Consider the following 58,801-nt stretch of genomic DNA (forward strand, 5'->3'; position numbering starts at 1 on the left):
TTCCTCCCACCCTCCATCCCTCCTTACTCCTTTCCTTCCTTCCTTCCTTCCTTCCTTCCTTTCCTTCCTTCCTTGCTTCCTTTCCTTCCTCTTTTCCTCCCTCCCTCCCTTCTTCCTTCTTTCCTTTCTTCCTTTCCTTCTCTCCTTACTTCCTCCCTCCTGTCCTTCCTTCCTTCCCTCCTTACTCCTTTCCTTTCCTTCCTTCCTTGACCTGAGGATAACAGGAGCGTTAACTAATAAAAGTTGTTTTGTTTTTTCTACCCCAGTGAACAGTAAAGCCTCACTTTCCATAAACCACAATACTCTACTGTGCAGCCTGACCTTCGCTTTACAACTGCTATTTGAATTTGGATGTGACGGCTGAAAGGAAGAAAGGAGGGATGGATGGAGGGAGGGAAGGATGGATGGGATTTTTTTGGCACATGCAATAGGTACGCATAGAGGTACGCATCTCTTCATCTGCAGCTCATTTGCAAAAACCTTTGCCTACATTTGAATTTTGAAGCTTAATGTCATGCAGCTATTTGTATTTCGCCGATGTTAAAACTCACACCAGCCGACGTAGCAGTGATTATAAATTAACGTCAGGAAATGATTCAAATCTGCACCTGCACAGCCAGGTTTGGTGTCTTCGGGGTCGTTACGGAAACGTAGACGCTGATGATGACGATGTGCGATACGCTGGTGCCTATCCCGACCATGAAGGCCCAGGCCAGAGACAGAGGCAGCACCGTGTACACGCTCACAGAGAGGAAGAGGAAGAACGCTACCTGGATAAGAAGAAGAAGAAGAAGAAGAAGGGAGGTTACAAAAAGTTTGGAGAATGGTTTCTTTAACCCTCCTGTTGTCCTCAGGTGAAGGAAGAAAGGAAGGAAGGAAGGAAGGAGGGGAGTAAGGAGGGAGGGAGGGTGGGAGGAATGAAGGAAAAGAGGAACGAGGGAGGGAAGGAAGGAAGGAAAGAAGGAAGGACAGGAGGGAGGAAGTAAGGAGAGAAGGAAAGAAAGGAAGGAAGGAAGGAGGGGAGTAAGGAGGGAGGGAGGGAGGAAAAGAGGAAGGAAGTAAGGAAAGACGGAAGGAAGGAAGGAAGGAAGGAAGGAAGGAAGGAAGGAAGGAAGGAAGGGAAGGAGTAAGAAGGGAGGGAGGAAGGAAAAGAGGAGGGGAAGGAAGGAAGGAAGCAAGGAAGGATGGATGGAATGAAGTGAGGAAAGAAGTATGGAAGGAGGAGGGAGCAAAGAAAGAGAGAAGGAGGGGAAGAATGAAGGAAAAATTAAAGAGAGAGGAAGGAAGGAAGGAAGGAAGGAAGGAAGGAAGGAAGGAAGGAAGGAAGGAACAGTCAAAAGAGAGATGGGGTCAATCTGACCCGGGAGGACGACAGGACAGGAGGATTAAAAAAGTGAATCCCATCGTTTCTTTCTCACCTGCTCCCACGTTGAGACGGGACCTTCTGAGAAGATGAAGACTATGGCGGTGATGTAGAGCGTCCCCCAGACGAAGAGGGCCAGGGCTCCTCCGCAGCGCCTCATGGTGGGCAGCCAGGGCAGGCTGACCAGCAGGGCGGCGCTCAGACACAGAACCACACACAACACCGACAGAGCGTCTACGTGGAGTTTCTGTCGGTGAAGACATGAAAGAAAAAAAGGACTTAAAAATGTGTCTGTATTAATACAATGAGGTTGTAGCCTAGGAGTCTTTCTCTCTCTCTTTCTCTTTCTCTTGCTTCCTCTCTCTCTCTTTCTATCTCTCTCTCTCCCTTTTTCTCTCTCACTCTTTCTCCCCCTTTTTCTCTCTCTTTCTATCTCTCTCGCTCCCTTTTTCTCTCTCTCTCACTCATTCTTTCTCTCTCTCTCCCTTTTTCTCTCTCTCACTCTTTCTCCCTCTTTTTCTCTCTCTTTCTATCTCTATCTCTCTCTTTCTCTTTTTCTCTCTCTTTCTTTCTTTCTCACTCTCTTTCTCACTCTCTCTCTTTCTTTCTTTCTCTCTCTCTCCCTTTTTCTCCCTCATTTTTCGAGTGTACTTTATTATAAGTTGACATGCTTTACAGTTATCTTACATGTGTGTAAAGACTATGTGCAGCTGTTAAAAGGGGAAAATGTACACGTACCTGTCATGTTGAGAAAAACTCAATAAAAATTAAGTTATAAAAAAAAAGTGTCTGTATTGATTAAATGTTGAATAGTGAAGGCTGTAAAATGAGTCCACGTGTTAAATATTCTGACTGAAGCTTATAGAAAGCTCATTAAGAGGCAGAACCAGAGGAGAGGAAGCTCTTTACATTGATATACATTCACACATCCTCACTCTGCTTCATCCTAGCTCACCTCAGCTGTTCACTAGATCCAAAAAGCACCTGTTAACACCAGAGTAAAGGCTGAAATCCAAATGACTTTATTCATCAGAGATCAGAGCCAGGCAGGTGCAAGTAGTCGTTTTCTCTTAACCCTCCTGTTGTCCTCAAGTCAAGGAGGGAAGTTAGGAAGGGAGGAAGAAGGAAGGAAAGGAGAAAGAAAGGGAGAAAGAAGGAAGGAGAAGAGGAAAGGAGGGAGGGAGGAAGGAGGGAAGGAAGGAAGGAAAGGAAGGAAAGGAAGGAGGGCAGGAAGGAAGGAAGGAAGGGAGGAAGGAAGGAAGGGAGGGAGGAAGGAGGGAGGAAAGGATGGAAGGGAGGGAGGAAGGGAGGAATGAAGGAAGGGAGGAAGGAAGGCAGGAAGGGAGGAAAGAAAGGACAGTCAAAACAGATGGGGCCAATTTGACCCGGGAGGACGACAGGAGGGTTAAAGGATTATTGATTTTGAATGAATGTTGGTATAAATGTTCAATGCACTAACGAAAGCACACAACAGCTACATAAATCATCTTTAAATGAATATACTACCTAAGATACTAGAATATTTAAAACAATCAGTAATGGACTTGAATATATCTATAAATAAATAATATGACCCTGTTGTACTTAATCTGGTAATTATTGTCTTGATTAATCATTTTAAGTCATTTTGAGTATAAGTATAAAACTGAAGTGAAATATGCCCGTTGCAACTTCACAGAGTCAAAGACGATGTTTTTAGACGTTTATCTGACAGCCCAAAAGATAATAAATATATATTATATATTATATTAAATATAATAAAGCTGTGATTAACGAAAGCTGAAAACAACATGTCATGTTTGCTGTGGCTCAGGAGGTAGAGCGGTCGTCCTCCAATTGGAAGGTTCGATTCCCGGCTCCTCCAGTCTACATGTCGATGTGTCCTTGGGCAAGACACTTAACCCCAAATTGCTCCCGTACGCCAACAGTGTATGTGAATGAATGATTAATGTATGAATGTGAATGAATGGTTCCTCCTGATGTGCAGGTTGGTACCCTGCATGGTAGCTGCTGCCATCAGTGTATGAATGTGTGTGAATGAGTGAATGACATGTAAAGCGCTTTGAGGGGTCGTAAAGACTAGAAAGGTGCTACATAAGTACAGTCCATTTACCAAAACATATAATAGATTAATTGAGAAACAGAAACAAATGAAGAATGAATAGATGATCCACATCTGCATGTATTCATCAGACTAAAAAAAGATGATTCTCTCTCTCTCTCCCTCTTCCTCTCTCTCTCTCTCACCTCTCCCATGGTGCAGAGCAGGACGATGATGGCCACACAGAAGGCCAGAGACAGCACCAGCCCAGACAGCATGGCCGGCGTCTCCTCCACGCACTGCAGGAACGCCCTGTGGACCGCCTGAAAGCAGCAGCACACGTCCTCCATCACGCTACGCTGGGACCGGTTGCTCCGCTTGTCCTCGTCCTCCTCTTCCTCCTCTTCCTCCTCCCCTTCCTCGTCCCATTCCTCATTTATGCTGTCGCCCGTTTGGGAGACGTACGAAACATCCGTGAGCGAGTGCGACCTGCCTCCAGGCGACTCCTCTGAGTTCAGTTTAACATTTGAGTCTCGTCTCACGTCGTCTGGACAACTTTTAATGGTTTTGTTAGACTGGGAGGTTTCTAAACTGGGCTCCGAGAGGTTGACGGGACGGATACGGTGCGTCTTTTCCAAGGAGCTTTCATCGATATCGTTCAAATCTCCGTCACAGACGTCGTCGCTGAAACTAGTGCAGACATAATCAGGTCTGGATTTGGAGCCGCTGTTGTCCGAGTGGCTGCAGCCGTTAATATGACACGAGGTATGACTGTCAGTTTGTAGCCTGTTAGAGGATGATTTTACCTGGGCAGCTTCATCATCATCATCATCATCATCATCATCGTCATCTTCAGACTGCTGGGGCACACCTGTTCCCTTCAGCAAAGAATTGACCTTAAGAGGTTTTGGGGTCTGAGCTGTTTTCGCCACACCTACCTCCACAGCGACCTGAGATTCACCCGGTCCCGATTGCGAAATGTTGACGTCACCCTTTCCTGTTGTTTGCCGCGAATCTGCCGAGGTGTGACTGAAGACGTCGAGTTCAATGATACCACCGCCTCCTCCTGTGATTTTACCCTCGCCGTCTTTGCCGGAGAGGATCACGATGTCAGGCACCACCTGGGACGCCTCTCCTCTTCCTCCTCCTCCTCCTCTTCCCCCTCCTGCTCCAGGCCCTCGCTCCTTTTCCTGTAAACCCAGAGACTCGTCTGGCATCGTGACCTCGCCGTCTATCCACTTGTCACTTTAGCTTTCCTCTGGCTGCCCGCGTCTCTCTCTGTCAGCTCGTCTACATGATAAATACAAAACCAGACGAGTGTTTGCTTCTTCTTCGTCTTCGTCTTCCCTATCAGATGTTATTCATGTGTATGTGCAGAAAAGGATAGCTTCAGTGTCCGTGGTCAAGACAAAATAAATCTAATAAATATATTTATATTATATTTAAGTTGAGATAGTTCCAAAAAGAGTCCAGCTCTTTAAAAAAAAAAAAAAAGTTTCCCCTCAAAACTAAAAATAAAAAATGATGACGTTTTCTCTGAGGTCATGTAGATCCCTTAAGGTCCCAAAAATCACAGTGTATTCTCTTCAGACGAATGCTGATCCATCCAGCCGGGTTGCCGAGGAAACGCCCTGCCAAAAACAGAAAAAAAAGGATAAACAATTACAATAGTAACCACAGGGAGTGATATCCACTATGGAAAAAAGGCACCTGAACCACAGTTTACCATTGATCAGAACTATATAATGGATATTTTGTACATATGACTGCCCTCCTACAGCTAATAATACCTATATTTAAGAGGAGATGGACACCTGTTACTCTCTACATTGGTTAAGACTTCTATCTTTATGTGATGTATGGACCTATATGATGTCTATTTTGACCCTATGCAGCATTATTTTATCTGTATGAAGCCCAATCTCAAGGTGGTTTTGTTCTGTACAGTTAAAATGACCCATTAATGTGTATGAATGGCAATAAAGTTAAAAAGAAAAGTATTAAACAAAGCTGAAATATAAATATCTCCTACTTAACTTTTATTTTTGTCAGCTGACAGACAGAGACAGCTGCTTGCCTCTGTAGTCAGTGTGTTGCTTTAATGCCATTTTAATGACAAAGTCGGAGTCATTTCCCCATTATGCAACAAAAAAACTTGTTAGTCTAGCTGCAGGCTCTTCCACAGCTACACACACACACACACACACACAGAGTCATGGACAACACATGTACACATTGTTCAGGTGTGTACAGGAATGACATGCCAGCGACGCACCCAGACGCGCGTTAAAAACAAATTTCCCAGTCACCACCTACACCTATACTGGTTTATGCTGCTCTTCCTCTCTCTGTGGTGATCCTCTTTTTTGCTTCTTCTTCTTCTTCTTCCCTGTCATCTGACTGACGAAAAAAAACAACTGTTTCCTATAATCTCACGCTCCACTGTCACTATAATCTCCATAATAATCTGCCTCTTGTGCTACAGGTAGAAATCTGATTCAACAGCTAATTCATGCAGAGATTAATCAGTAATTGATCTGATTCATTCGTGTGGTAACTATCTGGTTTTGTTTCGACACTTTTCATGACACTATACGTAGCAATGATAGTACATTTATTGTTCTCATGTCTGTGTGAACTGCTGTTTCAATCAGCCGGTGTCTTTTTGTTTCTCATGTCGGCTGGTTTCACTACTCTGTTCTGCATTTTGGAAAATGAAGACGGGGGTTTTCCAAATAAACCAAGACAATACTGAGTTAACTGTCAAGTTTCTGCAGTGATTAAAGTATTAGAGATGCACTTATCATGAAAGGCTTCCACCAATTTAAAGATTGAAGTGGATTCAGTGAATTATGAAGGATTAGATTTGAATAAAAATGACCAAAAATTTACAGTTGATGTTATAGAGCTGCAACTTTGATCAATTTGCTCTATTTTCTTCAACAATCTTTTAGCATAATTGGAGTTAACATGCCTAAGAGCCCTAAAATTGCTTATTTTGTTTGTCAAGCTACTTTAAAAGTCAAGTTATAATGTAAGACAAGCAAACGTAGTAAATTCTCATATTCAAGAGGTGCAACTAGCAAGTACTTGACCTTTTTTTTAAACTTGAAAATGACCATTTCACTGGAAAAAAGACAATTAGCACCTAATTGATTGAACTCTATTTGTTTTTGTTGTAAATACTACATCTACATACATTTCAATTATTCAAGTGTATTCTTCATGCCAAGTCCACTCAAATTTAACATAAACAAAAATATCCCTCGCCCTCATCACAGTAATGAATTACACAACTTTAATAAGGAAACCCTGGTGAAAGATGTTATCACCAATAGAGAGAAGAAGAAAAAAGGAATAACTGTGCTGATAAAGTTATATCTATACAATATATCTATAAGGTTATCTGGATGATAGCAGCAGATGTGTGATGTGTTAACCATAACAAGGGGTTGAATAGTGAACTAAGTTAGGTTATAAACATCTGCAGTCATCCACCACAATGAAGATACTAAAGGTTTATACACGTTTTTGTACATATAAAGTGCCTAATTTGACATGTTTAGTCCTGTAATGTCCTATCATATTCCTCCAAGTTATTTAAAAGATGTTTGAGGAGCTGAAAAGGCTAAATTAACTGGGAAAGAACACTTAATATAAATATTAACGTAGTGGTTTAAAGCCCGAAGAGCAATTTCACTCACCTCATTACTGATTAACCTTTTCTCCCTTCAAGAGAATTTCCCTGTGCGTAACTTCCATCCGTCATCCTTTTATCCCTGTTTCAAAAGAAGTCGCACAGAAACACTTTGAAGCCTTTCAAAAGCTGTAAAAACCACACAAAAATATAAACTTAGAAAAATGTTCATGGAGTGGAGCGCTCGAGGGAGTCTGTGAGGTTCCAAAGCGCGAGACACGCCAGGTGAATGCGAGGGCGTGCGCGAGTGGCTGCGCGCGCACACGAGAGCGTTCTGGTACCAGCTATGCAAATACGGTGACGTAATCAGACAGAGAGAGGAGCAAGCGAGGAGGGATGGAGGGAGGACAGGTCAAAGGTGTGTTTTCTCTTTACCAGAGTTGGATGGATTTGATGCTGTAAGTCTGTCCTCTCTTTAATTAAGCTTTATGTTAAACTCATGTATTAAATAAGTGAGTTACCAGTTTATTAAAGCTTAAAAAGTCAGTGGTGAAGTATTTAAATCATTTACTTAAGTAGAAGTACCAGTATAGTAATGTAAAATACATTACATGTAAAAGTCCTGCATGAAAATCCTACTGAAGTAAAAGTACTGCAGTATTATGAGTGATGTAGTATGCAGTATTGCAGTAAAGTACTGCAGTATTATGAGTGATGTAGTATGCAGTATTACAGTAAAAGTAGTGATATATTATTATATAAGACATCATTAGATTATTAATAGTGAAGCATCAGTGTTAGAGCAGCATGTTACTGTTGTAGCTGCTGGAGGTGGAGCTAGTTTATACTACTTTATATACAGTTAGCTAGTTTATACTACTTTATATACAGTTAGCTAGTTTACACTACTTTATATACAGTTAGCTAGTTTACACTACTTTATATACAGTTAGCTAGTTTATACTACTTTATATACAGTTAGCTAGTTTATACTACTTTATATACAGTTAGCTAGTTTATACTAATTTATATACAGTTAGCTAGTTTACACTACTTTATATACAGTTAGCTAGTTTATACTACTTTATATACAGTTAGCTAGTTTATACTACTTTATATACAGTTAGCTAGTTTATACTACTTTATATACAGTTAGCTAGTTTAGTCCAGTGGTTCCCAACCTAGGGGTTGGGCCTCTCCAAAGGGTCAGCAGATAAATGTGAGGGGTCATGAGATGATTATTTGCAAGAAAAAGGACATTGCATTGCTGCAAAGGAGCACATGTATGCACATCCTACCTTTTATGAGTAGTTAAATTAATCTCTCCTTCCTCCTCACTTCTTCTGTTTATGAAGTCTGTCTGTGTTTGTTTCTCCACCTCTTGTGAGGTCACCTGTTTTATTTATTTTTTTCCAAATCAAACAACTTTATTGGTGAGGTAATATTTCCCTATACTGCCAAGCAGACAATTTTACAACATTGACAAACACACACACTCATCCTGCGGTGCACTGCAGTAGATGGAGGTGCTGCTGCAGGTTTTAGTGCCAGATGAAACCACAAAGACAATTATACAACTTGTATTCACAAATTTTACTGATGAGTCAAAGTCATTGATGTATTTAAGCTGGATTTATTCCAGGATAGCTGTTATTTATCTAATATTTATCACTCTTCTGAATGACTTTGCTGTATTATGTCCAGAGATCGGAAGCTAGAGCACTTCCTCAACAGTTTATACTTTATATTTCTATTATTGGAAGGTTTTAATATATTTTTGAACTTGCAATGGGCTCATAATATACTTTATGGTACTTGCTACTTGGACAACCTGCTTTAGAATACAATTAACATGAGATACATGTCATTTAAAAGCCTGAAATTGACCATTTTTATATATTGACTGGTTTTTAGAAGTTATATTCAACTCCTAATTAAAAATCTGAATACAGGACTTTTAGCACTTTAATGTAGTTTACTGTTAATTCAACATTGTGCATGTTCACTATCTGACAGTGTATTGACACCTGAATGATGGTTTAGTAGTTAAATTAACCTTTTTTAAATTAAAATGTAATAATAAATAGAAGCTGACATTACATAAAGAAGAAAACTAAACTAAACAGACAACAGTTAAACATGTTTATCAGGTTTTTACTTTCACTTCCACACACATGATTTACGTCTAAAACATCTCCTTTAAAGCAGATATCAGAGCAACAATCAGTGTTTATCTTAATGCGTATGTCAACAAAATCCAAAAAAGAAAGTAGAAGGAAGACATGACTGAACTGACTCGTTTGGTGATAAGCAGCTTGGACACATTTATTTATTTATTTATTCATTACTTCATAGCACATCTCTTTTTACTCATTTTGGGTCATTTACATCATACTGTACACATTAACCTTTGTATCGTCCTACCGGGTCAAATTGACCCTGTCTGTTTTGACTGTTCCTTCCTTCCTTCCTTCTTCCTTCCTTCCTTCCTTCCTCCTTCCTTCCTTCTTCCTTACTCCCTTCCTTCCTTCTTTCCTCCCTCCCTCCTTACTCCTTTCCTTCCTTCCTTCCTTCCTTCCTTCCTTCCTTCCTTCCACCCTTCCTTCTCTCCTAAATTCCTTCCTCTTTTCGTCCTTACTCCTTTCCTTCCTTCCTTCCTTCTTTCCTCCCTCCTTCCCTCATTACTCCTTTCCTTCCTTCCTTCCTTCCTCCCTTGCTTCTCTCCTTACTTCCTTCCTCTTTTCCTCCTTACTCCTTTCCTTCCTTCATTCCTTCTCTCCTTACTTCCTTCCTCTTTTCCTCCTTACTCCTTTCCTTCCTTCCTTTCTTCCTCCTTTCCTCCCTCCCTCCTTACTCCTTTCCTTCCTTCCTTCCTTCCTTCCACCCTTTCTTCTCTCCTAAATTCCTTCCTCTTTTCGTCCTTACTCCCTTCCTCCCTTCCTTCCTCCTTTCCTCCCTCCCTCCTTACTCCTTTCCTTCCTTCCTTCCTTCCTCCCATCCTTCTCTCCTTCCTTCCTTCCTCTTTTCCTCCTTACTCCTTTCCTTCCTTCCTTCTCACCTTCCTTCCTTCCTTCTCTCCTTCCTTCCTTCCTCTTTTCCTCCTACCTTCCAACCTTCCTTCCTTCCTTGACCTGAGGACAACAGGAGGGTTATGTAAATTATTTCTACTCATAATGTGTAACTGTGGATTTTGCCTCCCATCATTTACATTGTAAGTGCACTTCGACACTATCTTCTTCTAACAGTCAGTATGAACAGGAGGAATAATTACAGAGAGGAAAACCTGTTTCAATGTTCATTTTATTACACACTTTAAACCCTGTGAACCTACTGCACCCTTTAATTTAAACAGGTAAATCATACATCACTATATATTACATACTATATAATGTCGCCATTTGCATTTGAACAACCTTTGTTTCCTCTCATATGCGTCACGTCTGTGTGAAAATTGCTTCTGTCTTGCTTCGGAGGTTCCCAAAATAAATGTGCTGTCTATTTCCACCAGTGTTAAAAAACTCACCCAACCGGTTCAAATCTATTCTTAGCAGCTTAAACCTTCTCTGTGAAGTCCATAAAAATGCAACAAGTCAGCCTACATAAAGGCAAGTGTCTGTTTCTATGTCCGTATTTCTATATAAACACAAGTATTACTGTAACAGCATGTCTTTCTTTATAGTTTTCATTACACAAAAGCACGAGGAAGTGAAAGAAGAATGAAAAGCATGCAGGAAAAAAAGAGATGATATAGGTAAGGTAAGGTCAGGTAAGGTAAGGTCAGGTAAGTTTTATTTTTCCGATCATTTACAAAAGAAATTCACAATAAACAAAACAAAGATAAGAGAAATTGATAAGAATAAAACCATTAATATATCATCATTCTTTCCTCATCTCTATCTGTCTCTCTTACAAAACATTTATTCTTTCTCTTTTATTCTCTTTTATATTCTTTGATCAAAAAAGAGGTAAGATAAGATAAGATTAGGCTTCACCTCTTTTTCGGCCAAAGAATATATTAGTCTAATCTTATCTTGTCTATAGCAGAGCAACATCAAGCAGCTGCCTCTTCTGCTTTTATCTTTCAAAGATCAGCCATGTAGGAGAAAACCTCACCTAAGAGGAATCCTGGCCTTGTAATGTCCATGTTGACGAGTTTTGACCTAGTTCCTCAGAATAAGGAGGATACAATTATAAGTATGCCAACAGATTCATTAACCCTTTCATACTATACAGCATACTATAAGGCATTTTTACAGTATTAACTCATAATTAGTCTCTATACATGATTTCCGAACCTCAAATCATTCATTAATGACCTCATCAGTTGTTAATAAATTGGTGATTAATCCTTGATGAAGCTTTTAGAGAACAGAGAGAGTATATTCTTTAGTTTTTTAAATAAATATGAGTCAAACACTCAGCAAAAATGTGGATCTGCTGCACTGAAACATTTTTTTTGACAGGTGAAATATTTCTAATTTGATATAATCTGGGTCACATTAGGATAAACAATCTAATGTCAGACTAAAGGAAAAGGTTTTAAGGCGTTTTCTTCTCTAAAATGTAAAAAATAGGTCAAATTAAACCCTGAACAGCATATAAGGGTTACAATAAAAGGCTCAAGGTTGCTGATTTCACTTTTGGATACTTGTGAATACTGCCGAAGTCAGCACACTGAAACCAGTTTGACTTTATATCAGCTTCGTGCAGAGAAGTTCCTCCTTTTGGGATTTGAACATTGCATCTGTTAAGAAAGGGGGGGCAGCGACAGGAAGCTATTCCTGTTGATTCTAAGAAACTTGTTTTGGTTTATGGTTTTCTTTGGAAAAACAACTGAGAATTAAGCACAAACAGATGTTATCACTGAGAGAAAACAGGAATAGTTCCCTTACTGATGTCATATACTGTAAACTGGTCACATGAGAGTAACTATTGATAGACTTCCTTATAATTAGTGGTGAAGTGCGACCCCCTGGTGGTGAAGGTGGTGAACAGCGCCATGTGTCACCTGCTGCCTGTGGCCACTTTAATAGAAACACCTGTTCAATCTAATGCGATCCAATACAACACCTCTGCCTTAAATTCTACATTTACTTTCTCTTAATCCTAAAACATCAAATAACTGCCAGGAAATGACTGTTTATTGGACTTTCTGACATGTATTCAATTTCTATTAAATTAATTAATTATGATAATTTTCATAGCACGTTTTCTTTAACCCTCCTGTTGTCCTCGAGTCAAGGATGGAAGGGAGGAAGAAGGAAGGAAAGGAGGGAGGGATGAAGGGAGGAAGAAGGAAGGAAAAGAAAGGAGGGAAGGGAGGAAGGAAAAGAGGGAGAAAGGAAGGGAGGAAGAAGGGAAGGAGGAAGGAAGGAAAGGAGGGAAGGAAGGAAGGAAAAGAGGAAGAAAGGAAGGAAGTTTCCTTCCAATTGAGCTCTTTTAAAGCACTTTACATTTTAATCTTTCATTTGCACTCTTTGTCCTTTTAATGATTTTAAAGCTAATTTATTATTTTATGCTGCAATCATTTTATTTATGTCTTTCTATTTTTCTGTACTTTGTTTTTATTATGGGGGGGGGGGGGGGTGGGGGGTTAATTGTATGTTTTAAGTTTCTCAAATTACATGTTTTATGTTTTATGTAAAGCACATTGAATTGCCATTGTGTATGAAATGCGCTATATAAATAAAACTGCCTTGCCTTGCCTTGCCTTTCTTGTTATCAACTTCATTTCACCGAATATTTCCATAGGCTAGAACAGCAGTCAATCAAAGCCATGTCGTCATTGTTGTCGGTCACATGTCCTCATTGGCTTTGGAGACATGTACTGCCTAATCCTAAACACCGATTGGCTTGTGTGTGGTGTCGTCAGAAGCAGGAGAGGCTCACGGTCGTAAACATCTAGTCACTTTGCTTTTCTTTGCTTTTCTGCTTTTGCCAAAAGGCTCAAACTAGTTTTGGATACTGTCATAGATGAATCGCAGTCTGGATTCATGAACAACAGACACATATCTAATAATATAAGACTGGTTTTAGATATGTTAGATTATTCTGATTTAATCTCTGACAGTAGTTATATCCTTTTTTTAGACTTCTATAAAGCCTTTGATTCTGTTGAACACCAATTTATTTTTAGTGCTTTAGAAAAATTTGGTTTTGGACATTTTTTTAGCCAAACAATTCGAACTTTATACGCAAATAGTAACTGCTCTATTAAATTGAGTTCTGGCACAACCCCACGTTTTGATGTCAAACGAGGAATTCGACAAGGCTGTCCTATCTCCCCTTATCTTTTCCTCCTTGTCACCCAACTTTTAGCCGTCCATATTAAATCAAGCACTCTGAAAGGCATTACAGTAGCAGAAAGAGAAATCGTTCTTAGTCAGCTAGCAGACGATACAACCATTCTTTTAAAAGACTCTTCTCAAATACCTCTTGCTCTAAATATAATTAACGTGTTCTCTAAAGCATCTGGCCTATACTTGAACATAAACAAATGTGAGTTATTGGCAGTGAAAGACTCAGCTACTCACTCAATAGCGAACATCCCTGTCAAAGATACTGTAACATATTTAGGAATTTCAATCACCAAAGATCAGAAAGCCAGGAATGGTTTAAATTTTATCCCGATCATAGAAAAAGCTCAAAAAAGATTTAATCTCTGGCTGCTAAGAGATCTATCTTTAAGAGGCAGAACTCTAATAACAAAAGCAGAAGGAATATCTAGACTTACTTATGCTGCTCTCTCATTACATATCGAAAGTAAAACCATTCAATGCATAGATCAGATGTTGTTCAACTTTTTATGGAAAAATAAAACGCATTACATAAAAAAATCAGTTGTCATTAACACATATGAGAATGGGGGACTTAATTTTTTGGACTTTGTTTCTTTGAACAACACCTTTAAGATCAATTGGATCAAACAATTTCTGAAAAGACCAAATTCAATATGGAACTGTATCTCCAATCATATTTTTTCAAAAATTGGCGGTCTAAAATTCCTCTTAGTATGTAACTATAACATAGAAAAAATCCCTATTCGTCTCTCCAACTTTCATAAACAAGTATTGCTTGCATGGTCAATGATATACAAGCACAATTTTTCACCACACCGTTACTCTATATGGAATAACAAAGATATACTGTATAAGAAAAGATCTATATATTTTGGGGAATGGTTTAACAATAATATTATTTGGGTAAGACAGCTATTCAACAGCAATGATGTTTTATTTTCTTATGAGGAGTTTCTTCAATATTATGGAATACCTGTAACTCCTAAACAATATGCCATAGTTTTTGATGCTATTCCATCTGGTGTACTCAGGTTATTCAAAAGTAATATGTCTGTTTCTGTACTTGATGCTCCCTTTACTGATGTAACTGACTCACCAGCTGGTAAAGTATGTTTTAACCCATCTGCTAGTAAGAACAATCGTAAAATTCGTGCTCTTTTCCAATGTGATATCACTTCTGTTTCTCCTGTAACATTTCACTGGAATAGTCGTGTAAATAACTTATGTTGGGAAAAAATCTGGTCTCTTCCTCAAAATTTTTTTGTGGTTAATAAGGTGAAAGAAGTGTCATTTAAAATTATTCATAGATGTTACCCAGTTAAATCCTTCTTTATCAAATTCAAAATTGTTGACCTAGATCTGAAGTGTGCCTTTTGTGACTCCCATACTGAGACTGTTATTCATCTGTTTTGGAAATGTCAATATACCCGTAAACTGTGGCAAGATATTTGTAGATTCATTTTAGATAATATCTGCTATGATTTTGAGCTCCTCTGGCAAAATGTCCTTTTTGGATTTATAAAGAGTGACGCTCCAGCTGAAAAAGAATATTTTTTAATTAATCTCATTTTAATTCTTGCAAAGTTTTATATCCACAAGTGTAAATTTGCCAAGGTAAAACCCATTTTTTGTGTTTTCATGAAAGAACTGGAGGTGTATTTCAAGTCAGTTTCCTCTGCTAATAACAAGAAAGCTATCAAAACTATAAATCTGTGCTCCCAATTCAATATCTTTAATTCAAGTTAATTTCCATTGCTCATATCCCCTGGTGTATTTTACTTTTTTTCTTCTCTTTTTTTTAATTTAATTTTATTTATTTATTTTACTATTATTTATTTCTATTTATGTATGTTTTTATTTTATTGTCACGTCTATTTGTTATCCAATTGTTACTAATATGATGCTCATATGGTTGTATGCACTGTTATTTTGTAAAGCAAAAATAAAGTTGTTAAAAAAAAAAAAAAAAAAAAAACTACCTGAAAAAAAAAAAAAAAAGTAAACATCTAGTCACGTGTACTCTGAGATGGACGCGCAGGTCAGGAAATGACGTAAACGGACCGTATATGGTTTGTTATTTGTGTTATTACGTTACGTGTTGGATTAAATACATGGACATATTGAGGACAGTATTCCGGTTTTCTGGAAACGGATTTCATATTTCACAAGAATGGATACTTGGCGAGCTGTACAGAAAGTCCTGAGTCATAAGATGATCGTTGTGGATAAAGGGAAGACTTTGAAGGTATGTAGGCATTATAGCTTTTCTTACTTAGCTCAGGGGCTAGCCGAGCTAATCGCTAATACTATTACGGCTGTGAGCAACCATATAAGTCGTGAGTGGTCTTGAATGAATCAGGACAATCTAAGCTTTCCAACGATGTACGGCATGAATATATATGTTTAAGGGTTGGTGTTTAAAACATCCAGAAGAACTTGTGGCTACCTCCTAACATCCGTCCCGTCCCGTAGACGGAACAGCGTGCGTTAAGTGGTTAAACAAATTACAAAATATATAGAATACAATATTTTTAAACCCTTCCTGTGTAAAGCTCATATCATCACCTAGTCATTTTTTATGCATGATGATGACACGTAATGTATGAAACGTAATAAAATGCCAGATTTACAGATAAATGACCTTCTATACCTGCTGTATCTAACTATTTTCAACATGAATTTACCATAAAATGAACTACAAAATGTTCAGTAATTAAACATTAGATCAATCCAGTAAATATCCGTATTAAAGTATCAGTAACTATTTGAATGATTATCTTAATTTAAAGCGATGGTTCGACGTCATACATGTCGGACCCCGAGCATAGCTGCCCGCTCGGTTTGCCGGAACCGGTAACTCAGACAAAGTTACCGATAAACAAAAAATGTGCAAGAGGTAAGAGTACCAACAATTTTTGTCTAATTTGTTGAAAAATTAAGATGTTGTACACAGAAAATTAGGTCCTCCCTCGGTGGGGATCGTCTAAATACACGTAATGTCCCCTTGGCCCACATTAATTTCGACCTAGCGTCTCATAAATCGATGCATTGAAAAGTTTGTAAACTGTACACAAGGAAACTTTTCAATGCATCGATTTATGAGTAAAGACCCTCTTTGTACTATTGTAGAAGTCTGATAACAATTTGTAAAAAAGAAAAAAAGAAAAAAGTGGCTCACCGGTTGTTGACAACGTCCATCTTGGATCCCTCAAATAAAAAGCCCCCTGGTGGTTAATCTGTGCATTACATGTATTTGATCGTATATAAAGAAAGATCACACTGATGATGTAGAGGTCTGTCTCATTAAAACAACATTACACCGTATGTTAAACTTTCATGTCATTAAAACAAGAAAAAGATCCACTCTGTGGCTAAAGAGAGGATATTGTGGTATTGAAGAAACAGTTAGAAAAAGTGGTAGAGTTATTATGATTTTATTTCAAGTCTAGAGCTTATATGATAATGAATTATATCATGATTGATCTACAGTATGTGGCAGCATGAGGGACAAATAAATTAATAATGTTATAGAAATTGGCATTAATTCAGGATTTATATTAACCTGTAAATCAAAAAACTTCTAGGAGCGCAACTTCCATTAGATCCTCAAACCTGTTCATTAGGAGATACTACAAATATTGATGCACGATTAAGAAAAGCTCAAATGAAGTTTCTCTCATTGGCCTTGTGTGTTGCCAGGAAGTGCATCGCCATCACATGGAAGTCTGTCCCCCAACTTTCTATAGGAAGGTTTCAGAAATACTCTACAATACTTTTACAGAGATGTGGCAACCCTATTTGGTATATTTTGACACATTGTCAGCCTCTATGATGGATGGGTTGTAGAGGGGATGGAGGGGTTTGGAGCTGTGTTTGTGTTTACATGTATATCCTGAAAAGTACATAAAATAAAAAACCTCTAAATCAAGAAATACTTCCGACACAGAAAAAAATGGGTTTAATAAAATGATTTAATGAAACTAAACCCGGCAGAAGCCAACATTGAGGTACTTAAAATACAATGTAAATACAAATATAAACAACATTACCATAAAAATCTAAATTCAATATCACAATTGGTGTTCAAAAGAGTCTGATTAAGGATCTGAGCTCCAGTCATAGAGATGTGTGAACAGAAAACATTCACCTACCATCATCTTTTTTTGGTTTGGTCTCATTCATGAAGATCAGATTCCTCATCCATGCACACAAGATCATAAGGCCAGAAGCCCAAACATCATGAAACCTGCTTAAAACATTTTATAAAAACCGATGTATAATTTTAAAAAAGGCATTAACTTCAACTTCCACAGCTGGTGATGCCAATATATACATTTTTATCATGTTATACACCAATTAGCCTTTATTCAGTGTCTCTCGCACCTCAATTACACAGAAAGCTATATAATATGAGGATTTTGCAGGTTATAATAATAATGTGTATAAAAGGCAGGAAAAAAATGCTTTTTGTTTCTTAAAAACAAGTTTAATTTATACTTTACTCATATCAAATCGCTCGTAGGGTGACAAACAAATAAAGAGATGCTGGATCTGATAAGAATAATGAAAACACAACCAATGAGTATCAGCTAGTTTTCATGGAGAGATCTGAGGGATTAATGGGGGAAAACTATCTGCTGTAAGTGTCACTGATGGTGGAAATAATGACGTGATTTTTCATTAAAAACATCGCTGCATCTCTTCAAAAATCAACTATCAAACAGTTCTTTAGTGAAAAAGTGAAAGGTGATCAATGCTTCACCTGCAATAGGTTATTATTAACATTTATGTGGTGTTTTACATTTGTTTTCCTGTTTCACCCTCTCATCTCGATTGCATCAACCTAGGATGGCGAGGGAGCAGAGTGTGGCCACTGAAGGAGAAGTCAATGCTGTTTTAGACCCGGCAGGCAAACAGTTAAAAAAAGGCAGACAAAGCCTTTAGCTCTATCTCCAAAATAAGAAATGAGCAGAACTCACTGGACTGCTTCACATTGGTTAAGGAAGAACTAGTCCAATCCTGCTTGATAAGTTTAAATAACAAATTAACTTCTATTATGTTTTTTTTACAGTGATTGGACAATTGACAGTGGATACATACCACTAATATGGGCACAATTGCAAGAAACAAATAAGGTCTAATACAGTATATTATAGTTAAGCCTTTAATCGGGCAAATAACTATATTTGGTGACTTCCTTAAACATCCAAAATAGCCTCCCCATGCCTCTCTGTGGATGTTTTATATATATAGACTTCTTGGAAAATTTTTGTAATATCCCCCAATGACTTTCCAAGTATTTCAATGAGTGCCTGATAAAAGGTTAAGTGATTGTCAACCCTTCATTAGATGATTTGGCCTTTTTGCTCTTTGCACAAGAGATTAGACAATGCAGTTTGTTGTAGTTGCTGTGCTTGGAGTTGGAGTTTTAGTATGTCAAAGAAAAGTCTGAATTAACCCAGGAGGGGTAAAACTAAAAAGTAAGGTAAATTTCTAGTCCTTCTGCTGCTCCAAGATAAGGTCAGACAGCATGTTTATGTCCGTCTCCGCTGGGTGGCACTGCAGCACCAGCGTCACCATGTTGTCCTGACCCTCAAACACCTGGCAGAGCTGCTCTCTTAAGCTGGCTGTTTCCTGTAGAGTCCTATTGGCACCAGATCCCAAACCTTCAGCTCCATGCCTCCTGTGCTGGTTTCCCATGTCCCATCCCTTCCCATGCCCTCTCCCTTTGCCCCGGCCTCTTCCTCCTCCTCCTCCTCCTCCTCCTCCTCCGCCTGATGCATCCAGAGCGCCACCCAGCGTTCGATCGCGGAAGTTCAGGACCTCCGTTTGGGAGCGTGGAGGTTTGAAGGAGGGGAAAGCGGTGGCCACGCCAGCAAAAGAGTGGTTTCCTGCATCGGGAGTTCTGAGAGGAAACAAAAGTCATAAGCATGAGTCAGTGGGGGTTTTTTCAGATTTGGAGACAAAAGAAAGTGTGTGTATGTGTGTGACTAGGCATGGGATGATAACCGTGTTCAAGGTATACTGCGATTTGAAAAAGGGGACTACGGATGCAAATTAGCAACTTTGCTATAATCCGGCATATTTACAGAGATGTCTAATATCGATGTTCATCAATACGCACTGTCCCTATCCAAAAATAAACTATTACTATTACTATTAAAAGCCACGATAACCGAAACTGCCAAATTTTCTGTCATACCGTTCCTAAGGTATGAGATGTTTTTTGTCTGGTCAAAGACAGAAAGTGCTGGTCAGAAATCCCTCAGGTGGTGCAGCTGCAGCGTAGAGTATCACGACCCCTCACACTGTCATTACAGTGTATATTCAGGTTAAATTATCATGTCTGTCTTTATTCTTCTTTATTTTAGGAACATTTTAGAGCTGTAATCACAATACCGCCATACCGTGAAACCGTGATATTTTTGCTTATGGTTATCATACCACCACAATCTCATACCGGCCCATGCCTACGTGTGACTGTAATACCTGTGATCCGAGCGGAGGAAGTCGTCCAGGTGAGGCCCTCCTCTGCCCAGAGGGTCGTCCGGCACCATGAAATGATCACCGACAAACGTGTACTGAAGAAGTCTGTGAAGGCAACACAAAATTATACTTATTTAATGAGTCGAATATCATTTTGAACCATTTTCATACAAGAACAATTGAATATAGCCTATTTCATTATTCTCTCTCATCTATTTTATTTATTATCTTCTCATCTTTATTTTATTTTATGTCAAACCTATTTTACTGGTTTTAATTTTCTCAATTGCATTGGTCTAAAAATTGTTCATACTGTTTACGTTCATTCTGCAGCATGAAACATGCTTTACAAATAAAGTTTGATTGATTGATTCTTTGTATATTCATTCAGGGAAAGACAGCAGAAGATGTTGATACTTTTCCCTTTCATCCAGCAATACCAAAACTTCACATTTAATTAGGTACACACAGAGATGAAAAAGGTAGAGGGTAGAAAAGTAGGTCCTTTGATGACTACTCGCGTCTCGTTTCAGTGATGCTTGTCAAAACAGCTTTCTCACATATTGTGGTATGAAGAAAAACAGTTTCAAAGTAAACAGAAAAATGGGAAATCCCCATGATTGGACTGTGAAAGCAGGAATGTCTACCACTCTGTAATTCTTGCATTTCAAACAGTATCGGAGCCCAATACTCGATCTAAAATATTCTCAAGTCAAGGTGAAATGACTGATTTTAAAGCTAAACTAAATATCTTGTGCCTCTGTCTTCCTGGTTGCTATGAGACAATTTATAGGCAGGCATAAGAAGCTTTTCTCTACCTCTTTTTGATGATGTCCCTCCATACAGCGGACTCGTCAGAGAGGTCTCTCAGATTGTCGTTAGTCACTATCACTCCATCTGTCTTCTGTGCATGCTGCAGCATAAATCTGTGGAAACAAGGGAGAAGAGCAATGAGATACTTTCAAAAAGAAAAAGAAAAGAGGCTATGATTAAAAGGCTTTAGCGCCCCAAAGTGGTAGTCTAAAACATGAATGAAAGGACTAAAAGCGAGTAGGATTTTTACCACTGTTTACAATTATGAAACTGGAATATTTTGCAAGATCATTGTGTAAATATTCTGCAAAGTCATTTTACAGGAGAGGCGAGTGACTCATTTTCATTTTCCCAGCATGTGATTTTTCAAGTGGGTGAAACCTGTTACTCTCTGTTTGTACATACAGATGTGGTGTAATCATGACAGTCAGATTAGCATGGCTTGAATGATATGCATGTACTAATGGTCGTAATGGTTCAAGAACAGCTCTGAATTTCATTTAACCCTCCTGTCGTCCTCCCGGGTCAAATTGACCCTGTCTCTTTTGACTGTTCCTTCTTTCCTTCCTTCCTTCCTTCCTTTCTCCCTCCTTCCTTACTCCTTTTCTTCCTCCCTCCCTCCGTCCCTCCCTCCTTACTCCTTTCCTTCCTTCCTTTCTCCCTTCCTCCTTCCTCCTTTCCTTCCTTCCTTCCTTCCTTCCTTCCTCCCTCCCTCCCTCCTTACTTCTTTCCTTCCTCCCTCCCTCCTTACTTCTTTCCTTCCTCCCTCCTTCCTCCCTCCTTCCTTCCTTCCTCCCTTCCTTCTGTCCTTCCTTCCTTCCTTCCTCCCTCCCTCCTTACTCCTTTCTTTCCTTCCTTCTTTCCTCCCTCCCTCCTTAATCCTTTCCTTCCTTCCTTCTGTCCTTCTGTCCTTCTGTCCTTCTGTCCTTACTTCCTTGACCTGAGGACAACAGGAGGGTTAAGTATGCCTTGGTTGGTGTTTTAGGCTAATTTTACAGGAATTTAGGGGATTGCTAAAGGGTTAAGCTGAAGTATGATGAGAGTGTCCAACTACCTGTCATCATACGAGCTGATCCTCTTGCCCTGGACTTCCCTGGAGGGGGTGTAGGAGAGCAGGCCTAGCTTCTGCAGCTCAGCCAGATAGTGCTGCTCTGTAAGACAGGAACAAACAACAGCGTGTTTAGTCTGCACAAAGGAAAGTGCACGCCCACACATTCACATGCACGTAGACCAAAAGCACACCACAAGGCTTCAATTCCCAAGATCTCATTTGTTTTCCTCCCTACATGTGACTCAGTTTTGAATTGAATCTTTCCCTGTAACCCACATGCACAGGCGAGTGAACACACACAAACATGCACCGCAGCACAGAGGCCTTTGTAATTTTAAAACCACACCATGCTTTTCCACAAAATAATAAAAGCTAACTGTGGCAACAGGAGCTATACTGGAGACTTGCTTCTGACTGTTTCTTCTCTGCATTCAAAATGTTTAACAAAAAAAGGAGAAGATAGCTAATTCACTAAATAATCTTATCTTTGTTTTACTTGCTAAAACAAAGAATTTACAGTATTATATGTACATTTAAGTATTAAAACTATGACTCAAAGTATGGTCTGGAAAATAGTCAGGGATAGTGCTATGAAGCATATGACTCTTTGTAGTAAATTGATTTAAGTATGAAAAAAATAAAATAAATGTGTATTTCTTCAAGTGTATGAAGGCAGATATGATTTATCTATTTAGATAATCAATTCATAGTTTAAATGTCAGTGATTTTATAAGCAAAAATGTCAAACATTCCCTAGTTTCAGTTTTTGTTGTTTTTTAAAAGTAAATTGATATTTTTTTGTGTTAAAGAAGCTAATTGGAAACTTAAAGAAATCTAAACATGCATTCTTCATTATTTTCTGGTATTCTCTAGACATAAGAATCAATTAATTTGTGTAATTTGGAAAACAATTAGCAGATTACTTAATCAATATTTAGTTGCTGCCTGAAAATTTACATACATAATAATACTTTAGATTATATATCTTAAAATGCAACATGACAAAAAGCAAGCGTTACCTTTGTTCTTGAAGTCGCTCTTCTGTCTCCACTGCGGCAGGAGGACGCTGATGTGACGATGACCTCGGTCCCAGAAATGCTGAACAGCCAGAGCGATGCCTCGACATGAGAAGAAATGGCCTAGACCATGACTGTGGAAAACATGAACCAGTAAATGTTTTATAAATGTTTTATAACAAAATCAGATGTCTATGAAATTGCTCTAGACCTGTGTTGTCTCTTTCCAAGTTATTAAAGGTACCTTGCAGAGTTTTTGACCACTAGTTGCACTATAGAGCATTTTTTTAATACATTAACACATCAAAAAGACAATGTAGCTTCTAGCCACCGATGCTAAAAACACATACAAACATGGGTTCTGTCAAGTTGGATAAACCCAAATTGGATAAAAGCCTTTCCAAACCCAAATCTGTTATCTTAGAAAACATACAGCCTACTAAACAAATTTCATGACACTTTTTTTTGCCGTTCCTACCTCATTGCCACGTTGCTCCCATCGATGATGATAGTCCTCAGCTTCGGGTTTCCAGGTTTGTCTGTTAGTTTGAGGTCAAAGGGCGTCTGCAGGCCCTCCAGGAAACGCTGCTCCCCTGTCACCACCACCGAAGAGGCCGACATGAAACCCTGTCGATCCCTCGCTCTGGCGGGAAACGAATCGCTCCCGGTGAAGATGGGAAGTTGAGAGGCTTGGAGTGCTTGTCTCAAGGAGCTGGAAGACTGAGGCTTTGGGTCTTGATTTGGACGATGTTGTTTAGAGGAGGGTGGATTGAAGTTGTGGCTGTATGGTTTGTTGGATTGCAAATTGGTAAAAGGATGATCTAGAGACGAGGCATACATAGGCATGGGTGGCCCTTTAACTTCAGAGTGGATTGTTTGGTGTGGGTTTTGTGACTTCGAAGGCTGGTGTTGCTTTGGCTGTTGGAGCTTTTCAATCAACTGAAACAAATCCGGTTCTGCAGCCGGTGCAGCTCGAGCTTCTATATCACCCATGTCCCTCTTTTCTGCAGGCATTAAAAACCTAGCTGGGACTTCTCTTCTTGCTTCGTCCTCCACTGGTCCAGCTTTCGGACCCTCTTTCTCCAGCACCACATCGTCCATCTCTCTCGGTCCCTCTCTGGAGGCGTCGGTCTCTCTGCTCCCCTCTCTCTGCAGCTCCAGGAGCAGCTGGTGGGTGGACCGATCGGGCAAAGCGCTGTACACTTTAGCTACATTCTGCTCGGTGTAGCCGCAGCTTGCCGCAGCTTTCTTCAACACTCCTAGGACAAAGTCTTCCTCGTTTCCTTCCTCTTTTTCTTCTGCGCTAACTTCTCTGTCAAAATGTCTTATGGTTCCTGTCGCTCCATCACAATTCTTCTCATGAACCTCGAGCATTTCTACATCACTACTCAACGGTTTATCTCCTCCTCCTCCTGTTGAGTCTTCATCCTCTCTGTGCTCTGTCTCGCAGGGTCGGTTCCTCTCGCTATGATGCAGAGTGACTTGATTTTTCTCCCTCTGCTCCTTGTCGCTGCGATCCTGCTCCTGTTGAACCAAATCCAGTATCTGCGAGGCCTCCTGAAGTCCTGTTCGAGCAAGGACTCGTTTGACGACATCCTCGGTGTACCCCATCGCGGTGAAGAACCTCAACAAAAGTAAGAACTCCTTGTTTCCCACTGACAGCTGCCGTTCCTCCTCCTCCTCCTGCCTCTCTTTCTCCTTCGTACCTGATGCTCCTGCTGGCTCCGGCTGCTCCTCTTCTCCCACCTCCTGTGGATAATGCATTTGTCTTTCCTCCGCTCCCTCTGCCCTCCCTCTGGCACTTGCAGAGGTGGAGAAAGAGTGGGACAAAGGGTCCTTGGCTGCAGCGTTCCCTGAACCTGCAGTCATCCCTTCAACCAACCGATCAGCAGCGCTGGAATCTTCAGGAAGTGTGCACCTAATGGCGGAGGGTTTGTCCCATCTAAACTCCAAATCCTCATATCTCTCCCCTGCAATCCCATCTCTCAGCGCCAGGCTCGAGCTTGATCCAAGACCCGATTCTTTCACCAAATCCAGCAGGATTTCCTTCACCGACCCTGGCAGCACCAGAAGATCCAAGATGTGCCTGTCATCCCATTTCTCTACCAGATTTTTGAAGGCCCGGCGTGACTCCAGGGACTCACCTCTGTCCCCAGTCTCAGGGCGTCTGGACTGCGTGTCCTCGTATCTGTCCACCAGTTCTGTAATGAGGGAGTAGGCTCGGACCACTGGCTCTGCAATACCTGATATCAGCAGATAGCCTGGAGAGCTAACCTGGTTTGATGAATAAACAAAACACAACATTAAATCAAAAATAAAAACATAAGAGGCAAAGTTAGTGGGTGCACCTCTCTAAACATGACTACTGACCACCTTGATCTTTAAATTAGGATATATAATACAATGATATATATACATGTCTTCTTCTGAATAAACTCTTCTGTTAACTTGCTATTACTTCCAACTGAACCAAATCAATCTTACAATCTTTACAATCTTCTGTTAAACCAAATTAATGATTTCAAATACTCTGTAATTTAAAAAAAGCTAAATTTGGGTATTTAAGTTTGGGCTGCAAAGAATTTGGTCTCATGTAATAATACTAATAGATCACAACAATAAAAAAAACAACACTTTTTACATGTGATATTGTATAAATGTGCTATATATCCCTCAAGATACAGCATGGCATTTTGGGAAATATGCTTTATTTGCTTCCTTTGACAAGAATTGGATGAGAAGGTTGACACCATTCTCGTGTCTGTGCCGTAAATGTGAAGCTACACCCAGCAGCCGGTTCGATTAGCTTAGCTTAGCTTAGTTTAGCACAAAGACTGGAAACAAGGGGAAACAGTTAGCCTGGAGTCCTGTTGTCACTATGAAGTTGCCAGTGAGCTTCAGAGGTGCCGGTAGGTGGGTTTATTATCTTCCGACAGAGTCAAGTAGGTGTTTTCCATCAGTTTCCAGTCTTTTAGCTAAACTAAGCTAACCAACTAGCTCCAGTTTTATAGTAGAGATTTGCGAGTGGACGGAGAGGTTGACTGTCTGCGGTTTTGGTTTGCGTTGAGTTTTCTTTGTATGTGCGTCATGTGCCCTTTACCCTTTCCAATCTACACTGGAAAATAATCTACAAAAACTGGGTTATTTCCAAATATGTCAAACTATTCCTCTAATATTAATTTATTCCACTACGTCAAGCTAATAAATGTGCTAACTTTGGTAAAAAAGAAAGTAATAAAAATCCCCTTCTTGAGTTGCATATTTGTATTCTAACAAAAAGATGTTAATAATAGGTTAAAAAAATTCCCAATGACAGACATCACAGCATTTCATTAACAGTTGTTACTTCATAAGGGGTGTGACACAATTTTTATCTTGCCATGTAATACTGCCATTGACCAATAATGTAATTTCTTGTAGGAATAAAAAAAAGTGACCACAAGATATCACATTATTAGTCAGTTTCATGATTACGTCATTCGCTCAATGACGGACATGAGTGATAATTCAAAAGACTACCACGTGTAAGTAAGGAGGAATGCAATAAAGGTTAATTATTATACATGTAATAGTCAGGATGTGAGGGGTCATAAATTATTATCTTGGCTTTATGCCTTTTTTAGTTTCAATGTAAAATGGCTGCAATTGATTTTTTTTTTTTTTACTTTTTCAACATATTTAGAGAATTTATTATTACATTTTTTACATTCTGACTGCCAAATGATACATTTATAAAAAATAAAGACGGCCTCCACCACTCACCACTATATGCGCTGAGGTGCTTTTTATCAGGCAGTCAGTAAACAGCCCTTTGGCACCACAGAAGACACAGTGAAGGACCCCGGGATAGGACACCTCCTGTTGCTCCTCTTGGTTCACGACTCCTCTTACGAATAACTGAAACACAGAAATATCGTTTTTTAAATAACTGCTTTGTTGTATTATCACTTCAGCAGTGGTGTAAATACTGTAGAGGTGCATATTATGTGTTCATTTTTGGGGTTTTTCAGTTTCATTTTCAATTTCACTTGTTCACATTCATGATTTTATTTCCCTTTGTGGTATTTTTGTGAATTATCTCAACTTGGTATCTCTAGGATGTACTGCACAGAAATTATTAAAGATCACAGATGTTTTTCATCTTTCTTTCCTCTGTTATTTGGGTCCTTGACATTTAGATCAGGACAGAGATACTAAACTTTCAGGCTTTTATGTTTTGACTGAAAGTGTTCTGGTTTGACAGGAAATTATTTAAGAGAACAAATGACAAAAAAACCCCATGGAAAACAGAATATATTAAAATGTTGCTCTGCCAGACTGAGTTGTGTCTCCACCAAAGAGCAAAGAGGAAATACACCTGCTCGTGCTATTTATATATATCCCCAAGAATATACTTGACAATCATGTGATTACTTGGTTTTTTTGGTTTCCTTGTTCAACAATGACAAACTTTGCTCAGTAGAGCTGAACTGTGTCAGTGTCACGGCTAAAACCACTTCTGCAGTTCAGCTTTAAGTCATCCTCTTGTCATTATGAGTTCACCGAATGTATTTTCATGTTGTGTTTTCAATCAAGTCTGTCTGCATGTGTGAGAATGTGTGTCAGCAGTCTCGCCACATAATGGGGGCTGACAGTCGAGACTTGATTAATCAATGTTTAAAAATACGTATGAGTCACTCCGCCGGTGTGTCTGTAAGACTACCTACTAACCGTAATAACAACCCTACCGAAGTGACACTTTCCACAACAAAATTTACAGAGCGGTCCACGATCAGGAGACTATACAAACCAAAAATTAAAAAAGGTTCAGATAAGTGTTTATTTATTAAAGAGGCCAATTAATGCACATTTCTAGGTCTATATTTATATTTTGGGGCTCTACTGAAGTATCATCGTGTGATTTATACTTCAAAAACTCCTTATTTATCTTATACTTGTCCTTCATGGAGCCCCTCAGTTCAGCCTCTCTCTGAAACAGGCCATTTTAGCTCCTGTCTCTTTAAAGCCCCCCGCCCCCTCCTAATGAACCCACTCTGCTCTGACCGTAATCAGCAGACTTCCCGGATCTCCCTGAGGCCATGTAAACAAACCATGAAAGAAACGATATTAGTCGGATTTTCACTTATTTTTCTCGCTCTTTACTCAAAATGGAAACTGTACTCGGTGAAGCCTGAATCCAAGCTGAAATGTGAGAGTGAACAATCTGATGTCACCATCACGTAACATTGCAGATTGAGCTTTCAATACTGCATTTTACATACGTTCACCTCAAATTTTGTAAGTTTGACCATGTTTAACTTACACATCTGATTATAACAGTTTAAAAGTAATATAAAAATCACAAAAAGCATGATACGGCCCCTTTAAGATGTATGAATGTAAATTTTAACGCTAGCCTCAGCTGGAAAAACTTGTTGGACAGTATTGCTCAATTGCTTACATAACATTAACCATTATGAAACCGGGGCGTGAGTACTTACTTTGGCAGCTTTCACATTGCTGTTAGGCCCGCGTAGTTTCAGCCATATCTGCCCGTTGTTGCCATGAGGCAAATCGTCAGCCCCAATCCGAAACTGCACCCTAAATATCCGCTCCACAGTGTCGTGTAGGGAGGTCAGAGATCCACGCAGCATGCCAGCACACGCAAACTCATCCTCCACCTCAGGTTGTCCTCCTCCTGCGCCTCCATCGCTCCTCTCATCATCCATCCCGTGTTACTGAATCGGTGGCAGCGAGTCGAACATACTACGGGAAAAAACATAATCCCATTATGAGTTAGAAAATGTTTAGAGATTAATTATGTGGAAATGAGAAGTTGTTGACTTCCTTTTAAAAAACACACTGACTACATTTTGCCTTCTATATAAAGGTTCTGGTTTATATTTCAATCAATCTATTTTAGGGAACGGCCAATTAATCTTTATATATGTTTATACATGACCTGGTTTTAATTTTAATATGCTCAGTACACAACAGTAACTATAAGGATGATTAAAAAAGGTATGAAATGCTGAAATAATAAGGTTGAGATTTTTTAATTGCAGCAAAATAATCCCAAAAAACAAACCTAAAAAGTAAAGCAACTGTATGGAGAGAAATTAAACGTACAACAATGGGTACAAACTGCAACTAAGTCACCATTATTGAATGTAATGTGGTTCACTTCTGCAGCTATGTTTTATTCTTGACTACAACACGATAAACCATTTACAATGTACATCTATCTCATCTCAACTCAACTCATTCGGCTTCTTGTAGAAATACCTGTAAAAGTGTAACACTGAAAGTTATTCCATCCATGCTAATTAAAAGATAAGTTAAGTTAAATTTTTTATTCAAATACAGATTTACAATGGGTGAAAAGTACCTCTCGCCCTTTCTCCTACTTCTTGTCTTGCGTTTCTTTATGTGTCATCGTGATGAGTTTCTCTCACAGTGCGAGTGTGAACTGTGATTATGGCCTTTTCCTGTCAACAGTATGAGTAGAGGTGTAGTCACGATTCCGATAATTTGCAGCTTATTTAGGTTCATATCTATATTTTAAAATGTGTAGTATATATATATATTTTTTTTTTCCCCTGTATATATTTTTTTCTCTGCCTGGTAATGATGCCTCTGCTGTTATGTCTGGATTACACAACAGGCACCTGTATCAAAAATTAATGAGACCCCCAAAATACACACACCTCCCAACCAGTTTGCCTATTCCTGGATACCAACAACTGTTTCTATACTAGCCAGGTTTCCCCATATATAGCCTATATAATTACTTTAAAGAGAGACACACTTTTTAAATGACGTGAAACATGTAGGCATAATATCAAGCGAAATATAGAAGGTTTTAAAACAATATTTTGACTATAAGACAGGGTCTGGAGATTGAAGCAGTCGATTAGTTGTTTTGAGTCATTTTTATAATAAAGACCAGCCCAAATTCTCTTATTTCACCTTCTTAAGTCCTTCTTTTAGTATTTTACGCTACTAAACTGAATATATTTGGATTGTAGGCTGCTGGTCCGAACAAAACAAAACACTTAAGGTTGCATTTTAGGATTCGGTAAACACATTTAAAAACTATTTTCTGACACTTTATAGACCAAACAACAACTAGATAGTTGCAACCCTGAGTGGGTGAAAGTGCAGAGTAGCTACACTGCAGAGGGCCCCTTACTTGTACTTCAGTTTCTAATTGTGCTTCATATGTTACAAACAAATGTAATTAATCAAGTTGGCACACAGTTAGCACCTTTCCTAGCTTTCATCACCTACCTTAAAATATGAGTGTTTTCATTACTCTCTACAAGCTACTTTTAATCAGTATTATGTACAAACACAGTAGCTTTACAGTCTGTTCTGCACACTTTGCTCCTGCATGATGTGCGTGATAACTCCTGCCTTTATGATTTTACTATCAATACACACATTTACATATTCTGTAATTCCTTTTGTGTCTAAGTAGTTAAAAAAACAATACACTCTTACTTTGCCCAGTGTTCAACCCTGCTCTGCTTTGCTTCTACCACTTCCTCACACACATCTATTGTAGTTCAATCTATCACACAAACCGTACATACAAAAACAATTGTGTTACCACCGTCTAAAAAAAGGCCTTTTATGACAGTAGTCTGCCTGAGCGTACTGTGAGGCATTTAATGTTATTGTCAATAAGTCTATTGAGCGTGTTTTGGCAGGAAACGCAGGAAGCGATAGATACTCCGCATGCCGAGGCAGGATATTGAACTTTTAAGGCTTTAAAACATGAAGAAAAGTAGCAAATATCATCATTCAGTGTGGTTTTCTTACGTGAGGTTGGTCTCTCTCTCTCACCCTCTCTCTCTTTCTGTGTATGTGCGTCCTCCGAGTTTCGTTTCCAGCAGCAGCACAAGCAGCAGCAGCCAAATCGCGTCAGTCTTCCGCAATCATTAATAAACAACCAGTATCAAAGTTCATCCAACACATGATGCCGTAATGCTGCACAACGATCGCAGGACTATCATAAGCAAAATATGACGGGGTTGGATCGGTCCGGCTCAGGCCAGGCGCATGGGATACCATAATCACCGGTGGAAACCCCAAAACACAAAAACGAAACTAAAGGAAAAAAAAAAAAAAACACAACCACACACACACACACACACACACACATACACACAGGGCTTCAGTTTATCTCAAAGGCAGGGCGGGTACTTTTGCTTGTGATGTCGCTGTAAACTCTAATAGCCTACACTTCGCAATGTTTCTCATAATAAGCCCCACACACTCAAAATACCTTTTAAAAGCATGTGGAAAATGAGCTTTTATATATCCATAAAACACATTAAATCCCTCCTTTGGGACACTTTAGATTAATATTTTGGGATAACTTATTACAAAATATATGTTATTGTAGCCAATAATCATTCCGTACAGTTATCCTTTATGTTGTTTGTTAAAATATATTCGTGTATGTTTTAAGAATGGCTTTTGTAAAGTCAAATAGAGGATATGGGGAATTCCACTGACGTCAGGAGGGGCTTTTTTCTTTCTTTAAACTGCTTGTCGTAGACAGGCTTTATAAAAGGGGAGTGTGAGGCTGTTTGTAACCACACTGCAACCTCCAGGGCTGAAAAAAAATGAAGCCAAGGCGGAAGTGCAACAATACCCTGCAGTACCTTGAGCGGCCACTAGGTGGTGGCTCCAAAAAGTGAGTCAATCCCCATAGACCCTTATGTTAAATATTAAAAATGCAATGTTTCCAGCCTGTTAGTTTATATAGCTCATGACAACTGTACAAGATTATTTTTTATATATGTTGCCATATAATTCACCCACTTAAATGTTTTAATATGCATAATTAAGGGCAAGATTGCTTTGAGAGACAAGTGGGTGCCATCACAGGTAAGGAGGCATAACCACAAATTCACAGTATGGGTGTAGCCATAGCCATTTCTGTTTCAGTTTGCTTTCAGTTCATGAAAGTTAATGATAACATTTTGGTTGCCTCTAAAGAAACCTCATTCAGTGTTTGGACCCTCGAGGGAGTCAGAGGTTACCTTTTTTTCTGGTAAGTACATTTAGTTTGAATGTTTATAAGCCTTCTTTCACTAGTGATAGTCAATTTTTTTTAATTTTTTTTTTTACAGTCTATGTTCAATTCCCATAGACCCCCAAGTTAAATGCCCAACTTTACAGCAGAAATGATATAATAATGATAACAAGATGGAGATCCTCCATCCTCTGTCTTGTGGTCCTAGTCTGAGACTCTGTCAAAATCTAGCTTTGATACTTGAATTTATGTTTATCATACGTTCATTTGTTGTAAACTTGTGTTTTCTCAAATGTTACAAACAAAACTGAGGGCAAGGTAGTATTATTCAATCATAGTAGTCAGTGTTGGAAAGTAACTTAGAACATTTTGTCGAATTTTGAACACTGAAATATTTATATAGATGGGGAATTATGAATTATGAAATATGGTGCATGACTCAATATTAAATATTCATCCAACGACATAACTCATAGACTTCCAGAGTATGTGTAATGATGTGGAAGTAGTCATTGTCGGCCCCACAAGAGAGGTCGATTTTGTGGGGTCATAGGTCTTTGAAGGTAAGTGACTGAGATGCAAGCACAAGAAAACATCAACAAGTTCACTTTTGATCGCTTATATAACAACTACAAGTGCTAAATACTACAACAATTACTAACAACACAAAAGAGGGAAAGAGAAACTGGTATGGAAGGCTATGGCTAGTGAATGATGAGTGAACAAACAGACTACCTGAGAGGCAGAGCGTTAAATCAACAGTAGAACAGCTTAGTTTGAAGTTATGAATTATGAAAGCAGTTGATGAGATAATTGCTTGACTACTAGCTACTTGAAAATCACAGTGGTATTAAAGTTGGTGCCAGCTAGTTTCTGTAGGTGACTGACTCTTTGAGGTGAGTTATGATAGCTGATGGCAGGGAATGTTAAGTAGTACTATCAGCTCACAGTGGGGTGTGAACTGGTCTTTCCATCTTGCTGGCTCTTGCAGATCTTGAAGGGTCAAAGGTGGTTTGGGTCAGTGGTCTGGTTTAGTGGCCATGTAGGAGTAAAGGAGTCTCCTACTCTCCGTTGTTGCTGTTTGCAGGATAGAGGTTATAAATCATTTTGTGTCATTTATGTCTTTTGGCCAGCATTCCTGGGGGGTTGGAGAAAGAGCTGGCCCTGTTGCTTGAGGATTGAAACATGCAGGGACTTTCCCCTATAGTTTACCCAAGAACTGTACTTAAACACAATTTCAACAAACTTATACTTTTCTGAAGTGTTTACATTTTACACTACTTTATTCTTCCACTCCACTACACTTCAGAGGGATATAATGTACTTTCTTCTCCACTATTTATTTAACAGGCTTAGTTATTTTTCAGATGAAGATTTGACACAATGAATACCTTAATAAGCTTTTAAAACACATTTTTTTCGTCATTTGACGTCTTACAAAAAGCAGTGTGTAGTCAGCCTCACATTTCAGATGTCTATGAGTTGTTAACAGCTCCACCAAATGTATGATTTTTCCCTTTAAACTTCTCACATGGTTTTGTGGGAGAAAACCTTTAGCTGGGCCACATGTCCTCAGGTCTTCATCACACTGCTCAACTCTTCACAGAAATAATACACACATCTTACAGAGTTTGATATGGAAATGTTTACAAAACGGTGCAAGTAAACCGAGCTGGTTCATGGAGCAACTGAAAAAAGTATCACTGAAGCACATTTATACTCCTACCCCTCTTGTTGTGGAATCAAACATTAACTCACTCCCACTGGTGTACCTGTTTTGACCTTACACATTTTCCTCTCATGTCCTTGGATACTTTCCACCATGATTAGCTGTTTTCCATGAACACACTGTTATCTCTTCTGTTAGGGAGTCTTCTTGCCTATCCTAACGTCATTCAGTTATAAGTGGTGTCTCAATCTTGACCTCACCCTCACCATATGGCAGAAGACATCAAACACATGTATCACCCAATTTCATACACCATTGTATTCTGAGGCACATCTAATGTTGCAAAAAATAAATGGACAACGTTGACTGTTAATAAGATCAAAATCATTTTAAATAACTGATTAATTTATAGTAAATTATTATATAACTTGATCAATACTTTATTGTTCATTTCTAAACTAATTAAAAAATTCCCACAGTTTCATTTCAATAAATGTTAAAATGATCCAATATTTCACCAAAAATCAAAGACTAGAGAAAAAGCCAAGCACTATATTGTGATTTAACCTGATTAGGAATATGATCAACTAAGACAGTGAACATATATTTGCTCACATGACCTCAACATTAGGCAAGAATGAGGGATCCACTACATTTCGTTTTTAATGCTCTTTATTGTGCTTATTATCTGACATACTTACACTTAATTAAATGATCATACACACAATAAAATATAAGGCCTCCTGTCTGCTGCCTGAGTAATGGTCCAGAATTGCTGAGAGTGTCTTTTTGTAAATACCTCATTTACTGTAATTGCTTTGAGCGCCCTCTGCTGGCAAACAATTCAAATTAACACCTTCTTTGGTGTAAAGTTGTCATCATTTTGGCAACAAAAGGCCTGTTCTTGTGGTAATAAAAAACACTTAGTTGACCCATATTGTAGCATATTATCCTCTTCTCTCTGTCCCCACACCTGAAAATAAATAAAATTACATAATATTGACGATTTACTGAAAAACAGACAAACAGTAAAACTTCTAAACAATAAAACAATAATAAAAAATAAAAAATCAGATCATGACTGAATGTGTTTCAACTGACTTACACAATAAGAAAATGTAGTAATAACCAATGGTCAATAATAGTTGGAAATACATTATCATAATCATCATCATAGTTACCATCAGACAACAAGAGGTTAAATAAAACAAGAAAATCCTGTTGTCAACGTGCATACTTGCCTGGTTAATGGGCAGTCAAGAAGCAGAAGTAAAGATAAGTGCTTCTGGGATGTATCTGGGCCACACTCTTTCACTTCTGCTTCCGTTTGTTTGTTTGGAACAAGACCTGCTGTTGCGAGTAGAAAGTCACTGAATGAGCAGGAGGGTTTTTACACTCTTCTACCTTCGTTGTCACAGCTGAATGATGAGGAAGAAGAATATATCCCGAAGGGTAAGTGGTTTCCCACTTTTGAAAAAATCACTCTAATATTATTAGTGGTGTTAGGTGTTTGTGGATGTGACTTGATCAGGAAGTTGGCACACGTTGCTCTGATTTTATCTCATTATTTGATTTATGGATTATGTTGACATACTGTGATGTACTGTTGATTTATAGCTTTAAATACAGCAGCTTTAGATATTATTCTTTCGAAGAGCAAAACTAAAATGGGAATAGTTTAGATTGTCTTCAAAGGGGTGGACAAGGTAACACGTTGCCCACCTTACAATACATATAGTATGATCCAGCTGTATTAACACAGTGTCAAGACTGAAAGGAACTTTAAAAGCTTCACATAAGCTGTAATTATGGCAGGACTGTCGAATTATTACAATGTACAGGTGTTCCTATTATTTTACGCACACCCTTGTGCTTTCCCTTGCGTGCTGAACAATGACGACTGTGGTTTCTATAGCTATTTCTCTCACCTTTGTGCCCCTGTGTGAAGCACATATGAAACCATGCTTCATTAAAAAAATGGAGTTCTCAAGAAAAACTCTTCTGAAGGCACGTTGTCTTTTTCTTTGTTGAGTTAAGACTCAGAACTGACATGAACAATGGTAAATGTCCTCATGACCTATTTTACGACCACTAACTGTGGTCTCTGGTCTTATTTACTTCCTGAAACTGTTTGAATGAAAACGAGAAAGCTGTTATACAAAATGACACTTTGAAGAGATGAGGTAAAGACAGGATTTGTTAAAAAAAAGAAATGCAGGATGATATTTGTACAGCTTGTGTTTAAAAAACCAACACCACTTGTGAAAAGTGCTCTTTCTTATGTCCTTATGGCCTCTGCTGTGTTAACAGTTAGCCTATAGCTCTCACTTTCAGTAACTAAAAGATATCATTACTTCCTATTATACATTTTCCACAGAGTTAAATCTACTCAGTGTTGTTTATCATGACTTGCTGCTATTAACTGTCTTATACTTTAATTTTTGTCATTTACAGTCAGTGTTTTATTCCCAAACATTAAGTGATTTAACGTGTTGTTTTAGATCTTATAGCACCAGAATTTGGTCACTTTCAACAGTGCTATACAGCATAGCCAAGTCCATTTCTATTTGTATAGATCAATATGACAAATCACAAATTTGCCTCAGAGGGTTTAACCCTTACATACAATTCAAAATCATAAATTCCCCATCAGTCATTAATAAATAGTTTATTAATCCTTAATGAAGCTGTCAGAGAGAGAGAAAAAAAGACTAAAAAGACACTATATTGTAGTCCAGGAGAGCAATTAATAGAATACGAAGAATTCAAGAAACATGTTTGAATGATGATTTTTGAATTCCTTGACGAATACAGGTCCAACTTGGACATTTGCATATACAAAAATGGATATCCGCTGCACAAAAAAACATTGTATTTCTCTTTTTGTATATTTGGGGTCACATCAGGAAAAGCCCACCTAGGAGAAATGTGTATAGCGTGATTTTACATATCTCAAATTTTGACAATGGGTCAAATTTGACCCTAAACAGTATGTGGGCTAAGTTCTGTATCTGTTGGAATGATTATAAGAAACCTACTATGACCATAACACCCTGAATAATTCCCTCCTGTAGTGAATATGGCACTCACAACTTCTGTAGCTCCCGCGCTGATTGCCGACTCCAGCCTGGAGGGTTGGGTCGTTATCGGCTCCGGAGGGTTTGGACAAATCTACAAAGCAAGACATTGTCAATGGTGCTGCGATGTCGCTGTTAAACTGCTTCATTATGATGACGGGTGAGTTGTTACTAAGAGTTTGTATTTACTGTAAATAAAAAAGAAATGGTAAATAACTCATTGTGCAAAATAATAAACACACAGGACCAGCTCATCTTTGCTGCGAGAGGTTGAAATGATGCGTCAAGGAAGCAGCCCATATGTCATTCAAGTCCTTGGGGTCTTCAAGGGTCGACTGCCGACCTCTGGACCATCAACACACCTCGGTCTGGTCATGGAGTTCATGGAGAGAGGAACACTGGCGTCCCTACAGGTAACCTACATACAGGGTTGTGAGGGTTGAACTACAAGTTAGAAAATGTAGTTTGTATCAAGTACCACAAAGTCATATAACTTGACAGAATACGAGAGCAGAAGGGGAGGAGAAATCCAGCTAATATTTATAGGAGTGGCCGGAGGTGGGCAGTTGTGGTGTCGTCCTGCTCCTGAAACTAGGCCTTATAAGCTTCCCTTCAGCTACTTAAAAATAAACATTTTTGGACAGCTCTGGTGGAGATCAGGGTTCATCTATAAGTTCTGCTTTATTATAAACAATCCCACCATAATAACTTGCAGATTAGTGCAAAATCGTTATGCAATTCACAGTGCTGAAAGATTCTCAGGTAAAGCCTCTGATGAAACGTCATCTGGCCCGCTGGCTGTGTGAAGTCTGAGTTTTCTTTGACTTATTCAGTATTGAATGTGTTTGGCGACCAGTGACACGCTGACAGTTCTGAACACGTTACGCACACATTTTGGTTGAGTGCAGTTATATGCGCAACAAGCTATCATAAACTCAAGCCCTCATTCGGTTCGAGTCTTTGGAACTGCCACAATACCTAATAAACCTCCCTGCCAACTTTTAAGTTCAACGTGTATTAATGTGTATCATCCTCTCTTATCTATTAAAATAACTCAACATGTACTTCAATGATCGGCACAAAGTTTTGCATGGGAAACGTATACACAGTTCTCAGACAATGTACCCTAATGATTTTGTTGATACCCTGATGATACTTCCTCTAGCTCAGGGATATCATTTCTATCATTTACATATTTTAGACGTCAAGTCCCAAAAAAGTTAACCTGCTTTGCAAAGTTACTGCTGCTTCCTCCTCATAATGTTCACGTTGTCCACTTACATATTTCAGATCTTACATCTATGGATATATTTCAGAAGCTTCCATTTCACATAAAGAACAAGAGAAAGAAGTATAATCCGACTATCATTGTTTTTTATGTGGCCTTCAGGGCCATCAAATGTCTCCTGAGGGGCTAACCAATCAAAACACAGTGGGCTCATTGGGAGGGGGGCTGTAAAGTGACAGGAGCTAAAACGGCCTGTTTCAGACAGAGGCTGAACTGAGGGGCTGCATAAAGAGCCAGTATAAGATAAATAAGGAGTTTTCTTAACTTTGAATCATGCAGAGATTAATATAGACCTGGACATGTGCATGATATGTCAGCTTTGTCATTATGACTATGGATGTAGATCCTTAGCCATGTTTATGTATATTTTCTATACATAAATACATCTTTCTATACACAGTAGAGAGAGTGTGTGTGTCTCACTACACATCACTGGTCACTATTTGTAGATCTATAACTATATCTTATATTCTTTACAGGACACCTTACACGGAGCCCCACCCTGGCCGCTGGTCTTCAGGCTGGCCCACCAGGTGGCTCTGGGTATAAACTTCCTTCACAGTCTCTCCCCTGCCCTGCTCCACCTGGATCTGAAGCCCAGCAACGTGCTGCTAGACTCCTATCTGAATGCCAAGGTGGGTCCCAGGCTTTAAGGGAAGGCCAGGCCTCATTCAGTTATGCATACTTCATATTGTTATCAGTTTGCACTCTGCATGCTTTTATTCTCTATTGATACTGAATGGAGGCTGAGAATCATGTAAGACAAAACTATAAACATCTATAAACATCTCAGAATATAGTTAAAAATGTGCAGCCCAAAGATGTCAGATGTCTTGTTTGGTGTGTCCAAATCCCAAATATACATTGATCGCTATCACATGAGACAGCAAATCTTCACATTTGAGAGGCTAAAACAGAATATTTGTAATTTTTGCTTCATAATCACTCTAAAATAAGTCTAAAGAAGTTCACATCATACGTTCATATTTTACAAATGCAAATAAAAGCATTTCCTCTGAATTTGTCTGAATGCTTCAGTTTCAGTTCAACCTTTTTGGTGAACAATTTCTTCTCTTTTTTCCCCATAAACAACTACAGTGTACTAGAGAGATAATTTGCTTGTAGTTACCAATATGAAGACTTATTTATGAGATCCAGCTCTCCTCCCAAACTTACAGTAAATAAGCAATCAACCAAAGTGAGAGAACAACCAGATATTGTAAGCCACAAAGCTACTACCATTACCCTCCTCCATCTCTCTTCTTTCTCTACAGCTTACAGATTTTGGCCTTGCCAGATTTTACCACAGCATCAAACGGATGTCCAAGAGGAACACCGAAGAGGAAGGGGGAACAATCAGCTACATGCCACCGGAGGCGTTTGGTGTCTCGTACAGTCCTACACGGGCCTCTGATATCTACAGGTACAAGAGCAGTGATCCAGCACGACAATGTGTTATTTATCATATAACAAACATTCATTGACATGCATTTCAGTTTGGCGGGCTTTATAGAGCTGTACTGATACGGTCATTTTAATGCAATTGATAATCGTTACCGTCCTCTTCCTCTTCCGGGGTCGGGTCATGGGGGCAGCAGCCTAAGCAGGGAAGCCCAGATTCCCCTCTCCCCAGCCACTTCGTCCAGCGTTCCCGGGCCAGCCGAGAGACATAGAGACATGATAATCGTTTTGCCAAATAAACTTTCGAGTTTCATTCATCAGCTTTGCAACTTCAGTAATGAACATCACACTGAAATTTAGAGCCACAATGTTTATGCTGGGATCGAAACTACATGAATTCAACCCGATTTTGACAAGATTTGACAAGACACAGCAATATTTTAGGGCACTATATCTCAGCATTAGTTGACTGATTGATTAGTCGATCAACAAAAAACTCATCAACATCTATATTGATAATCGTTTAGTCGTTTATAAAGCAAAATTCCAAACATTTGCTGGTTGCACCTTCTCAAATTGAAGATTTGAAGCTTTTCTATGTTAAACATGAGAGTAAACTGAGTGTTTGCCTATTGTTCAGACAAGATTTTACAATGTTCAATGATTAATGAATCACATTAATTAATAATGAATATTTATTTGTTTGTTTGTTCCGATCATGGCAATTTTCAAATCATACAAACAAACAAACAACAACGAACCCCCCCCCCCCGCCCCCCCCCCCCCCCCCACACACACACACAACTATCATCTGAATCATACTCCTTGACTGAAAAGGAGCAGGAAGAAGAAACTCTTATTCTACCTGCCCCTCCTCTTAGCTGCAGGGCAATTGAGATTTACTAGAGCACAGCAGGTTTTTTATTGCTAAACACAGGTGTCGTTTCGTTTGGTAGGAAGTGAAAATAACAGCAGCAGAGTCGTTTCACAGGTGAGGGAAGATAGTTTAGTGTAAATTGGCACCGCATTAACTGCAGTTGATCGCACTTTCAGGAACTCAGGTGACTTCCTCCTTGGACAGACTGCACCCAAATGCTCAACAACTCTCTCTGCAAGTCAAACATCATGGTGCTGATTTCCTCGCACCAGTCATGGGCCAATTTATAGAGACCACAACTGACCATGATACAATTTGTGGTCTTGAAATGTAACTCTCTCGATCTCTCTTTCAGCTATGGTATACTCCTGTGGTCCCTTGTCACAGGGAAACAACCATATCCAAGTAAGGCGATTATTATTATCTTTTTGTCCCGTTTCTTCTATTTCACACTGCCTTTAATCACTCATTATCTACTTGCTCGACACATCTGATTTCATTCTCTTTGATTTCCTTCTCCTTCTTTTCCTTCTTATTTTTGCCTGATGACAAATGGCATAAGGATGGCAGGATTTACATATTTGGATGTTTATTGATATACATGTGTGGCCACATCCGCCATGGTGTTTGTTGGTTTTGGACTGTGACGTATGTGTATTTTCTTTGTATTTGGACAAGGAATGACTTGATGAATTTCTCATCTTAACTGGATGGGGAATAACCCAAGTACAATAAATGTGGTCCTTTTGAACTTAAAATCACTCTGGGTAGGAAAGTAGTGGAGTGTTTTTGGTACTGTACTGACTAATACTGAAGGCACCAATGTCAGCAGTTTCACATTCTACACAAACTGAATTTAAAACTGCATTAATTAATTAAGTGGTCAAATTTGGACATGCAGTACAAGGTTTAAACACAACATTGAAATATTATCACATTGTAAAGTCGATATGGCAAACAGTTTGTTTATTTAGACCTCCAGAACACAACAGAGCAAACTTAATAATTCATCTGAAGTATATTTCTGACCACCCGATGGCTCTTTTTTATTTATTTTTACTGAAAATAGCAGCCTCTTACTTGTTGAAAACCAAAACAATGAGCTTTAAAATGCTAAAAAAATCTGTAAAGCTGAAGTGAATTACAGCTTTTTAATTACAGTTTCTCAGTCTCTTTCACATAGCCATTCAAATTCTTGTTAAAATATTGATTAGTGCTTTAAATTTGGCTTTAAGTTAAGATGCTCATATTCCGTTATTTGTGTGTTCATTTTGAAGAGGACAAAAGGCCACTCTGACACTCCTTCCTTCTTGTATTGTAGATGCAATGTCCAGCATTGTGCGGTTTCGCATCCCGCAGGGAGACAGACCTTCGCTGGATGAGATCAGAGATCAGTCAACAGGGCTGACAGGACTGATGGACCTCATGGTGAAATGCTGGGAGCAAAGACCTGCACAAAGGCCGACCTCCCGTGGTAAGAAAACTCCCTTATTATCCGTGAACTAGAGAAAAAATATGGTGATGTTCTGGTAGTGTCGGTCTGATGGTCCACCAAAGCTATTAGATGGATTATCACAACAGTTTGAAGTTGATATTTTCCACAGGATGAATTCTACTTATTTTGGTGTTCCCCAGACTTTTTTATTGTGAAATGTCTCCACAACTATGGGATGGATTGGTACAGACATTCATGCAAACCCCCAGCAACAGCTCATGTAGCTCTGCGTGATTGAATGGTTTTATCCCAGTTAGGTTTGATGGAGGGTCTCGGCTGGGGGAAATCTCTGCTGAAATCTCTGCTGAATCTCTGCACTATGGGCACATTGGGCCCATAGTGCTTGTGCAATATGTATTCAGGTGGCATTCTGGCTTCATTTGCTAAAATCCAGCACCATCGTCAAAACTTTGTTGACCAGTACTTTGGTTTATGATGAAATACCTGCAAAACTAATGACATCAGCCCCAGCTATACTTTGTGTTAGGTGCTAATTACCAAGATTTCAAACGTAGTAAAAAATATCAGTGTGTTACCATTGTCAGTGATTGCTCATTGAAATTTCAGTGGCAAAAACATAGCATGATATTCAGACTTAAGTGCCATTTTGTTTCACTAGCTGTCACTATTTGAATCTCTGATTACACTTTTTAGTAGATTGTAGTGCCTGGCTCTGATGTTACGTATTCACTCTTTTCACAGAGTGTACAACGGTGTCAGAAGAACTGTTTAAGATGCACAAACATGCAATTATTGATTCAGTCCATCAAGTGCTGAAAAAACTGGTGAGTAGTGACTATTTTCAAACACAGTCATGCTGCAATGCTGTTAAAATTTTAGCATGACGCAGCAAATAAATATGTATTTTTTCCATGTAGACTTGCGTCACTACCTGACTTGCTCTTTCTCTTCCTCTTTCTAGGACCAAAGGGAACAAGACAGAAGAACAGACGAGACTCAAAGATTTGATAACTCTCAGACTTCAGGTCCATTAAATTAAATATTTATTTATTCCTTCACTTTTGAAGATGACAATATTTGTTTTAGTATTTGATAAAGACATTTTGGGAAATTAGCTCACTTTCTTGCAGAGGGATGAGAAAATAAATGCCAATCTCATGTGTGTAAGGTAAATATGAAGCTACGGCCAGCAGGTCCATTAGCTTAACTTTACAAAGCATAAATAAAGAATATAGAAATAGAAAAAAATAACCTGTCAAAGTCCAAAGTTAGCAAAAAAAGTGTCACTAATTAACATGCTGTATCTTGTCTTTGTACATGAGTCAGGCTAGCTGTTTCCTCTCTGCTATGCTATGCTAACAAGCTAGTGGCTGCTGCCTGTAGCTTCATATTAACCATACAAACATTGAAAGCAATTGAGCATATTTCCCAAAATGCAGATTTTGTTTGGAGTTGTGTGGTGCTAGTTTGAAATATTTAATAAAATGCATAAAAGTAAAGTAGTAGTAAAGAAGTAAAATGTTATCTAACTAGAGTTTCTGCAGTTTTCAATTGGCTGGTACTAGACTGGATCAGCCGGAAGCACAATTTAAGCAACTCTCTTGAGAATTGTACATGTTGTGTTCTTCATTTTGCACATAACTTTAACCCTGACCATAACCTTAGCCTTAACCCTAACCCTAATCCTAACCTTAGCCATAACCTTAGCCTTAACCTTAGCCATAACCTTAACCTTAACCCTAACCCTAACCACACTCGAGAAAGTTTTGTACCTCCGACCAATCCATTCTGCATTTACCCTTTCAACTTGATCAACAGGAGCTAGTTGAGCTAGTTTAGCCTATACAGAATGACAGAACTGTCATTTTAGACCACCAATTCAAACATTTCACATTATTTACTTACTATACTTTCTTTTTTTTTTTTTAGCAGTGAACGCCGGATTTCAAGGTTTAAACCTTTGTGATAGCGTACCAACAGGACGCCCACCAGTTCAGGTGAGATTAAAACATTTCAGGCTGTCACTGCAACCTAAAGAGATTCTGATCTAGTTTACTTGTCTTTAACACTCAGGATATGTTTGAATTAGCCTTAGAAAATGGATCAGATCTAGTCTAGTTAAGATGAGCATGGATTAAGTCACTATGTGGTTTGTGACTGATGCTTATTTTTGTGGCACAAATTGGTCAATGCTCTGGTGTTTCTGCACTGCACGTTGTTTTTTTTGTTTGTTTTTTTTGCTGCGGTGGGGAAATATTACATGCATCACTTCCTGCTGCACCAGGGGAATTTTCACAGGAAAGAGTGTAGAATATACGGCACATGTAGCAACCTCAGTGAACTGTGTATAGGTTGGATCGGGGTTTGTGTCGGTGTTTCCCCGAAGACAGATGGTTTTAAAAAAAATGGATGGGCATGTCTCTGTCAAACTGGAACAACTATCTCTGAACACAGAAAGCAGGTGGACTGTCTCATCATTTTTAAACTACTTACAGAGCTGTCCAAGCATTTTAAACTTAATGTTAGAGCCCTCATCCAGCAAGATGACAGTCGGACATCTTTGGGCTATGATTTGAGTATTTGTGTTCAACCATTGGCTGAAGTTTTTTCTGTGTGTTTGACATATTGACTCTAGCAAATTATAGATTATAGAGGTTTCTTTAAATGCTGAATAATGAAACTGGGATAGGTGGTGGAAGATTTTCAACACTACACACCTCCAGTTACCTTTTCTCTCTGACTTGGAAACATGAGAACCTGCATAAGAACCTCAAAAAGACTATTTTAAATGTCTTGAAGTGCCTTTCTATCTCATTTTAGAAAACAGCCAGTATCTAGTTAGTTTATCTCTGTGTTACTTTTAAACATTAAAGTGAGCATTCAAGGCTGGATGGACAAGATTTATATATGTGCAATACAAATGAGTGACATATTTTAAGCTCCTTACTATATAGCCCAGGAAACCAAAACGTCATACAGAACTTTTACTTCCTTTTGTTGCAGGAAATTGCCAGCGGTTTGGATGCAAATTACAGAGACAAAACACGAGTCAAAGGTAAAAAGGAAGTTGGTCTTGGAGACTCATAGAAACCACTTAAGTAGGAGGGAAAGTTTTACTTTAGGTCACAAGTCAGACAAACAAATTGCCCATTGTGGCTTGATGTTTTCAGATAAATGTTTTCTCTTTCAGATCTGCCTTCAACCCGACCTACAAGTATGTGTCATATTGACCAGACTGAGCGCACACCATCAAGTTATAAAGTGAAGCCTTCCACTGTTCATCCCATTCATTCGTCTCCTCCGACTCCTCTGAATTTTCCGACTCCTCCGAATCCTCCGACTCCTCCGAATCCTCCGACTCCTCCGAAACCTCCGAATGGGAGGTCACCTCAAGGAAGACCAGCACACATTTCTCAGCCGGCTCAGTTTCAGGTTGGTTTTTAAATGACAGTTTTGTTCAACAATGGCATATCTATTGTTTAAAAAAACTAAACAAAAACAATAATAAAAAAACACCTTCAAGGAATTAATTGAAGTACAACAGGCTACCTGAGCACTTCAAACATCAAAAATCTCTCCTGTGAAGTCAGACTGGTGTTACAGACTGAAAATCCCACCTTTTCCGACTACACACCATTATAAATATGGGATGTACTTCCACTTTTTTTAATGACATCTACCTCTTATTCGTACTCAGGTTGAATCTATTGACTTTGATGCAATCATGAGACTGCATTTTGTGTGTGATAGAGATACAATTAGGCAAACCTTAACGATCACACACACTGAAATATACTCACATGATCTATGTCATACACACATACAATACACTACTTAGAAAATATTCCAAAATGTGACTGTCCATCACCTGGTGTTTGTATATTAAAGGATACAACTGGCAATTTTCTATATTTTCCTCACTGTTATATTGCACAACACACTGCACATACATTGTTTTACTTATCACCGGGTCTACTGTACCATTCAGCCTGTGAAAACCATTGTACTGTATAATATGTATTTTGTGGCTCTGGACTACTTTGATTTTTAAGTCTGAGAAAATATCTTTAATGATGTGATAGTGACGACATCAGGGTTATCTCGGCCTGGGCTTAGAAAGTTACCTTTACCAGATTACAATTACAATTTAGGGTTTTAATGTTGAACAACGAGATGTTAAGTTGCATAATCTCATCTCAGCTCCCTTAAATATACTGTATCTCAGCCCCCTTAAATATACTGTATCTCAGCCCCCTTAAATATACTGTATCTCAGCTCCCTTAAATATACTGTATCTCAGCCCCCTTAAATATACTGTATTTCAACCCCCTTAAATATACTGTATCTCAGCCCCCTTAAATATACTGTATCTCAACCCCCTTTAAATATACTGTATCTCAGCCCCCTTAAATATACTGTATCTCAGCCCCTGGGCTTAAAAAGTTAACTTATGGGAAAACTTGTGTTACAATTTAGGGTTTTAATGTTGAACAATGATGGCGTTTACCAGGAATTTATGGTGTAATGAAGAGATGTTGAGTTGCATAATAGGAAGTGAAACCAGGGACTAAAATAAATATATCTCAGCCTTCTTTTGCATCCTCAAACTTCATGAAAGTGCACTTATTACAAATACTATATTGCTGTAATATTTCTGTCTTTATGTTTTGTATCCACAGCGTCAGTTTTCCAGCCCCGACACCTTCTCGTGCCATAGTCCCTCTACTCGTGGACTCTGCATAAATCTCAGCAACGTAGTCGGATTTCAGCAAGGCAACAACAACACCATGTTCATCAACGACTATGCCGCTGAGTCCTTAGAGAGGAGACGGCACCCAACAGCGCCATCTAGCGTTAACCTTTCGCCGACACGAGGCAGACAGAACACAGGAGGAGCCGGCTGAGTTCATGTGAAGCTTTTCAACTCTTCTACAGTTCTCTGAGTTTGGTTGAACCTTTATTTACACGACAGGAAGGTCATAGTCTTGTAAAAGAAGCTCCAGGTGTGAAAGCGTATAGCTATATTTTACTTTTTTTTTTTTTTCAATGCATTTTAATGTTTAAATCTGGATTCAGATTCATATTGTTTGCTGTACGGCGAGCTTTTAACCCTCCTTTTGTCAAGTCAAGGTCAAGGAAGTAAGGACAGAAGGAAGGAAGGAAGGAAGGAAGGAAGGAAAGGAGTAAGGAGGGAGGGAGGAAGGAAAGAAGGAAGAAAGGAAAGGAGTAATGAGGGAGGGAGGAAGGAAGAAAGGAAGGAAAGGAGTAAGGAGGGAGGTAGGAGGGAAGGAAAGGAGTAAGGAGGGAGGTAGGAAGGAAGGAAAGGAGTAAGGAGGGAGGAACGAAGGAAAAATTAAAGAAAGAGGAAGGAAGGAAGGAAGGAAGGAAGGAAGGAAGAGTCAAAAGAGACGGGGTCAATTGGACCCGAGAGGAACGACAGGAGGGTTAATAATTGTGCTTTGGATTTTATTTTTACAATCCTTATTTATTTCCGCTTCTTTTTACTTGAAAATTAAAATGGAAAAACTCACACCTCACTTTTTGCCCTGTCAGCAGTATAAATATGAGCCAAGTCTGGTCATATGGTTTTTGCTTTTACACCAACTGTGGCCAACAAGTATCAACAGTCACAGTGCCAGTGCAGCACCGCGTGCCAGAATCCGCCTTAAAAAACAAGAACCCTTAAAATATAATCAAGACTATTCTCACATATGTATTATTATGGTTTAGGCCTATTAACCCTCCTGTTGTCCTCCCAGGTCAAATTGACCCTGTCTCTCTTTTGTCTGTTCCTTCTTTCCTTCCTCTTTCTTTAATTTTTCTGTCATTCTTCCCCTCTTTCCCTCTTTCTTTGCTCCCTCCTCATTCCTTCCTTCATTCCTTCCTAATTTCCTTCCACCCTTCCTTCTCTCCTTACTTCCTTCCTCTTTTCCTCCCTCCCACTTTACTCCTTTCCTTCCTTCCTCATTCCGTCCTTCCTTCTCTCCTTCCTCCCTTCCTCCTTACTCCTTTCCTTCCTTCCTTTCTATCTTCTTTCCTCATTCCTTCCTTCCTTCTCTCCTTCCTCCCTTCCTATGTTCCTCCATCCCTCCTTCCTTCCTTATTTCCTTCCTTCCTTCCTTCCTTCCTTCCTTCTCCCTTCCTCCTGTCCTTCCTTGACCTGTGGACAACAGGAGGGTTAATGCCAGATGCACTCTCTATTTGAAAATCAGTTAATTAAACACAGCAACACTTAAAGGATATTCCTAATCCTGGAGTCTCCTCCTGTTTTATGGAGGTTAAACAGACTACAAGAATAACTTAAAAGTGTTGTTATGATCCAATGTGGTCATTTTCATCTGCACTGACAAATCTAATTTCAAATCAAAATATACTGTGTATATTAATACAAGTACCGTTGGTCTGTTATTACAAACTCACATCGTGATGTGCCAAGAAATGTTCAGTTCATTTTCTTAACCCTCCTGTTGTCCTCAGGTCAAGGAAGGACAGAAGGAAGGAAGAAGGAAGAGAGGAAGGAAGGAAGGGAGGAAAGAAGGAAGGAAGGAAGGAAGGAGTAAGGATGAAAAGAGGAAGGAATTTAGGACATAAGGAAGGGAGAAAGAAAAGGAGGAAGGAGGGAGGGAGGGAGGAAAGGAGGAAAGAAAGGAAGGAAGGAAGGAAGGAAAGAAAGGAGTAAGGATGAAAAGAGGAAGGAAGGAAGGAAGGAAGGAAAGAAAGACAGAAAGGAGTAAGGAGGGAGGGAGGAAGGAAAGGAGGATGAAAGGAGGAGGGAGCAAATAAAGAGGGAAGGAAGGAAAGAAGGAACAGTCAAAAAAAATGGGGTCAATTTGACCCGGGAGGACGACAGGAGGGTTAAAATATCCAACAAGACATTAATTTCTTTTATAGCAGGAATGTGCATAAACTGATGAGCAATACTTTTCAATAGCTTCTTGCATCTGAATACTTCGTTCAGTTAACGCGTGATGTAGCTTCAATGAAGGAACAAAAATATGTGGAATATTATATTATAAGTGATGTTTTGCACTTTGTAAAAATGCTTAATTTGAAAGAAAAAGTTGTGTGGTTTTATTCTATAGGTCGCTTATTGTCAACAAATCTTGTGAGAAGACGAAAAGCAACGTCTGACTCTTAATACTTCCTCTCTGTGGTTCTCAACCTGAAGGACATAAGTTCTTATTGAAGATTTTAAAGACAGGTCAAAAATATAAAGTGTCATTTTTAGGGCTGTCAGTGTTAACGCGTTAATCGTGATTAGATTAATGCAATCCACAACGAGTTAATTTATTTTAATCACATTTTAATGTTGCAAGCCTTTTTGTCCCTTCTACTCCCCCGTAGACGGCTCCTCTAGCTGTAGCGCTATGCTTTGAAGTGGCCTCCTGCAGTAAACCTACCGCGCTGATGGAAAGTAAGAGAGCTACTGGACTTTTGAACGGCTTGTTTAACTTTAAAAAACTTCCAGACGGTTCAGTTGACAAGTCAAAAGTAAAATGCAACCTGTGTCAAACGGAGTTTAACTACCACCGGAGTACGTGGAGTTTGAGTTAGCACCTCCACGCTAAACACCCAGGTGCAGCCAAGCCAGCCTCAGCTCCACCAAAGGACCATTTTGGAGTGTGGGAGTCGCAGCAGAGCCGTGATTGATTCCCAGTTAAGACACTCTGGTAAGAAATGCTTTACATTATGGGCTTAAAACTGCCTTGAAATGTAAAATAACAGGATTTTAAACATGCAATTCAAAACGGGATTAATTGCGATTAACTACAGAAATTCTGCAATTAATCTCGATTAAAAAAATTAATCGTTTGACAGCCCTAGTCATTTTTAAGAAAGGGTTTGGATTTCCTGATTCAGCTCGGCACTCTTTTAGCAAAAGTATCTTGAAGAGAAGTAAACAGTGCATTTGTTGGGGACTATTAGACTATGAGTGGCAGATAAACACACATTCAGTATTATACAGTAATGGGTGTTTAAGGCAGCAGAATGGTAATAATATATAATGAACTACAGTTGACAGTTCAAGCTCAGTTTAAGTTTAAAAACAGACAATACTAGTCTTCTCACAGGATTTGTTGACAATAACAGTAATAATATAGGAAATCACCAGAATGATCCTTTAACTTTGAAGGTGCTTAAGTGGAAATAAGCAGTAAGGGAACCTGATTGTAATAAGTGAAAAATAAAGTTTACTATGATTCATATATTGTAATAAATTCAGTGTTTGTACTCAAAAGCTGTTTGTGTTATATTTATGTGTTACATTATTTGGTTGGTATTTATGTTTCAAACACAGAAACCAGAGTCCCTTTTCTTAACATTCACATTTACCATTCAGCTAACAGGGTCCTCCAAAACCTGCAGGTAACTCAACTGAACCCCTGCCTTCACGGTGAGATGTTTTAATGAGGGAGCAGCACTCTTAGAGCCCCATTTTCAAATGATTTAATTCAGTTTTCATATTTTAAGAGTTTTATATCACTGAGTGGCAAAAATTAGTTCAATAATCAGTTTGTTAGGTTACCAAAAATATATCTCAGCATCTATTTTGATGATTAATATAAGCAAAAATATATCTTTGTACTCTCAGTATTTTAGGTGTTTTGCAATGTTGGTCAGACAAACCAAGACTGGCCAGTTTTTACTGCTTTTTGATATTTCTAACCAAATAAATATTGATTAAGAAAGAAGATAATTCTTTCTTTCTTTTTCTTTTTTATAGCACTTTAAAACAACCACAGCTGAAACAAAGGGCTGTACATAAATAGATAAAAACAACACAGGAACATAAAACAATTAACAGGAAATAAATACTAAAATAAGTGTTTATTGTTTTTAAAACAAATTAAAAACAATAAAACAATAATTAAAAAACAAACAAACCATAAAACACGAAAACAGGAGCAGAGTCTCATGCACGGTTGAAAGCCAAGGAATAAAAATGGGTTTTAAGACGAGTTTTAAAAATGGACAGTAAGGAGGCTTGTCTCATTGTAATTGAATAATATGATAATGAAAATATTAGTTGCAGCACTTTTTATGTATGTTTTTGATGTCCAAATTACAGGCAGCAGGAATATAGCCACAAAACCTTCAAAAGCTTAACATTAACTATAAATCAACTATAAGTCTATAAGTGAAAGACTGTTATGAACATATTTGCTTGTAACAGAACTACGAACTCTAACTTGAGTTGTCTGTTGATGAACCTTTTGCCTGTAGGTGGCACTCTTTCTTTATTTAAGCTCCTGCTGAGACTCACTCATGTCTTTCTCTACTTACTCCAATCAAATCACTTTTGTTGCTGTTGAAAAATGTGTAATGGATCACTTTCTTTTCACCTGGAACCTTTTTAGGACATACTTTTTAACCTTTGTGTCATCCTCCCAGGTCAAATTGACCAATGTCTGTTTTGACTGTTCCTTCTTTCTTCCCTTGCTTCCTTCCGTCTGTCCTTCCTTCCTTCCTCCTTCTCTCTTTCGTTCGTTCCTCTCTCTTTCCTCCCTCCTTCTTTTCTTCCCTCCTCCCTTCCTCCCCCTTCCTTCCTCCCTTCCTTACTTCCTCCCTCCCTCCTTTCCTTCCTTGTTCATCCCTTCCTTCCTCCTGTCCTCCCTCCCTCCCTCCCTCCTTTGCTTCCTTCTTCATCCCTTCCTTCCTTGACTCGAGTACAACAGGAGGGTTAAGACAGAAAATAATTAAGTTGATTTTGGCTGAAAGCAAAATGAACATTAACTTATATGAAAGATGTCACTTTTTATAACTTAAACTTACTACTTAAACTCCTCTTTAAAATACCTTTGTTTATTTTTAGTTGTTTCTGAGATTATATTTGGACTATTTTAAAAGAGCCTCATTTATTACACACTGTTCACCTAATTTTGGAACCAAAGTCGTCACATTGTTTTTGTACTCCAGACACGAACTTCCAAAGTGCTAACACAGGCCTCTGCTGCGCACCGAGGCGTTGAGACTAATCGGTGGTGACGGTCCAGTTGTATACTCGGCAGGCTCCTGGCACCGGATCCCTTCTTTCACTGCCAAATGCTCCATCTGCCACCGGATCCTTCGCAGAGACACACTGTGCGTCGCCGGGGACGACGAAACTCACACAAGGATAAATAATATAACATGAATACTTAACAGGTATTTTTATATGATGTTGGTGCTGTACTTTATGTATGTTTTGGGTCAGACTTAGCAGTGTAAGCCCACCATGAACCAGAATATACCTCTTGGGGGATACAGCAGGGGTCCCCACTATTTTCAGAACAACCATCAGTCCGCATTTAGTGATTTATAGAGTAGAGGGCTTATACTGTAGAGCATGGGTGTCAAACTCAATTTCATTCAAGGGCCACATAATGCCTAATTTAATCTCACGTGGGCCGGATCATTAAAAGATGGAAGGAAGGAAAGAAGGAAAGAAGGAAGGAAGGACAGATGGAAAGAAGAAAGGAAGGAAGGACAGATGGAAAGAAGAAAGGGAGGAAGGACAGATAGAAAGAAAGAAGGAAGGAAGGAAAAGAAGACTTGAAAGAAGGAAGGACAGATGGAAGGAAGAAAAGGAAGGAAGGAAGGAAAAGAAGACTTGAAAGGAAGGACAGATGGAAGGAAGAAAGGGAAGAAGGACAGATGGAAGGAAGGAAGGAAGAAAGGGAGGAAGGACAGATGGAAGGAAGGAAGGAAGAAAAAGAAGACAGAAAGGAAGGAAGGGAAGATGGAAGAAAGGCAGGAATAAGGAAAGTGGGCCGGATTGGACCCCTCAGCGGGCCGGATCTGGCCCACGGGCCGCATGTTTGACATCCCTGCTGTAGAGTGTAGTAGAGCTGGTTTGGAGAAGAACAGTTAATCAGAAATCTGTAATTGAGGAAAGATTTGTGATGCTGCCTCTAGTGTTTTCCCTTTCCTTTCCCCCCCTTTCTTGTCCCCCCTTTCTCCCTGATTACTCTTGATGAACAGCACCTGCTCTAATCGAAACATTTGCCATCCATCATCTCATCAGCCAGATAGCGTATTTTCCGGATCATAATGCCACTCTTTTCGCCAGATCGTTAAATCAGCAAAAGTGGCAGTCACATGGTCTTGGCAGCTAGGTGTGAGTTATTTCCTTGTTTTCAGTTCAGAGAAACACCTGAAACTGAGCTCACTGTCCTCCGCATTGAGTGTTTTGTAGAGTAGAGTGTATATAGAGGTGGTTTGGAGGCCATGATAGGCTCAGCATTTACGAAGGACATACGCTAAGCTGGTCAGCCTGTGAGGGACGTGTTAGGTTATTTCCTGTAACATTAATTAAGAATAATTAATAAAATAGGCTAGGCTTTTATTGTCATTTTAATGGCATGTTTAGTTGATAAAGTAAATTCATTTATTTTACCATCTCTTTGTCTTAGCTGACTTTATTATTCAGCTCTGTTGTGTTTCTATTTATTTTTGGTCTTGGCACACATTTAAGCATTTATTGTCACATATTTTTTCATTCATAATTAGTCTCTACACCAATTTACATTCATAACCCAGTAGCAGGCTGTCATTTTGCCCCAGTCTAACACACAACAAGCTTGAGCTAAATGTATAATTTCTAGTACAAATATTCAAAGGAGAGAGAAGTTATTAACAATCACAAAATATCTGAGATGTTTAACTCTCCTGTTGTCCTCAAGTCAAGGAAGGAAGTTAGGAAGGGAGGAAGGAAGGAAGGAGGGAGGACAGAAGGAAAGAAGGGCAGAAGGAAGGAAGGACAGAAGGAAAGGGGGAAAGGAAGGAGGGAAGGGAAGAAGGACAGAAGGAAGGGAGGAAGGAAAGGAAAGAAGGAAGGAAGGACAGAAGGAAAATAGGAAAGGAAGGAGGGAAGGGAAGAAGGACAGAAGGAAGGGAGGAAGGGAAGAAAGGAAGGAGGGAAGGAAAGAAGGACAGGAGGAAGGAAGGAAGGAAGGAAGGAAGGAAGGAACAGTCAAAACAGACGGGGTCATATTGACCCGGGAGGACGACAGGAAGGTTAATAAGAGTAGATTATGACAGACTTTAGTTTGGCTAAATAAACCAACAGTAAAATAAAAAATAACACTTTTCTTGGGCGTCTTTCTGGGTAATATGATCCCAGTATTGTACTGGTGCTAAGGTGCGTGACCCAAATTGGATAACATTGGTAACCATGGATTTTGAGTATGTAGACAGATAGCTAGATGTATTTGATAAGAGGCAGAAAATAGACATGAATTTTCTTTATTGCCACAAACATTTGCTACTCTGTATTTCATGCATTAAAAGATAACAAACCTCAGACAGCTGTTATAATCAAGCAGAGACACCACATCACAGTCGACTAGCCAGACAAAACATAATGAGTCATAAAAGTGCAATCAATGGAAATGGAAATTACATTCAGGATTATTTGGTGCAAAGTGAACCCACCCATTTTTATCTGAAACAAATAAAGTAGTTTCATGTCGCTCCCGGCTTCAGCGTGGAATTGGATGTGTATCTATTGATGCTTCCTCCTTTCTGTACCCTGTTATCAATACCCGTCGCTATCACAGGAACATGAACCCTTTCCTATTACTTCCTACCTACCTCACCCTACAAGGGGAACACCAGAAACCCAGAGAAAGTGGAGTACTTCCACCCTCCCATCAGGTTCCCCCTCTCCAGTTTGAGGTAAGCCTTGTCGCCTCTCTCCATCAACACCAGCCCTGCGTTGGTGGCAGCTTCCCTCGTCACATCCTGATCACCTGCGAAGGCCGAGATCACCGGCCAGCCGTTGAGAACCAGACTCACCTGGGAGAAAATGGGAGAATGCCAATAAACAATTAAATGATTTGAGTTGCTGCCAGAGCCTTTAAGAGCTCAATGGGAGAAGAAGCTAATACAGACGAGCTTTACTAGAAGTGGATTTGCTTTTTAAAACGTATTGTCTTACTTGGATCGTCTGCCGGTTGTACACTTTGACCACATGAAAGCTGAAACTGTAGACTCCTTTTCTGGGAGCTACAAAGATACTCCTTGCTGGGTCAAAATGGCTGCCAACGTTTACTAAGACCTGAAAGGAAAATAAGAAAGAAAGAGAGAGAGAGAAGTAGTACAACCAGGCCCTGAGTCAATGTTGGAATATTTGGTCAAAAACCTAAAATCAAGTGAAGGTTTGTGATGTTGATTGAGACATAATTATGCTGCCTCTAGGTTTCCCTGTTTGTCCACACTGGAGTTCATGTGTGGCTGCCATTGGGCCTCGTTCCTCTGGTTTCTATCTGATTACCTCTAATCAGCACATCTGCCATCCATCAGCCTATCAGCCAGATAGACAACAATACTGGTAGTCACATCGCCTCTTTCACCCAGTCTGATGCAAGTTACTTCCTTGTGTTCGATACAGGGAAACAACTAAAATTGAGCTCACAGTTTGCACATGTAGAAACACATGCAGCTACACATTTTGCTCTGGGGTTTCATTTAAGATTTGGGCACTCACTGGCAAAGTTCCCCGATCAATTGATGGTATCGTAATGTATTTATGTGTCTAACCTTTTCTTTTCTAGTGTCACACGACTGTTTTCCCCAATGATGTGATGTTATGTGAGTCTATGCCATCTTTTGTCTTGAGTACATCCTGAAAACATTTTGTAGACTGCTTATTCTTTGGATTCAATTGTCTGTTTTTTTTGCTGGTGTTGTAATATTTTGTCAGAAAATGAACTCCTGTTTCCATCTTGTTGAAATGGTCTGTGGAAATACCAGCCACAATGATGTAAATAAGTCGAGGACTTCATTGTTCTGTCCCTGGCAAACCTAAATTTTCAATGAGGGGAAATCTAAATGCTACAGCACACCATATTTTGGATGAGCGTGTCCTTGCATCTTTTTGACAGCAGTTTGGTGAAGGCCCTTTCCTGTTTCAACATGACAACACCCTCATGCACAAAGTGAGGTCCGTGAAGAATTGGTTCTTCCAGTTTGGTGTGGAAGAACTTGACTGATCTGCACAGAGCCCTTATCTCAAATCTGTCCAAAACCTTTGGGATACACTGGGACCAACTTTGAGCTACAGCTTATTGTCCAACATCAGTATTGGACCCAACTAATGGAACCAAGGAAAGTATAGGTAACATCTTTGATTATTTAATGTAATGTATGATTAACTGGGTAACTTTAATCAAGATTACATGTAATTAGCCTTGTAGAAATCATGTTTTATCTTCAGAGACTCTCTTGAGCCAAACAATCAGCTACAAGGATTTCATGAAATATTTAAAATGTGCATTGCTGATATAAAATGAAGAACTATTCTGCAGCTGCATAATGGTTTTTTTTGTACCTTCAGTATATTCAGGAGCCCACATCTCTAACATCTCTAGCAGGTTTCCTTGTTTTGTCTTCGTTATTATAATCAGACCAAACAATCTCAGACCAGTACAGTAAGTAGTGTGTTAAACCACATTTTTCCTCTGGTATGCTCTGCAAGTGTTGTTGTGTTGTGTGTGAACTCAAATATCAAACAAACTTCATTGAAACGCCAGCTGATTTTTTTTGTTTTTTCTTGGATCAACCAAAATCCACGGAACAAAAAACAGGTTCTAAAGACTACAGCAGACTGAAGCCAATACTGAGTTAAAGTATATATTTTCATAAGCAAATGGTCACTGAGCACTGCCAGATTGGGCTGCTTTCTGAAGCTAAGGTTCATCTGTACATCATCCAGATAATAAATGGCTGAATCTTTGTTACTAAACAGCAAGAAGCATATTAAAACACACTCTACTGAAACCCACCTGGTCAAAGTAGATGGTCATGGTGCGGTTGCTCATCTCTGAGGGTTCATGGTTGGTGTTACGGGTGGCTGAAAATGCCACCCGACCAGTTCCTGACCTTACCGACATGCCAAGAGCATTACCCGCTGGCTCCGCTGTGGGATTGGAGTCACACACCACCAGACACTTTCCCTCCAACACGATTGGCTCTGTGTCATTCTGGCAACTGACCTCTGACGGTCCCCAATGGACAAGGAGCAGCAGTCCAACAAAAAACACACAGCGGGGAGCAAAGTAGAGTGAAGCGGGAGGAGATGGGTAGGGCATAGTTCCAAATGAGGATGAGCTTTGAGACCTTTTAGGTCTTTTATGCTGTTTTCACTCCAACCACACTGAGGAAAATCCTCCGAAACAGAATGGCCACCACCAATCTTCAGCGAGAACGTGAAGACGTGGTTGGAGCGCACCTCACTTTAGCAACAGGGTCATAATTTCACCTGGAAAGAGCACATCAACCTTCTTGAGGACATGAATCCTCATCTAACAGTTCTGCCAAGACTGGGTGGCGATGGCGTCTCTTTGGAGAGGATTATTAATTGGCACTAAGATGGTGTCCTCCCATAACAGCAGACAGGAACTCCTTATATGGACAGTATGGATGGAGGTTGTCCAGTTCCTCAGATCACAGTGAGAGTGACCATCAGCAACTTGGATACTGACAAAGAAGTCCAAATCAGTCGGCTGTCAATGTTTCAGTCCTGTTTAAGAAATAAAAACACAATTTTGCACGATGATTTGACATATTTGACAATATTTCATATTTTATTATCATTATGTAGGACTTATTATTAACACAACTATATAGCCAAGACCACAATCTTTCCCTGACCTTAATCAAGTGCTGTGATTGCCTAAACATAACCATTAAAACATTTAATAATGCTTAAATTAAAGTGAGAACAATTTGTAGGAAAACAAATTATATAAAACTTTAGTGAGAATCTTGCAAAAATGTTAAGTAAATATTTTGTTACTTGACAGATATGTTCATCAATCAATGTATTTCCTGGTGCAAAATATGATAATATACATTTCTGTTGACGTTTTGTTGGAAAAGACATTTAAATGCTAAAACCTTGCAGAAGGATTATCACCCAGTAAATTTTGCTATTCTATGCATGTCATACATGTAAAAGCCATTTCATGCAAGGTTATTATCCAAATTATCCAAATAAAAATTGAACTAAAAACAGACAAAAAAGGCAACTAAACCTATAATCTCTAGCATCTCTAACTTCCTGGTTCCACAAATCTCCACTCTACAAATATCATTGTGCTTAATTACATTTCTTTAAACATGCATCATGTCTTCAGTTATATGTTTTGCCTTTTTTAGCCCTGCCTTTATATTTTACTTTTAATCACATTGATAAATTTGGTTGGTTAGCAATATTTAAATCTACAATGCTGTAACATGAGATGGCCCAGATCACACAAGACAGATGAAATCCATCTTCCAATAACAATATAAGAAAAAAAAAAGATTTTGAAGAAGAGGAAGAAGAAAAGAAATTAGGTAATGCTTTGGCCAGGAAGAAGCCCTGAGTGCAGCCAGCTGGACTCAGGACTCTGTCACGATCCCACCACCGAGAGGCCATCTGTAGGTAAACACCCCCCACCCCCCTTTCCCCCCCTGCACGTTTCCAATTGAATCCCTGTTTCTGCTCTTGCATTCCTTTACATGAGCACACACACACACCTACACACACACACACACACACACACACACACACCTACACACACACACACACACACACACGGACACACACACACACAGTACTGCAAACACATCTTCCATCTCTGTCTTAAAGTACTCAAACATTATTTAAGAGCAATATCACCTCTTACCAAAATCCACACATCAGTTGACTGTTTTATCCTTTTAACTGACGATAAAACATCTGTTTAACTTAGCAACATTTCTTCCTGTGAAACTGGATGACTTCATTAAATATTACTTACGATATCAGACCGTTTTGCAAAGTTAGACGACTACACACACAGTTAGTGCTTTACTGTAATATCGCACCCAACAATATATAACACAAGCCTTTTTTTGAAGAACACTGCCATTGCAACTTGCACACAGTCGTTACGTGATGAACAAAATTGAAAAGAAGAAAAAGTGAAAAAACACCCACCTCTCACTCTTAGCGTTGGCTCTGCAGTGTAATTCAGTAACCGGCTTGCCTCAGTAAAGTCAGAGCATCCCAAGAGCCCAGATCAGCTTACCTACAGCTTTATCTCTGCTCTTCTCCCTCTCTTTTCTCCACATCTCTCCTTCTCTATCTCTCTGTTCCAGGGAACCCCAGTGTTAGAGCAGACGTTTAATTACATCACGAGCACTGTGGCCCTTCTGTTCTCATGGCTCCTCGACCCCCTACCTGTGTCCCCTCCCTCCTTCTCTTTTAACTCAGATCACACGTCAGATGGAGGAACTGAAAGACTACATCCCAAACTGCTATATATCCGTTCTATGGGGGAACAAATTGGGCATT

At 39.2% G+C, this 58,801-nt stretch overlaps 4 protein-coding genes across 4 annotated transcripts in view; 1 reads left to right on the top strand and 3 right to left on the bottom strand.

Moving 5' to 3' along the window:
• Nucleotides 1–4,621, bottom strand: part of LOC128383531 (adenylate cyclase type 4-like) — a 28,478-nt gene extending 23,857 nt beyond the window's left edge. The window contains exons 1-3 of the mRNA XM_053343140.1: nt 3,611–4,621; nt 1,419–1,610; nt 609–770 (exon numbers count right to left, since the gene is read on the bottom strand). Of these exons, the coding sequence (XP_053199115.1) occupies nt 609–770; nt 1,419–1,610; nt 3,611–4,621 (1,365 nt within the window). The remainder of the gene's footprint in view (nt 1–608; nt 771–1,418; nt 1,611–3,610) is intronic.
• Nucleotides 4,622–18,674: 14,053 nt separating this feature from the next.
• khnyn (KH and NYN domain containing) lies at nt 18,675–30,551 on the bottom strand. Its single transcript, XM_053343807.1, has 9 exons — nt 30,510–30,551; nt 28,187–28,451; nt 26,469–26,603; nt 23,185–24,980; nt 22,710–22,840; nt 21,694–21,790; nt 20,645–20,752; nt 19,830–19,931; nt 18,675–19,245 (listed from the first exon to the last, which is right to left on the bottom strand). The coding sequence occupies exons 2-9, from the start codon at nt 28,412–28,414 to the stop codon at nt 18,834–18,836; spliced, it is 3,009 nt and encodes a 1,002-aa protein (XP_053199782.1). The 5' UTR covers nt 28,415–28,451; nt 30,510–30,551; the 3' UTR covers nt 18,675–18,833.
• Nucleotides 30,552–36,479: 5,928 nt separating this feature from the next.
• ripk3 (receptor-interacting serine-threonine kinase 3) lies at nt 36,480–46,403 on the top strand. Its single transcript, XM_053343141.1, has 12 exons — nt 36,480–36,637; nt 36,722–36,890; nt 38,245–38,400; nt 39,040–39,188; nt 40,399–40,448; nt 41,365–41,517; nt 42,241–42,323; nt 42,461–42,524; nt 43,429–43,496; nt 44,503–44,554; nt 44,690–44,931; nt 46,179–46,403. The coding sequence occupies exons 1-12, from the start codon at nt 36,480–36,482 to the stop codon at nt 46,401–46,403; spliced, it is 1,569 nt and encodes a 522-aa protein (XP_053199116.1).
• A 7,675-nt stretch (nt 46,404–54,078) lies between these two features.
• si:dkeyp-74b6.2 (cerebellin-1) lies at nt 54,079–56,570 on the bottom strand. The gene is made up of 3 exons (XM_053343444.1): nt 56,265–56,570; nt 54,419–54,538; nt 54,079–54,276 (listed from the first exon to the last, which is right to left on the bottom strand). Exons 1-3 carry the CDS (start codon nt 56,568–56,570, stop codon nt 54,079–54,081), a joined length of 624 nt encoding a protein of 207 aa, XP_053199419.1.
• Nucleotides 56,571–58,801: the final 2,231 nt, after the last annotated feature.

The sequence above is a fragment of the Scomber japonicus genome, chromosome 22 (genome assembly GCF_027409825.1).
Source record: "Scomber japonicus isolate fScoJap1 chromosome 22, fScoJap1.pri, whole genome shotgun sequence".
NCBI classification, from domain to species: Eukaryota; Metazoa; Chordata; class Actinopteri; order Scombriformes; family Scombridae; genus Scomber; species Scomber japonicus.

Coding starts and splice junctions, on each gene's coding strand:
- khnyn (XM_053343807.1), bottom strand. CDS start 28,414: ATGGATGATGAGAGGAGCGATGGAGGCGCAGGAGGAGGACAACCTGAG. Junction 22,841..23,184: donor GGGAGCAACGTGGCAATGAG/GTAGGAACGGCA, acceptor TGTTTTCCACAG/TCATGGTCTAGGCCATTTCT. Junction 19,246..19,829: donor TTCCTCCGCTCGGATCACAG/GTATTACAGTCA, acceptor GTTTCCTCTCAG/AACTCCCGATGCAGGAAACC.
- ripk3 (XM_053343141.1), top strand. CDS start 36,480: ATGGCACTCACAACTTCTGTAGCTCCCGCGCTGATTGCCGACTCCAGC. Junction 36,891..38,244: donor GAACACTGGCGTCCCTACAG/GTAACCTACATA, acceptor TATTCTTTACAG/GACACCTTACACGGAGCCCC. Junction 40,449..41,364: donor AGGGAAACAACCATATCCAA/GTAAGGCGATTA, acceptor CTTGTATTGTAG/ATGCAATGTCCAGCATTGTG.
- si:dkeyp-74b6.2 (XM_053343444.1), bottom strand. CDS start 56,570: ATGCCCTACCCATCTCCTCCCGCTTCACTCTACTTTGCTCCCCGCTGT. Junction 54,539..56,264: donor TGACCATCTACTTTGACCAG/GTGGGTTTCAGT, acceptor TTTTCCTTTCAG/GTCTTAGTAAACGTTGGCAG. Junction 54,277..54,418: donor ACAACCGGCAGACGATCCAA/GTAAGACAATAC, acceptor ATTTTCTCCCAG/GTGAGTCTGGTTCTCAACGG.